This window comes from Jaculus jaculus, chromosome 9, assembly GCF_020740685.1.
Source record: "Jaculus jaculus isolate mJacJac1 chromosome 9, mJacJac1.mat.Y.cur, whole genome shotgun sequence".
Classification (NCBI taxonomy): Eukaryota; Metazoa; Chordata; class Mammalia; order Rodentia; family Dipodidae; genus Jaculus; species Jaculus jaculus.
In genome coordinates this window covers 95,657,533-95,718,745 of record NC_059110.1, presented here as the reverse complement: position 1 = coordinate 95,718,745, position 61,213 = coordinate 95,657,533, and the positions used below count along the sequence as shown (strand labels likewise).

Genomic DNA, 61,213 nt, shown 5'->3' with positions numbered 1-61,213 from the left:
ATCAAGTCCAGGGGCCCCCACATTAGGCAAGTGCTCTACCAACATGCTACACTCCCAACCCTAATATTACTCTTCAGGATTTAGCACAGTACCGTTCACTAAATGTGCTGAATACATCAATGTACTCCTCAAACCATTCCTTTTATTTGGCCTTAAAAATGACATTTATTTAAACTATATAGCCAAAATTAAAGATTTTTATAAAAGCTATTCAAAATGACAATCTGAATGGTAGTTATTGTTCTGTCTTTTTTTTTTTTCCAGGTATTGGCCTTGTCTAAAATGGTGCTTACGTGACAGCTTGAGGGCGAACCACAACTCCACCAGTACAACGACTGGGCCTTCTAGGTGAATCTGTAGCCATGGCTTCATTCATAAAACCTGTTTCCAAATAAAATATTTTTTAAAAAAGTGAATCATTAGTTTTGGGAGAAAACACGTTTTAGGATTACCCACTAGAAATCCCTTTTCAAAACTGTTTTTAAACTGGGTATGGTACTGTACGCCTTTAATTCCAGAACTCAGGAGGCAGAGGTAGGAGGTTCACTATGAGTTCCAGGTCAGCCTGGGATAGAGACCCTACTTCAAAAGAGAGAGAGGGGGGAGTGAGGGAGGGAGGGAGGGGAGGGAGGGAAGGAGAGAAGAAAAGTAGAAAATACTCCAGAAATTTCTACTAAACCAAAAAGGCAAAAGAAGACAGAAGAGTATTTTTTTTTTTGAGACAAAGTCTTACTCTGTAGTTCAAGCTGGCCTGCAACTCACTCACTCTGTAGTCAGGGCTGGCCTTGAACTCCCAGACCTCAGAATGACAAAACCAATTAAGACTCTTACTGGTTCTTTTGTTCTATTGTTAACATAGAACTAGAAAGATAAGGGAAGATCACAAAATGGCAAGTGTCCTTCAGGATCACTTAGAATATCAAATACAGACCTAGTATGAGGACGCATATCTGTAAACTTGCAATCCCAATGTTCAGGAGGCTGAGACAGGAGGATTGTTGCAAGTTCAAGGACAGCCTGGGCTACTTAGCAAGACCCAGTCTCAAGACAAAACAAACAAACAAAACAAAAAGGTCAGATGTGAGCCGGGCGTGGTGGCTCACGCCTTTAATCCCAGCACTCGGGAGGCAGAGGTGTAGGAGGATCACCGAGAGTTCGAGGCCACCCTGAGACTACATAGTGAATTCCAGGTCAGCCTGAGCCAGAGTGAGACCCTACCTCAAAAACAAAACAAAACAAAACAAAACAAACAAAAAAAAACGTCAGATGTGGTGGTCCATGCCTACAATACCTAGCACTAGGAAGGTGGAGGCAGTAGGATCAGGAGTTCAAGGTCATCCTCAGCTACACAGGCCAGTGAGTTTGAGAACAGCTGAGCCACAAAAATAAATAGAATAGAATAGTGGCATGATACTACTTTACCTTCCAATTAAACCTGCTGGGAACCTATGAGTAAGACTGTATGGTCACATTTAAATCATATTTTTAACCTCCAGCTATTGTAACATAATCTCCAGAGTGTAAACAAATATGTAACATAAACTTGTATGATCTAAGAAGCCCCCTATATTTTCCTATCTCTTCACTTAGTCCTGATCTGTACAGGTTATCTAAAGGGCTCTTGACTCACTGAAGTCGTCTGAAAGAGCACGGAGCAAAAGACTGCCAGCAGTGCTGAAGGTTTCTTACAGGACTCAAGAAAGCACACAGCCTGGAGGTAATCTTGAAAGAGCTAAGAGCATCACTCTTAAGTAGGGTGCATTTCTAGCACCTTATATGAAAACTCCCCAACTATAGCTCTCCACCCCCTATTCACCCCAAATGCCTTGTGCCCCAACCAGCCCAGCTGACCCCTTTCTCAAAGGAGTACCCCTTATCTCCAACTCCCTCAAGCCCTCTCATTCCCTTTTCATCCCTTCTCATCTGAGCCAGTCTCCCCAACCCCTGTCCTCCAAGGGCCTTGTCACCTCAGGCCGATCCTCGCCAGCCCCTCAGGCCCCGCTCTGCAGAAGACAGCAGGCACAGCACTACCCACCTCACCTCCAGAGCCCACGGCCACCAGCGCTGCCCCCGGCCGCCCTCTGGCCTCTTGCCCTCTCCCCCTCCGCTTTCAACACCTTCCCCCCACCACCGTCTAATCCGCGCCAGCAAAACCCCGTCCATGTCCCGTCATGTCGCCTGTCCCTCTTCCTCTCCGAGCCTCCCGCACCCCTCAAACCAAAGCCCCCTTCAGCCAACCCTTCCTCTCACCGGCCGCTCCGCCGGTAAACGCTGTTCTCCAGCTCCAGGCTGTGTTTGGAGTCTTCCCCCCCACCCCGTGATTGACAGCTACCACTTCCTACCACGCCTCGGCGGAACCACGGCGTCAGCCAATCCCAAGAGCAAGGCGGGCCCCGCCCTCACGGCTCAGCTTCGCCAATCAGCGACTAGAAAAGGGGCGGACCCGCCTCTTCTAATCATCCAATCAGCTTGGGGCTGGAGGGAAAACACAACAGTATGGAGGTTCGGGTGAAACCCGATGGATCAGGTTCGGTTGCGAATGCAAGTGAGGGGGACCTTCAAGCCGTGCCTGCTGCACGGGCATGAACACCTTCGTGACTTTGGAGGGAGGGGAAGAAGCTTCGGACACATTCCAGACTGCGGCGGACCTCAAGCCCGGCGCCTCAGAGACAGAAGCCAGGGAGACTCGTGTGTTTACATCGAATTCTCGCGACAGCTCGTTGGACGCTCAAAGCACGTGGACGTGGCAGCTGCCAATCACCTTTACCTAGCCACTCACGCGGCCCAGCCTGCCTTCCGCCCCGCCCTTGGAAAGGTGTTCATCTTCCGGGAGTGGAAACTGGCCGGCAGGTCTGTGTGGTCCACCTGCCCCAGAGTGTGTGATCTTGTCGATGTGAGGTTTTTTTTGTTTGTTTGTTTGTTTGTTTGTTTTTTTTGGTTTATTTACTTATTTGAGTGCGACAGACAGAGAAAGAGGCACAGAGAGAGAGAGAGGAAGAGAACGAGAGAATGGGCGCGCCAGGGCTTCCAGCCACTGCAGACGAACTCCAGACGCGTGCGCCCCCTTGTGCTTCTGGCTAACGTGGGACCTGGGGAATGGAGCCTTGAATCGGGGTCCTTAGGCTTCACAGGAAAGCGCTTAACCGCTAAGCCATCTCTCCAGCCCTCGATGTGAGTTTTGACAGCTAAGACAGCTGGCCCGTTCCATACCTTGCTGTTTTCCATCTTACCGTTTGGGGTTGGTTTTGTTTTTGTTTTGATATTTCGAGATAAGCTCTCACTCTAGCTCAGGCTGACCTGGAATTCACTATGTAGTCTCAGGGTGACCTCGAACTCACAGCCATTTGCCTACCTCTGCCTCCCGAGTACTTAAGGGATTAAAGGCGTGCGCCACTATGCCTGGCAAGGGTTGGTGGGCTTTTGGTTTGGTTTTCTTTTGCTTTTTGAGACAGGATCTTGCCACGTATCCCTCCCTAGTCTCGAACTGGCGATCCAGCTGCTACCAACTCCCAAGTGGTGGGATCACAAACGCACCACGAAGCCCAGCTCGTCGTCTTTTTTTTGTTCTGACAAGGTATCCAACCAAGCTAACCTCAAACTCCCTATGTAGCCGAGAATGACCTTAAACTCCTAATCCTCCTGCCTCTACCTGTGAGTGTATGCTGCGATTACATAAAAGTACATTTGGTTTTATACGTAGTTGGGGATCGAACCTAGAGCCCCGTGCTTGCAAGCACACTACCAACTGAAATACACCTCCATCATCCATCTCCCGTGTGTGTGGGGGGGAGGGGTCCTAGGGGTGGATGGGTGTGATCGCTCTGGTGACAGGCACATGCTAGCATGCTTGGTGTTTTAAGTGGGTACTGGGGATTCAAACTCATGCTTGGTTGGCTAACACTTTGCCTACTGAGCCTCCCCCCCCCTTATCTTAATTAAGATCTCACTGTTGTCATTTCCTCACTTATGTATCTTTTTTTTTTTTTTGAGACAGAGTCCTGCTGTAGCCCAGGCTGACCTAGAACTCACAGAAATCCTCCTACTTCAACCTCGCTATTGCTGGGATTAAAGGACTAGACTAGGGCTGGGTTGATGAAGCAACAGTTAAAGGCACTTGCTTGCAAAGCCTGTCAGCCACGGTTTGATTCCCAAACACCCACATGCAGCCAGATACAAAAAGTGATACATGCAACTTGAATTCATTTGCAATGGCAAGAGACCCCACCATGACCATACCCATATGTAAATACCATACCCACAGTAAATGTTTTTAAATGTTAAGACAATTTAAAGGCATGAGCCTCCAAACCCTGCTGGTTGTGTATCTTTTATAAGAATAATACATTTATCTATCTTTTGAGTGATGCTCTGCATTCTTTCAAATACAACTTATCAAATTATGTACTATCAAATTAATTATAACAGATCCATGAGATTATATCTTATTAATAGGCATAATGTTTATAACAAATTGGCTAATACAGCAGTAAACATTTTTAAAAGTCTCAGCACAATGAAAGAGGGTTTTTTTTTTTTTTCAAGGTAAGGTCTCACTATAGCCCAGGCTGATCTGGAATTCACTGTGGAGTCTCAGGGTGGCCTCGAACTCATGGCAATCCTCTTACCTCTGCCTCCCGAGTGCTGGGATTAAAGGCGTGCGCCACCACGCACAACTGAAGAGGGAAATATTTAATAGAAAAACCATCTCATGGGAAAGATTCAGTCAAGGGTGGAGACAGGATATATCTGCAAATTAGATATAGTGATCACAATAGTAGATATACAAATAACTTCAGGTAAATGGGTATCACATCACCCAGTTGATCTAAATGCTCAGTTGGTGCCAGTAAGCAGAACAAAGGGTTCCATTTGTTAGCCTGTTTGAACTTTAGGTAACAAATGGCTTTGAATGTTCATCTTTCACTTTCCAAATTCCCAGTGTCTTTTAACAGTTGCCCCTTAAGCTGGATATGATGGCCTGTGCCTGACATCTCAGTACTAGAGAGATTCATGCAGGAAGACTCCGAGTTCCAAGGCAGCCTGAAAAAAAGGAAGAGGAGAAGGGAGAGAAGTTGTTTTAGAAGGGGAAGGAGTTCTTTTAGATATGTGCATGGTGGTGCTCAGCTGATGTCTCACAAGACTCAGTCCATTTGAGAAATTCATCGTGGACCTGTTCCTGTTCAAAGAGACCTTTAAAGTTTAATCTTTATTTGTTTGTGAGCAGAGAGAGAAGAGAGATAGACCAAAAGAATGGGCATGAAGGGCCTCCAGCCACTACAAACTCCAAATGCATGTGCCACTTTGGGCATCTAGCTTTTTATATGGTTACTGGAGAGTTAAACTCAGGTCACTAGGCTTTACAGACAAGTACCTTAACTGCTAAGCCATCTCTCCAGCCTCCCAGGTTTTTTTTTAAGTTTTGTTATTTTTAATTAATTATTTATTTATTTAAGAGAGAAAGAGGCACACACAGAGAAAGAATGGGCATGCCAAGGCTTCCAACCACTTCAGACAAACTCCCAATGTATGTGCCACCTTATGCACCTGGGTTACATGGGTCCTGGGGAATTGAACCTGGATCTTTTGGCTCTGCAGTGAAGCACCTTAACCACTAAGCCAGCTCTCCAGCCCTAAAGTTTTATTTGTCTTTTTTTTTTTAATTTTAAAGAGATCTTTTAAACAACGTTTGGCCTGAGGTCATTAACTTTCCTTGGGTTATGACCCCATCTTTACCCTGCTATCCCCACGCTCCCAGGCTGCTACACAGGGCCTTGGGTTTCCTCTCATTCTCATGACAACCTTTAGCATAGGTTTCACCTGTCTGCCTGAAATCACTTTATGGTGCTTATGTTGAAGACTGGATCTCAGTTAGCCTAGACTGGCTTCAAACTTGCTGTGCGGCTGAACTTCTGATCCTCCTGCCTTCACCTCTGGAGTGCTGGGATCACAGGCATGCACCACCACGACCCATATGTGACACTGGGGATGGAACCTTGAGCTTCATGCATGCTAGGCAAACACTCTACTAATTGAACCACATCCCCAGCCACATGGGGTCAATTTTAACCATTATGACTTTTATTATGTTCCTATAACTGTTCCTAACATCTACAGCTACCTCCCTTATCATAGTCTCCAAAAAGCCTGTAATCTTCTCAACCAAGAGTGCTTCTGGCCTTGCCTACCCTCAACTCCTAACTGGACTGGAATAGACTTACCTCTGCACAAGTGAACCCATGGTGATAAGCTTTGCACCAGTTGGAGACATGATAAGTCTGGTTCAAATAACTTCCAGTAGGTTTTTGGGGGTTTTTTTGTTTGTTTTTGGTTTTTCAAGGTAGGGTCTCAGTCTAGCCCAGGCTGACCTGGAATTCACTGTGTAGTCTCAGGGTGGCCTCCAACTCACAGCGATCCTCTGCCCCCACACCTGGCTGACTCCCAGTACTCTTGATCCTGTGGCAGTTACCTTCTCCTGAGACAAAACACCCAACCAAAAGCAGCTGCTGGAAGGGAAGGCTCTATTTTAGATTAGAGTCTCAGTGGGAAGCTTCATGATGGCAGGAAAATCCAGTCCTAGTGCCAGGTCTGGTGGCATACACCTTTAATCCCTGCACTTGGCAGGCAGAAGTAGGAGGAGCTCTGAAAGTTCAAGGCTACCCTGAGACTACATAATGGATTCCAGGTCAACCAAAAAATAATTATCATCATCCTAGAGCAGAGGCAGAACATCATCTCTTGCCACAGCAGACGGAAAACAATAGCAAGGGAATGAAGTAGCTCTAGCTAGGAGGCATTGTCTAACACCCGAAAGGCCACGCCCAGCAACACACCTCCTCCAGCAAGGCTCCATTTCCCCAATTGGGCCGTTGGGCTTTGCAAGCAAGCACCTTTAATTGCTGAGGAATCTCCTCAGCCCTCCTAGTAGAGATTATAGGGAAGACTTTTGGGGTCCTCATTAGTCCTATGCCTTTGCAGGACAGGAGGCTCAGGACTGGGACCATCATAAGTGCCTCTAGAATCTCAAAAATTCATAGATGAGACTGAGGCTTGGATATAATGTCCCTACCTAGGAGGAGGATGAGGTATCTAGATAGGAACAAAAAGGCATGAGTGTATTGCTGAAGACTCCACATGCTTAGGCTACAAGGTCACTGAGAAATCAAGCTGGAGCTGAGCTGAAAACCTCCTCCCTGTAGACCAGCTGACAGCTGGAAAAAGCTGGGCTGCATACAGCCCTATGGGAGACAGAAGTCATCAGTGGAGATAAAGAACAGTGGACACTGCAAGCCTTGAGTTTGGCCAGGTAGGCCAAAGGAGCCATTGGGTGCAAAATAGTGGCATGTCTGTTATGGGGGAAACCAATCACTCACTAACTGGACTGGAGGCCCACTCCACAGGAGGGAATAAGATATCACTGATACTGAAAAATCTGTGATGGGAGGTCATGAACCCTAGAGGTGTAGCGCCTGCTAGTGTCTGATGAAACACATATATTGTGCTCACCAAACTGCTCAGTAAGTGCTTCTCTTAATGTTCATACTTATATATTAATGCTACTGTCACTTTTTGGCTAGAGAAGCTTTCCTTTTAGATGGCATTGACCCCTAGGATGACTCAAAAGGCACAATAGTGCTGAGAAGTGACAGAGGAGTGCTCAGCACTGAAATATCTCTATCACCCCTTTCAAGGTTCAGGGTCCATTGTAAAAGAGGGACCAAAAAGAATATAAGGGCCAAAAGAAAGGTAGGACTGGGCTGGAGAGATGGCTTAGCAGTTAAGCACTTGCCTGTGAAGCCTAAGGACCCCGGCTCGAGGCTCAATTCCACAGAACCCATGTAAGCCAAATGCACGAGGTGATGCATGCATCTGGAGTTCCTTTGTAGTGGCTGGAGACCCTGGCACACCCATTCTCTCCCTCTCTTTCTCTCTCCCTCTTTCTCTTTCTGTCTCTCTCAAATAAATAAATAAATATTTTAAAAAAGAAAAGAAAAGAAAGGTAGGACTGCTTCCAATAGTCTTCCAGACACAAATGACCTGGCACTACCTACACAAGGCCCTCGTAATATGAGGGGGCAAAAATTAAAGGGCTGGAGACATGGCTTAGCACTTAAGGCACTTGCCTGCAAAGTCAAAGACCCAGGTTCAATTCCCCAGGACCTGCATAAGTCAGATGCACAAGGTGACACATATGTCTAGAGTTCATTTGCATGAGCTACAGGTCTTGGTGTGCCCATTCTCTTTCTTTATCTGCCTCCTTTTTTCTCTCTCTCTCAAATAAATAAATAAAAATAAAATACTTTTTAAAAGAGATAAAAACAAAATAACCAGACATGGTGGCACACACCTTTAATCCCAGCACTCGAGAGGCAAAGGTATGAGGATCACCATGAGTTCGGGGCCACCCTGAGACTACATAGTGAATTCCAGGTCAGCCTGAGCTAGAGTGAAACCCTACCTCGAAAAACCAAAAAAAAAAAAAAAAAAACAAAGCCAGACATGTGGCACAAGCCATTAATCCCAGCACTTTCGAGGCAGAGCTTAGGAGGCTCGCTGTGAGTTTGAAGCCAAACTGAGACTACGAAGTGAGATCCGGGTCATCCTGGGCTAGAGCAAGACCCTACCTCGAAAACACACAAAAAAAGATTTAAAAAATATATAGAAGCCTACATAGCCCCAGGGACACGTCAGTCCTCAAAGAATGAGAGTCTTTGTTCATTGGAAAAAAGTTAAGGGCATTTGTCCATTTTCAGTTTTAACCTGAATGGTAGTCCTTGGATAGAGAAATACTTAACCCTCATTAGGTGGACATGAAAAAATCTGTTTCCAGTGATTCTCCAACTTGCAATTTGGCCATGGCCTGAGGGAAAGCTTATAGGCCAGTGGCTTTGGGCACTCCTGACTTGATTGTTCTGTTTGATCACAACCATAGTCAGAATGGCTGTTCCCTTGGACTGAGCAAGGTGGCCTCTAGATGGCACCCTAGGATTTCCTGACATAGGCAGTGGGGCTGGGCAATTGCTATGGCCCTGCATTGAGCCTGTCATTTGTCTCCTTCTTCTAGTTTAGTCCTTCTGGCTCTCAAGACCTTCTCTCAATTGTTTAATAAAGTGGGGAGTGGAATTTGGTGTCTCTGTTCTAATTTTTTTAAATGCTTTATATATTTGTAAGGAGAGAGAGAATGAGCAAATGAGCACACTAGTGCCTCTAGCCTCTGCAAACAAACTCCAGATGCATGTGACACGACACTTTGTGCATCAGGCTTTACATGGGTCCTGGAGATTTGAACCTGCGCTGTCAGTGCCATCAGGCTTTTGCACGGAAGCACCTTCTCTGCTGATCTAGCACTCCCTGTTCTAATTTTTCAAGTTTTTGTTTAATATCTGTAGAGCCTGACATAAAATGTTTAGCTAGTATGGCCTCACCCTTTGGGTCTCAGGGTCCAGAATAGGACAGTTAATTGCACAAGGTGTCAGCTAGCTCAGATGGAAAGAAGGCAGGGTTTTAGAAGGTTCTTCCATTGTGCTCCATAATTTATTACAGCTAATAGTTTTTTTTTTGATCTTTATTTTATTTGTTTGAAGAGAAAGGCAGATAGAGAGAATTGGCATGCCAGGGCCTCAGCTATTGCAAACTCCAGACACATGCACCACCTAGTACATCTGGCTTTTGTAGGACCTAGGGAATCAAACCTGGGTCCTCTGGCTTTGCTAAGCCATCTCTCCATCCCAGTTAACAGGTTTAATAAATTGTTTCATGGCTTGGTGGTTATAGCACTTGCCTGCAAAGCCAAAAGACCCAGGTTCGATTCCCCAGGACCCATATAAGCCAGATGCACAAGGTGGCACATATGTCTGTAGCTCATTTACAGTGGCTAAAGGCCTTGGCATGTCCATTCCCTCTCTCCCCCTCTCTCTCTATCTGACTCTTTCTCTTTGTCTCTCTCAAGTAAATAAAATAAATAAGTATTAAAAAGTATTTTAGGCTGGGCGTGGTGGTGCACACCTTTAATCCCAGCACTCAAGAGGCAGAGGTAGGAGGATCTCCGTGAGTTCAAGGCCACCCTAAGACTACATAATGAATTCCAGGTCAGCCTGGACTAAAACGAGATCCTACCTTAATAAAACAACAGCAAAAAGATTAGAACTTGGGAAATGGCTTAGAGTTAAGGCATATTTCTGTAAAGCCTAAGGACCCTGGTTGGATTCCCCCGGACCCACATAAGCCAGATGCACAAGAGGGTGCATGTGTCTGGAGTTTGTTTGCAGTGGCTGGGGCCCATGGTGCACCCATTCTCTCCCTCTGCCTCTTTCTATCTCTCTCTCCCTCTCTCTTTCTCTCTCTCAAATAAATAAAATAAGATAAAAATATTTTAAACTGGGTGTGGTGGTGCACACCTTTAATCCCAGCACTCAGGAGGCAGAGGTAGGAGGATTGCAATGAGTTCAAGGCCAGCCTGGGATTGCATAGTGAATTCCAGGTCAGCCTGGGCCAGAGTGAGACCCTACATTGAAAAACCTATACATATATATAGATAGATAAATAGATATATAGATATATGTATGTAGATATTTATATATGTATTTATATTTTTTAAAAATAACTTGTTTCTTTTCTTCCAAGAGACAGGTTTTGCCAAGCATGGTGATACATGTCTGTAATCCTAGCACTTGGGAGATAGAGGAGGATCAGGAGTTCAAGGCCAACCTGTGCTATATGAGAACTCTTTTTTTTCAGAAAAGAAATGGAGGCCAGGTGTGGTGGCACATGCCTTTAATCCCAGTGCTTAGGAGGCCGATTTAGGAGGATCGTCATGAATTCGAGGCTAGTCTGAGACTACAGAGTGAATTACAAGTAAGCCTGGGCTAGAGTGAGACCCTACCTCAAAAAACTAGAAAAGTGAGTGCATGAATGTATTATCATATAGTCCCAGCAGACCTTCCTCCATTGTCTTCTAGTGAGTGGCCTGATAAGAGCAGTGAGGTTCCACGTCAGGTACTAAAATGAAGCCTGGCCTGGCTATGACCAAGTTGCAAGTATGGATCCCATTCATCCTGACTTAGTGAGTGCCCTGCACCCTCACATCCTAGAGAGAAGAAAGTAGACAAGACAGGAGAGAAGGGGACTCTCATAATACGTGTGGATTCAACCTGGACAAGCTTCTTCTGTTAATTGCTCTGGCATTGAATGTGGAGATCCCGATAGACCATGCTTCCTTTTCCATTCCCTTCAGATCCCACAAGAGCTGCCCTAGCCAGCAGCCTACAGTTATGAATAAGAAGTAAGGCTTTCCACAGGGGGCTAAAGGAACTCCTTAGCTTGTGCCCTGATGTGTGATGGGGGTCAGCAATCACAGCCTGGAGGCCTCGGGTCTTATTGAAGAGCAGTCCCAGCCATGTATAGATCTTCAGTTGGCCACAGTTGTTCAACAAACCACTACACGCAGCAGAAACAAGAAAGGCCAAGGGACACAAGGAGAGTACCCCCAAGGGCAAATGCTGTGTGAAACAGCTCTGATGAGGCTCCTAAGAGCCCATCACTGAAGCTGGGTATGGTGGTACATGCCTTTAATCCCAGCAGTTGGGAGGTAGAGGTAGGATCGCCATGAGTTGAAGGCCACCCTGAGACTACATAGTGAATTCCAGGTCAGCCTGGGCTAGAGTGAGACCCTACCTTAAAAACAAAAAAAGACCAGTTTGAACTTCACCCTTTCCAGGCTCTATGCTTCTCTAAAATAACCCAGAAGAGGACCAGTCATTTCTTACAGCTCTAAAAACCATGTCTCAGAGATCCGGGATGTTGCCATTGACTTTTCTCAAGAAGAGTGGAAATGCCTGGACTCTGCCCAAAGGGATTTGTACAGAAATATAATGTTGAAAAATTATAGTAATGTGGTGTCACTACGACTTCAAGAAGTTGAAAAACAGATATAAACGGTAACATATACCATGAAATTAATGAGTGACCATTGTGGCAAGTCAAGATTCTGTAGAGAGACTTGCCTTCAAGATGTGTAAATAAAAGCATTAAAAAAATGCACAGTAGGCTGGAGAGATGGCTTAGCAGTTAAATGCTTGCCTGTGAGGCCTAAGGACCCCAGTTCAGGGTTTGATTTCTCAGGTCCCACGTAAGCCAGATGCACAAGGGGGCACATGCATCTGGAGTTTGTTTGCTGTGGCTGGAGGCCCTAGCGCACCCATTCTCTATCTACCTTTCTCTCTCTGTCACTCTCAAATAAATAAATAAAAATAAACAAAAAATACACACTAAACAGAATTATCTCATTGGGAAATCAGTGGCAGACTTGTGGGCATGTGGAGCCCAACTACAGAGGTATTTAGCAGTCAAAGGCAAGTCAAGGAAGCACCAAGGAAGTCAGAGGGAATATTTCAGACAAGGAGCAATTGCATATGATAAAATGTCCGTTTTGAGCCAACATATGAGATGCCATTCTATAGAGAAGCCCTAGAAATGTAAGGAATGTGGGAAAACCTTCAGGTAAGCCTCTCTCTTAACCCAGCATCAGAGTATTCACACTGGTGAGAAACCCTGTGAGTGTACACAGTGTGAGAAAGCCTTCAGTCGCGATTCTCAGCTAAGTCTTCGTCAGAGACTTCATACTGGTGAGAATCCTTATGCATGCAGGGAATGTGGCAAGGCATTTATTCAGGGCTCCCAACTCATTTTACATCATAGAATTCATACTGGTGAAAAACTCTATAGGTGTGAAGACTTGGGAAAGCCTTCACCCAAAGTTCACAACTTAGCCAACATCAAAAAGTCCACACTAGCCGGGCGTGGTGGCGCACGCCTTTTATCCCAGCACTCGGGAAGCAGAGGTAGGAGGATCGCCGAGAGTTCGAGGCTACCCGGAGAATAGTGAATTCCAGGTCAGCCTGAGCTAGAGTGAGACCCTACCTTAGAAAGCCAAAAAAAAAAAAAATGTCCACACTGGTGAGAAACCTTGCAAATGTAAAGAATGTGGGAAGGCTTTTACTCAACTCAGCAGACTTAATACTGGAGATAATCTCTTTGAATGCAAAGAATGTAGAAAGGGCTTTACACAGCTTTCACAACTTACTTTGGTTGAAGAATTCATACTGGTGAGAAACTCTAGGAATGCAAGGTATATGGGAAGGCTTCTATTTGTGGTTCACAGCTTTCCTGGCATCATTAAGTTCATAATGGGGAAAAGCCATATGAATGTAAGGAATGTGGGAAGGCCTTTATTCAAGGCTCACTACTTATGCAACACCAAAGGATTAATACTGGTGAGAAAACATACAGATGTAAAGAATGCAGAGTGGCCTTCACTCAGAGTTCACATCATTCTCAACATCAGAGACTTCACACCAGTGGGAAACCCCATGTATGTAATCAGTGTGGGAAAGTTTTTGTTCATGGCTTACTGCTTATACAGTATCAGAGAATTCATACTGGTGAGAAACCATATCATTGTAAGGAATGTGGAAAGGCCTTTAGTCATGGCTCTCAACTTACTCTACATCAGAGAGTCCATACTGGTGACAAGCCCTATGAATGCAAAGAATGTAGAAAAAGCTCACACCTTTCTAGACATCAGTGAATTCATACTGGTGAAAACCCTTATCAGTATAAAGAATGTGAGAAGGCATTTACTCGTGGTTCACAACTAACACAACACCAAAGAATTCTTATCAGTGAGAAATCTTTTGTCTATAAGAAATGTAGAATAGACAGTCATAATTCACAAGTTTTTATATGAATTAACTGATTCTTTACAACTAACATAGAAAGCTTTCTATAGTCATCTGTCATCAATAAAGAAGTGTTCATTTGTCTTATAAGGTCCAGCACCTGTGAGTTTACATGGGAGAATAGAAACATTAATACAATCCATATGGGGAAACTTTCATTACGAGAATCCTACTAAACTTCAACAAATTATAAAAGAAAATTATTGTTAGCATAGTAAATATAGAAAAGCCTTTAGTAACTCATCCTCTGGCTTAATCATTTGTAAGGTAGCCTTATGAGTAATGGCTTTTCTTGTAGGAGTTTTGGCAATGTTGTTACATGTAGAAGCACTTAGAACAATGCTGTGAACATAGCATATCACAAATACTAGGTACTATTTTCATTGTTATTTTAAAGGATTTGTATGAAAGGAGAGTAGTTATGAGTAGAGTTGATATCAAGAAATCTTTAACATTTGTCCCAGATTATTCAGTTGGTAGGGTACTGTGTCCTATGAATGTAAGAAAGCTTTTAGTCAGATTTCATCTGAGTATTTTAAAAGGAAATATGTACTATAGAAACCCTGTCATATTAAGCAGTGGCATCATGAGCAACACTGTGACAGAATTTAGGAGAGGTGTTAGGTGTCACAAAGTTTAAAAATTTATGTGTTCTATCATCTCTGACCTCAAGAATAGTACTTAGAAACAAAATTGCCAAAATAAATGTCAGAAATGTTTTTTAAAAATTATTTTTTAATTACCAGGCTGAGTGTGATGGTGCACGCCTTTAATCCCAGCACTCAGGAGGCAGAGGTAGGAGGGTCGCCGTGAGTTCCAGACCACCCTGAGACTCCATAGTGAATTCCAGGTCAGCCTGGGCTAGAGTGAGGCCCTACCAAAAAACAAATTAAAAAAAAACAACAGACAAATATACTGCAAGCAGGCAGCTGCTGAGTTCATACAGAGGATATAGCTGAAAGGGAGGGAGTGGGCCAATTGTGTGGGGTTCATATGTAGAAGATGGGCAATATCTATAGTAAGTACTTAATTTAACAGCACAAGTTGTCTTTCTTGAGAGTGGCCACTTGGGTAGGGGCATCCTAGTTCATTAGGAGTTCCAGGTCTTGACACAGACTACACATACACTTTGCCATTGAGATCTACCTCCAGAATTTATTGGTAATCTTTTTTTTTTTTTTTTTTTTTTTTTTTTTGAGGTTGGGTCTCACTAGCCCAGGATGACCTGGAATTCAGCATATAGTCTCAAGGTGGCCTTGATCCTCCTACCTCTGCCTCCCAAGTGCTGGGATTAAAGGCACGCGCCACCACACCCGGCTTTTATTGGTAATCTTTTGATATTTGAGGGCCAAAGTCTCCCATGTTTAGGGCATGCTAATACAACAGACACACTCTGAACGCATGCTCGCTGAAGAACCATGAAGTCTGTTCTTGTTGTTTTGAAAAAGTCTCATATACTTCAGGCTGTAGAACTTGCTATGTAGCCAAGGATGACTTTGAACTTCTGATCTTGAGCTAGGTGAGCACTCTGACAACTGCACTACACCCCCAGCCTGAAGAACCATGAAGTGTGATCATGTGTGCTCTGTTGTCATTAGACCTCCAGTCACCTTTCCCCACACTTAAGGCCACCCAACATTTCGTCGTCATGGTTGGTTTTTAGTATTTTTATTTATTTGAAAGTACAGAGAGATAGAAGACAGAATAGGCACTAAAAATGAACTCTAAAATGTATGCACCACTTTGTGCATTGGGCCTTAATATGGATACCAGGGAATTGAACACAGATGGTTAGGCTTTGCAGGCAAAGGCCTTACCTGCTAACCCAACTCTCCAGCCATTTTGTTTTTTGAAACAGTGTCTCGTGTAGTCAAAGCTGGGTTTGTTTGAACTCACTATGTAGCCAAAGATGACTTTTGAACTTCTGACCCTCTTGCCTCCACCTCTCACATACTGGGATTACACATGTGCACCAACACGCCAAGTAGATGTGGTACCGCAAACCAAACCCAGGATTTCAGACATGAATACACATTCAGCTACATCCCGTCATTTGTGTCATGTGTGTGCATGTGTATGTACACGCTGTGAAATGCATGCTTCTTGTGTGCACGTGGAGGTCAGAGGAAGATATTAGGTGTCCTTTATTGTTCTTACTCAACCTGGAACTTCTTGGATTTCTGTCAGATTGGCTAATCGGGGAGCCAGTGATCTTCCTGGTCTCAGCCTCCCTAAGCACTTGATTACAGGTACAAACATGCAGTCATACCTGTGTGGTGGGGATAGGACTCAGGTCCTTATGCTTGCAAAGCAAGGGATCTTAACCTCAGAACCATCTCTCCAGCCCATCCTGTTTCATTTTTAAATATTTTGTTTTTGTTTATTTGACAGAGAAAGGGGGGAGGGAGAGAATGGGCACGCCAGGGCCTTCAGACACTTCAAAACTAACTCCAGATGCATGTGCCCTCTTATGCATCTGGCTAACATGGGTACTGGGGAATCGAACCTGGGTCCTTTGGCTTTGTAGGCAAACACCTTAACTGCTAAGCCATCCCTCCAGCCCGTTTCGTTTTTCGAGATAAGTTCTCAATATATATCCAAGGTAAGCTTTGAACTCACAATCTCCTGCCTCGACCTCCTGAGTATTAGGATCATAGGCTTAAATGCAGTTTCCTTGCTTATTTTTATTTTATTTTTGTTTTGTTTTTCGAGGTAGGGTCTCACTGTAGCCCAGACTGACCTAAAACTCACTATGTGGTCTCAGGGTGCCTTGAACTCATGGCAATCTTCCTCTCTCTGCTTCCCGAGTGCTGGGATTAAAGGTGTGCACCAGGACACCTAACTGAACTTTTTTTTTTTGAAACAGGACCCCAGGCTGTGGAGGTCAAAGGGCAAGTGCAGGGTGTCCTCCATCTCGGAACAGGGTTATTTATTCGCAGCTGCAAATGCCAGACCAGCTAGCACACAAGCTTCAGGATTCTCCTGACCCTGCTTCTCACTGCCATGAGCACACTGGGATTACAGACACATCACTACATCTAGCTTTATGTGGGTTCTAGGGATCTAAACACCAGTGATCAGGTTTGTACAGTCCTTTGAACCGGAGCCATCTCCTCAGACCCCATCTTTATCCCATAAATACCTGCAAACCCTATCTTGAAGAATGCAGATTTGAGGGAATCAAGAGATGGCCTCGTGGTTAAAGTGTTGCCTGCAAGGCCAAATGACACAGGTTCAATTCCCCAGCACCCATGTAAAGCCTGATGCACAGAGTAGCACATACATCTGGAGTTCTTTTGCAGGGGCCAGAGGCCCTGGTGTGCCCATTCTGTCTCTTCTCTGTATCTCTCTCTGCTTTCAAATAAATAAATAATTTTTTTTAAAAATGCATATTTGAGACTTAGAAGTTTCTACCTCATATTTGGCAGCCTAATAACTATTTTGCAAAACTTTGTGCCAGCTGGCTTTGGTGGCATACACCACCAATTCAGCACTGAGGCTGAGGCAGGAGGATGGAAAGTTCAAGGTCGGCTTGAGCCACATAGTAAGACTCTTGTCACAAACAAAAAACCTCATCCCAACATACTAAGCAGTGAGTAAAATGAGTCTCATTACCACCTACCTACCTACTCAGAACCACTGTAATTACTCCATTTTCTTTTCCACAGAGATAAAACAAAACTGTGATCAGGACTGGAGAGATGGCTTAGTGGTTAAGGCACTTGCCTGCAAAGCCAAAGGACCCAGGTTCGATTCTCCAGTACCCATGTAAGTCAAATGCACAAGGTGGCGCATGCATCTGGAGTTCATTTGCAGTAGCCAGAGGCTCTGGCATGCCCATTCTCTCTCAGTTAAGTAAATAATTTTTTAAAACGTGATTTTTTTTTCACACACGTGTGGTTATATGTACACAGCGGCTACAAACTGACATGTGGGGTGACTGTGGCAACCTACCTGCCATCCCAGTAGGTGGAGCTAGAGGATCCCTAAGGCAAGCTGGCTCATTAGACTGAGTAGGTCAGCTCTGGTTCAAGTGAGAGACACTGCCTTAGTAAAGAAAATGGATAAAAAGGAGACATAAAGGGAAGAGAAAGGAAGGGAGGAGGGTACTGAATAGGTTGATATTGTATATATGTAAGTACAATGATTGTTATGGCAAGGTAATATGATGGAGAATGGAATTTCAAAGGAGAAAGTGGGGGGGGAATTAACACGGGATTTTTTATAATTATGGAAAATGCTAATAAAAATTTAAAAAATGAAAAAAAGAAAATGGAGAGTGGTTGGAGACACCCAATGTCAATTTGCAAGGGTCCTGAGAGAATCTCATACTACCACTGTGAAAAAGAAAATGCAGGGCCTGGAGAGATGGCTTAGTAGTTAAGGAGCTTACCTGCAAAGCCTAGGGACCCATGTAAACCAGATAGATAATGTGGTGGACATGGGTCTAGAGTTCATTTGCTGTGGCTAGAGGCCCTGGCATGCCCATTCTCTCTCTCTCTCTCTCTGCCTGTCTCTGGCTGAAGTAGGAGGATTGCTGTGAGTTTGGGCCACCCTAAGACTACATAGTGATTTCCAGGTCAGCCTGGGCTAGAACAAGACCCTGCCTCAGAAAACCAAAAGAAATGGAGTAATACCTAGCATATCCAACACAATCGATGTTGCATGTGTGAATTAACTTTTTTTCTTTCTTTCTTTTTACCTCCCCCCCCCCTTTGTGATTTGGATTAAACCCAACGCCTCAGGCACAATAAGCAGGTACTCTACTACTGAGCTATATACTCCCAGCCCATGAATTAACTAACTCTTTTAATTTTTCAATAAGACTTGTTTTGTTATTTGAGGCAAGGTCTTACACTGTAGCCCAAACTGGCCTCAAAACTGTGAACAGGGGCTGGAGAGATGGCTTAGCGGTTAATTGCTTGCCTGTGAAGCCTAAGGACCCCGGTTCGAGGCTCGATTCCCTAGGACCCATGTTAGCCAGATGTACAAGGGGTGCATGCGTCTGAAGTTCATTTGCAGTGGCTGGAGGCCCTGGTGCACCCATTCTCTCTCTCTGCCTCTTTCTCTGTCTGTCGCTCTCAAATAAATAAAAAAAAATTAAGCAAAAAAAAATTTTTTTAAGCTGTGAACAATCTTCCTACCTCACGAGCCACCACTCCTGGCTTCAGTGAGACTGCTTGTTTCAAATTAGTATGTTTAAGATCTTTCTCATTATAGAACACAATTTCCACAACAGTTTTTCATATTCAGTGTTTTAGTGTTAGTTTATCAAAATATTAACAATGTTTAACCAAATACTAAGAAGACTGAAACTGACTTAAAACATATATTCAGCTTGCTGCTATGCATTCTGTATTAAAATAAACTCAAGAGTGCAAAAATGAATATATGTATTTCAAGTCAATAAAGCATGATTATCACATACAACAGACTGTTAATACATACCATGGAAAGTCACCAGCAAAATCCAGCAACATGATTTATTAGATGAGTGTACCCACATAATCAATTAAAACTGTATGATAAAAAATAATTTAAGAACTGTTGGGAATTAGCAGCACCATCTGTTATTGAAATAAGCAAGAGAAACTTCACATATTTCAAGCGAACACTAGAATTGGGTAACTACTTTAACACCCAATAATGCCATTGCTCAGGGACAATTGGGAAGGGCATTGTTTTAGGCAAACACAATTCTTTCTAGGCCAAAGATTCGGTGAGTATACCTGATGATGAATGTTTTAGAAAGACACTACTGAAATCAGACACTGCATAGTATAACTGGGAAATGGAGACTAATATCCAGCTACATTAACATGGCTCAATACTTCTCCTATGAAAGAGTTAATTCGGAATTATGAAATGAGAAAAAATATTTTTAAGACACTAATAGTCCCTAGGAAACATTAAGTGGAGCACAAATCACTATGAAAATACATCACTTTTCCAGTTTGCTCATTAATTTACTTTAAAAAGTTGTGTTGCTTTCATCACAAGTAGCATATACAAATTTTTAAGTATTTTTAAAAAGTTTAAGTGTATTTTTAAAATCTTATTTTGAGTTTTTTTTTCTTAAACATTAGCCCTGTAGTCATAATTACCATGTATCAGAGTAAGAGACTGAATTTGTGTGAAGGATACAAATTTACACACATTTTACAGCAACTTATTCTCTACATCTACAAAATTCACATTTATAATACAGGCAAGTACAAGGCCAGGATAAATTCCAAATGTCAAACTGTATACTCTTTATTTTGTCTCCTTAAAAAAAGTTGAACTTCGGCACCAAATTCATAAAGCCCTCATCTCCTAAGTAGGGAAACCCCTTCCCAGACACACTTCAGCAGACACAAACAGTTTTCCTGTGCTGATGCAGTAAAGGATTCCCGATTTTCTTCTGGCCCCTCAGTCTGCGCCGCATGGTGAGTTTCACAGAGTTCTTCCTCTGTGAGACGGAGACGGTGGGGAGGCTTGCGGGCTGAGCACCGCTACTTCGACTCAAGCCACTGCGTCGATGCTTCTTCATAAGGGGGCCGGAGTTGGATTCTTCCAATGTCCTTTTAAAGTTGGCTGGAGGGGTTCTTTCAACTTCTTGAGCTTTCATCTGGCCAGGAGTGGACAGCTTTAAATTTTTTTGGTCCATGATGGTATTTGTAGAATTGGTTGGCACAAGGCCAACTGACAGGGTATTATTCAAAGAATCATGTATCCTTAAAGTCAGAGCTTTAGGGCAGCTTTCTTCAACCACAGCCTGGATACTCCCTCGTGCTATCTCAGCTGGGACCTCTAAAAAATTTTCTGAGAAGGCATTACTACGAACAAGAGCAGGTATATGGTCCTTGGGGTTCAGTCTGGGCCATGGGTCCTCTTCCAGTGACTAGAGAAAAAAACAAAAAGGTAAAATATATTTTACAGAGCTCAATAAAACCACGATATAGGATATTAAGCTCTTATAAAGTTACCAAGATGGCAAAACCATGATAGTAGGCACCACTTTTCTCACCATGTGTTTATTTACTGCACCATGAGCAAAGGCTTTTTGGGGATGGGTGGTGACATGGGCAAGAAGGTAATATAAAGGTAACAATAAAATGGAGTCCTGCCTTCAGTGCTACAGATAAAAAATAATCTACCCAAGTAAGTAAAATTTCTGTGGTCACAAGTGTTTCCCTACTACTGGCATATAAAATAATCTAAGTCTTCAAAATGAACTCATAAAACAGCGATTAATAGCCAGATATAGTGGTGCACACCTTTAATCCCAGCACTCGAGAGGCAGAGGTAGGAAGATCACTGTGAGCCAGAGACCACTCTGAGACTACACAGTAAATTCCAGGTCACCTGAGCTATAGCAAGAGACCCTACACAGGAAAACAACAGCTATTAGCACACATTTATTTAGCCCACTTGCTCTGTACCCAAACATGAAGAAAGTCATCAGGATCATATTCTTTTTCTTATTGGTTTCTCAAGGTAGGGTCCGCTGTGATCCAGGCTGACCTGGAATTCACTATGCAGTCTTAGGGTGACCTTGAACTCAGTGATCCTCCTACCTCGGCCTGCCGAGTGCTGGGATTAAAGGTGTGCATCACCACACCTGGCTTGTCATATACATGTTTTTTTCTTCTTCCTGTTCTTTTGAGGTAGGGTCTCACTCTAGCTCAGGCTGGCCTGGAGTTCACTATCAATATATTCTTATTTATTTAAATTTTTTTTCTTTTCTTTTCTTCTTTCTCCTTCCTCCTCCCCACTCTTCCTCTTCTTCTTTTTCTTTTTATTTTTTTTGGAGGTAGGGTCTAACTAGCCCAGGCAGACCTGGAATTTACTATGTAGTCTCAGGTTGGCCTCAAACTCACGGTGATCCTCCTATCTTAGCCTCCCAAGTGCTATGATTAAAGGCTTGCGCCACCACACCCAGCTCTTCCTCTATATCTTAATTTTTTTTTTTATTTTTTTTTTTTGAGGTAGGGTCTCACTCTGGTCCAGGCTGACCTGGAATTAACTATGTAGTCTTAGGGTAGCTTAAGACTCACAGTGATTCTCCTACCTCTGCCTCCCAAGTGCTGGGATTAAAGGCATGTGTCACCACGCCTGGCATTTTTTAAATATATATATATATATTTCATTTATTTACTTGTGTGAGAGACAGAAACAGAGAGAGAATGGACGCGCCAGGGCTTCCAGCCATTGCAAATGTACTCCAAATGCATGCAACTCTGTGCATCTGGCCTATGTGGGTCCTGGGGAATAGAAATTGGGCCCTTTAGGGGCTATGCAGGCAAATGCCTTAACCACTAAGCCATCTTTTCCAGTCCTCTATATCTTAATTTTATGTACAGTAATAATGTAATGCTAATGAAATAGCTCCAACTACTACATGCAATCTTACCCTGTTATAGCCATGCTTGATGTTAAAGCAGTTATTAATATTAGTAATTTTTGGTATGAAAAATTAGGATAAAAACACAAGCAAGGATCTGGGCATAGTAGCACATGCTTTAATCCCAGCACTGGGGAGGCAGAGGCAGGATGATTGTGGTGAGCTCAAGGCCATCATGAAACTACATAGTGGATTCTAGGTCAGCCTTGGCTAGAAAGTTCAAGAGCCAACCTAGAAAAAAAACAAAAAACACACACAAATAAACCAGGAAAAAGGGAAATGTAATACTCATCATATCCTAAACATATTCAATATTAATTTGCATATTAAGTATAGTAAGTAGTAAGTAAGGCAAACCTGCAATACCAGTAGACTAACAAGTTTAAAGCCAGACTGGGTTATATATAAAACAAAACAAAAAAAAGGCAGGCTTCTAGGGCTGGAGAGATGGCTCAACAGTTAAAGTGCTTGCCTGTAAAGCCAAAGGAATTTGTTTCCCCGGTATGCACATAAAGCCAGATACACAAAGTGGGAAGTTTATTTGCAGTGGCTGGAGGCCCTGACATGCCCATTCTCTCTTTCTACTTGCAAATTTTATACACACACACACACACACACACACACACACACACACACACATGTAAAAAGCCAGGCTTCTAGCATGCTGCCATTGATGGAAAGATGAGACACAAGAAAATTTCCTGAAGCTGGGCCTGGTGATGCATGCTTTTAATCCCAGCACTGGGGAGGCAGGGGTCGGGGGAACTCTGTGAGACCACCCTCAGACTACACAGTGAATTCCAGGTCAGCCTGGGCTAGTAGTGAAACCCTACCTCGAAAAACCAGAAAAGAAAAAAAATAATAATAATCACTGAAAGCTTGAGTAAGCCTAGCAAAGAACAGAATGAGAATCTACAGTGAGAAACCCTGCCTCAAATGAGGTGGATAAATGAGGGCTAAAACAAAAGTTGTCCTCTGAGCTTCACACACACATGCCCTGATAAAGAGAGAGAAATAGGGCTGGAGAGATGGCATAGTGGTTAAGTGCTTGCCTGTGAAGCCTATGGACTCCGGTTCAAGGCTCGGTTCCCCAGGTCCCATGTTAGCCAGATGCACAAGGGGGCGCTCGCGTCTGGAGTTCGTTTGCAGTGGCTGGAGGCCCTGGCGCGCCCATTCTCTCTCTCACTATCTGCCTCTTTCTCTCTCTGTCACTCTCAAATAATCAAATAAATAAATAAAAATCTTAAAAAAAAAAGAGAGGTGCAAAAATAAATCCTCTTTAAAAAAAAAAAAAAGATGGGCTGGAGAGATGGCTTAGCGGTTAAGCGCTTGCCTGTGAAGCCTAAGGACCCCGGTTCGAGGCTCGGTTCCCCAGGTCCCACGTTAGCCAGATGCACAAGGGGGCGCACGCGTCTGGAGTTCGTTTGCGGAGGCTGGAAGCCCTGGCGCGCCCATTCTCTCTCTCTCCCTCTACCTGTCTTTCTCTCTGTGTCTGTCGCTCTCAAATAAATAAATAAATAAATAAATAATTTAAAAAAAATTAAAAAAAAAAAAAGAGAGAGAGAGAAATAAAACAAAAAATCCTTAAAGAAAGGGCTCAAGATTTACAGTGGCTGGGGGGGGGGGGGGACTATATAGAATTGCACACCTTGACTGGTGGTGTAGAACATGGAGAAGGAATCATCACACAGGATTCCTGACTATTGTAAGAAGGACTGTCAGTCAGGTTGAGATAGAGCTCATCTTCATTACTGAAGTCTCCCTGATTGTCCACTTCTGGAGAGATGCAGATGACGATTGCACTGGTGTTGTCTGCTCGGAGCATTCGCTGCCTCCAGCGGCCTAGTGCTCTGTTCACAAGCATTTTGGCACATGATTGTCCATGTTCACCCTGTAGAGAAAATAACAAGAAGGGCATTAACTCACATTTACTTGCCACTACATATATATCTAGCTACAAATTGGGTAGTAAGTGTGGCCAAATAAAGAAAGCAAAGGTCCTAAATTCTTAGAACATTATCCAGAATCTCCACAGGGTATTTGGGGTTGGAGAGTTGGCTAGATGGTTCAGAGTTGTTAAAGGCGCTTGCTGGCAAAGCCTCATGGCCCAGGTTCAATCTCCAGCACCCATATAAAGCCAGATATGCAAAGTGGCGTATGCATCTGGAGTTCATCTGCAGCGCGGCAGGAGGCCCTGTGCGCCCATACTAACACACAATCTCTTATTTGCAAGCAGAGAGAGAGAGAGAGAAGAAGGGGAGGAGGGGATGGGCACATCAGGATAGGAGGCACAGTTACCATGTGACCACTATGAGGTATACAACTAAGAGAACTAAGAATATATCTACATAAAAACATATATTTTAATGGCAAAAGTGGAAGCCAAAGAGTGGAAGCAGCCTAAACAGCCATCAACTGACGAATGGACAAACAAATGCTATCAATGTGAATCCTGAAAACACCCCATCCAGACATCGTGGTACACGCCTGTAATTCCATCTACTTGGAAGCATGAGGCAGAACTAATCCCAAGTTTAAGGTTAGCCTAAATCACTTACAAAGACCCTATCTCAAAAGAAAGTTAAACTGAGTATGGTGGCACATGCCTTTAATCCCAGCACTAAGGAGGCAGAGGTAGGAGGATCACCATGAGTTCGAGACCACCCTGAGACTACATAGTGAATTCCAGGTCAGCCTGAGCTACGGTGAGATCCTACTTTGGAAAACCAAAAAAAAAAAAAAAAAAAAGTTAAGGGCTGGGAAGATGGCTTAGAGGTTAAGGCGCTTGACTGTGAAGCCTAAGAAGCCATGTTTGACTTTCTAGGTCCCACATGAGCCAGATGCACAAGGTGATGCAAGCGTGTAAGAACATACGTGTGCACAAGGTCACACACACATCTGGAGTTCAACTCAGTGGCTGAAGGCCCTGGCACACCAATTCTGTCTCTCTCACTCTCGTTCTTTTGCATTAAAAAAAAAAAAAGTTAAAAGGTATTGAAAGTGTAGTTCATGATTAAGCAGTTATCTAGAGCTGGAGATATAGCTCAGTGGTAGAGCACTTGCGTAGCATGCACAAAGCCCTGGGTTCAATCCCCAGTATTGCAAAAAGAGAAAGAAAGAAAAAGCACTTGTCTAGCACCTGTGAAACCTAAGGTTCAATTCCCAGAACAGGGAAGAAAAAATAGGAAACACCCAAAACTGGCAAATACCGAGAAACAGAAAAGACTGGTGGTTGTGCAGGCTCTAGACAGAAGAGGGTATTAACTGGAATGGTTACAAGGCTTAGTGAAGTGGCAACAAGGATACAGAGATGAACATCACTAGCTCACAGTGATGACCACTAACAAATGCAGCAGAATGTAGACAAATTACTGAATCACTGCTCACCGTCATGTATTTTTTCTCCTCTTGGTCTTGGCACATGGAGACGGCATCCTGAGGTGGAATCATGTTCCACAGTCCATCACTCCCCAGGATAATATACTTGTGCTTCTGAGGGTCAAGAGTGTGGACACTTGTGTCTGGTTCAGGTGACACCACAAACTTGCCACTGAAGAAATCATAGCTCCATAAGTCACCTGGGGAAAGGGACAGAAGATGCAGATACCACTCTTAGCTGACAGTATCAACAGATTAAAGAAGAAAATCTACACACCCATTTCTATAGATGTAGAAAAGCATTTGATAATGTTCAAACCCATTCGTGATTAAAAACGTCTAAGCAGGGCTAGGAATATAGCATTTGCCTAGCATGCACAAGATCCTGGGTTCAATTCCTAGTAAATAATAGATAAATAGAACTCATAGCAATTTGACCCTCCTACCCTCCTGAGTGCTACGATTAAAGGTATTGGCACTATGCCTGGCAACTACTGATCTACCTTAATCCACCTACCTGCCTACCTATATGTAGTACTGGGAGTCAAGTCCAGGGCCACACACATGCCTAGGCAAGCACTGTACTGAGCTATACTGGTGCCTTTCTCTTTTGGTGACTGATAATGAATTCAGAATCTGTGTAGTTTAGCTATCAACCCACTAATAAGGAATAGAAATTAATCTTTTTATTATTGGTATACGTTTGTTCAGCAAAATAGCATGACACGTTATTTCTATAGATCTAGAAGGAGTCTCAAACATTGGCAGACATGGTCAGTGTTGTGTTAGATGGCCATTTTCCCTTTTCTTAGCAGCGGGCATGGAAAGGACACCAGAGGAGAGGAGGTATTTCCTCCAGTTCTAGTGAGCCCTTCTCTGCTCAGTCCTCTGGCAGTGCAAAGGACACCAGGAAATTTCAGCATACCAGCTTCCCACAAACACTTGACTCTGTGGATGCCCCACCTGCCCTACAGAGAGCTTCCCAGCAACTTTCTAACTATACAACTGTGTAAATGTTTACATTAGTCTATCTTGTTTCCTTTCTTTTTCTTATTTTTATTTTGCTTTTGGGGGGAGTGTTTTTTTCAAGGTAGGGTCTCAACTCTAGCCAAGGTGACCTGGAATTTACTCTAGCTCCAGGCTGGCCTCAAAATCATGGTGGTCAGCACTTGGTAGGCAGAAGTAGGATCACTGTGAGTTTTAAGGCCAGCCTGGAGATACAAAGTGAATTCTAGTATAGCCTGGACTAGAGTGAAACCTAATTTCATCAAAAAAAAAAAAAAAAAAAAAAAGAAAGAAAGAAAGAAAGAAAGAAAACCAGGGCTGGAGAGATGACTTAGCAGTTAAGGTGCTTGCCAGATTCTACTCTCCAGATCACCAGATGCACAAAGTGGCACATGTATCTGGAGTTCAACAGCAGTCGCAAGAGGCCCTGGTGCACCAATTCTCTCATTAAAAAAAGTATACACACACCCACACACACAGGCTGGAGAGATGGCTTAGTAATTACAGCCCTTGCCTGCAAAGCCTAAGGACTCAAGTTCAATTCCCCACTACCCATGCAGCCAGATGTACAAGAGGAGTTCATTTGCCCTGGTATATCCATTCTCTATCTGCCTCTTTCTCTCTCTTAAATAAAAGCCAAAACCAACCAAACAAATAAAAACAGTATTAAGTACATTAAGCCTGTGTGTATGGGTGTGTCCATCCGTTCCTCAGTCCAGGTGAAAGTTAACAAGACACTGGACATGACTCAGGAACAAAGAAGAATCAACAATGAAATACGTGCTTTAACACCCTGCTGATGTTTCCCAGCCACAATACATACCATGGTCTCTATCCTTACCACTTGAGGGTTTAGTTCTATTTTACCACAAGATATTGTGGAAAATATAACATAATCTGGGCATGGTAGCTCATGCCTTTAATCCCAGCACTCAAGAGGCCAAGTACGAGAATTGCTGTGAGGTCAAGGCCAGCCTGAGACTACGTAGTGAACTCAAGGTTCTAGCCTGGGCTAGAACGAGACCCTACCTCAAAAAATAAAAAGTAAAATACACACACACACACACACACACACACACACGACTTCAGCAAATGTAAGGCCATCTTACCAAGTGCTCTTGCCACTGCCAGAAAAGGAATCTGGTCAATAACTGTGCTCCTTCGAACAGGTCCACTGTGAGAGAGCCGAGGTCTTTTCCACACCACACGATTCACCCCAGACTTGTTCATCACACTAAAGACAAATGGAGTTCATGTGAAAACTCTAAATAACTAAAGTAAAACACTGAATTAGACTTGATGAGTTAAATAATTAATAAGATCATATTATCATAAAGTAATGACATCTGTTTTAAACACAAAGAATCGGAAGTCAATGTTACTGTTACAATGGAAAAAAAAAAAAGCTGGATGTGGTGGCTCATGCCTTTAATCCCAGCACTTGAGGAGGCTGAGGTAGGAGGATCACCATGAGTTCAAGGCCACCCTGAAATTCGATTGTGAATTCCAGGTCAGCCTGGGCTACAGTGAGATCCTACCTCAAAAGACTGGGAAGGAGGTTGAAGGGGGAGGGCAAAATAGGGTAGAATTAATGAGAAGAATTTGACTGAAGGAAACTAGACAGAACCAACTGCAAATAATATGAAAATGAGTAAAGACCATGTCAATGGAAAAGGCATGATTCAAATACTTGGGGAGGGTCTACATTTCAGCCAGGAGCTACTAACCCATTCCCCTCCATATATGGCTTTCCGTCTCTAACTTCAAATGTCTGAAGATGCTACAAAGAAAATGAAAAAGGGCCTAACAAGCAAAGTGAAGGCAAACTTATCAGAAAAGACAGAAAGCATGACTATAAGTTATCAGCTTCAAACTTTAGAAAGTAAAAGAAGGCAGGTGAGGCTAAGGATGTATCCTGGTGGTATAGGATTTGCCTACTGTTGTAGTCACCTCATCACTGGGACAAAATACCTAACCAAAGGCGACTCATAGGATGAGAGGTTTTATTTTGGCTTACAGAGCAGAGGGAAAGTTTCATGATGGCAGGGAGCCAGGCCTGGTGGCACACACCTTTAATCTCAGCACTCAGGAAGCAGAGGTAAGAGGATCACTGTGAGTTTGAGGCCACCCTGAGACTACATAGTGAATTCCAGGTCAGTCTGGGCTACAGTGAGACCCTACCACCTGGAAAAAAAAATGAATGAGTAAATAAAAAGTTAATGAGGGCTGGAGAGATGGCTTAGGCCTGTGAAGCCTAAGGACCCTGGTTCGAGGCTCAATTCCCCAGGACCCACATTCGCTCTCAGATGCACAAGGGGGCGCATGTATCTGGAGACCCTGGCGCACCCATTCTCTCTGCCTCTTACTCTCTCTGTCACTCTCAATCAATCAATCAATCAATAAATAAATAAATAAATAAAGTGAACAAAAATGTTTTTAAAAAATAGTTAATGATGGCAGGGAAAGCAAGGCATGAGCAGAAGCTGGCCACCACCTCTGTTACAGCAGGTGGACAACAAAGAATGAGCCAGGCTCTGGCAAGGGGGAGCTGGCTATAACACCCTAAGCCTGCACCCAACAACACACCTCCTCCAGCAAGGCTTCACCTCCCAAAATTGCCACCAGCTAGGGAAAAAGTATTCAGAACACAAGTTTATGGGGACATCTGATTCAAACAACCACACCTCTTTGTTTGAGCGCTGCCACCATAATGTACATAACTAAGACAAGTCCACTGATTGGAGCAGTACTGTGACTTCCTCCAATGATGGAAATGTCATTCTGCATTTCTAATACCATAGTCATTAGCCACAAAGACAGAGACAACACCATATATGGAACTAGGGAAAATGAACTGATTCTACAAATTTTGTTTTGTTTGGTTTTGCAAGGTAGGGTCTTACTCTAGCCCAGGCTGAGCTGAAATTCACTATGGAGTCTCAGGGTGGCCTTGAACTCATGGCGATCCTCCTACCCCTGCTTCCTGAGTGCTGGGATTAAAAGTGTGCACCCCGGGCTGGAGAGATGGCTTAGCGGTTAAGCGCTTGCCTGTGAAGCCTAAGGACCCCGGTTCAAGGCTCGGTTCCCCAGGTCCCATGATAGCCAGATGCACAAGGGGGCGCACGCATCTGGAGTTCGTTTGCAGTGGCTGGAAGCCCTGGGGCGCCCATTCTCTCTCTCTCCCTCTATGTGTCTTTCTCTCTGTGTCTGTCGCTCTCAAATAAATAAATAAATAATGAACAACAAAAAAATTTTTTTTAAAGTGTACACCCCCACACCCAGCTTGATTCTACAAATTTTTATTAATATAAATTAAAGCAATCACATATGGCTAGTGGTTACATTATCAGACAGGGCAGTAAAAGACTAAAACAGCCAGGAATGGTGGTGCATGCCTTTAATCCCAGCACTCAGGAAGCAGAGGTAGGAGGATCGCCATGAGTTCAAGGCCACCCTGAGACTCCATAATGAATTCCAGGTCAGCCTGGGCTAGAGTGAGACTCTACCTCGAAAAAAAAAAAAAAAAAGATTAAAACAAACAAGTACAGGATGACCATAACATAAAGATGTTAACCTCAAACACAAAGTCCCTCATTTACCATCCTTTTTATTTTTTAAAATGTTACTTTTTATTTATGAGAGAGAGGGGGGGGGGGGGAGGGAGGGGCAGCATGCCAGAGCCTCCAGCCACTACAAACAAACTCATGCATCACCTTGTGCATCTGGCTTACATGGGTCCTGGGAAATCAAACCTGGGTCCTTTGGCTTTGCAGGCAAATGCCTCAACCGCTAAGCCATCTCTCTAGCCCATTTAGCATCCTTTTTGAGAATAGTTCTGACAGCAGCATGTAAATCATAACTAGAGCTATAATATCAAAGGCAGTCATGCAGTTATAGTATGCTTTCTTCACCGAGGATCCTCAGAAAGGAAATAAGGAGTAAGTTTACCATTCACAAGAATCTATCATACTTGAGAAATACAATGTGAAGAGATCCCATGAGAAGAAATCCCAACGTTCCCTCATTTTAAAACTAGATTCTTCTTTCTAAAAGACTGCACCCTAAAAGGCCAAGCTTATAATTAAGTAATTATAGTAGCAGTTTCCATCACGACTATACCAGCTCTTTTTTCTTCTGTCTTTCTAGGAGCTCTCTTGACACATAGAATACGCAAGGATATTATGATCTCTATGTTTCCTCGAAGCAAAGAACAAACAATGGCACTAGTTACAGTTTCCAAAAGGTCAAGTTCTTGCCACTGGAGCATGAGGAACTGAGGATGGAGCCTCAGCACCCACTTAAAAGTACAGGTGAGTACCTGCTTATCTTTCCCGAGCTTAGGAGGTGAACACAGGAGGATCCCCGGGGCTTGCTGGCTAGCTAGTCTAGCTGAATCACAGCTTCAGATTCACTAAGAGACCCTGTCTCCAAAAGTAAAATGCAACAGTGATTAGGGAAGATACCTGACATAGACCTCTGGCCTCTACATGCACATGCAAACACGTGCATGTGCACCCCCACACATAAATGTAAACAAAAAAGTTATTTTTAAAATAAGTCAAAGCAATGTTACATTACACTCCCTGCTGTTGTTCGGCATGATTAAAAGGCAAATAAAAGGAACAGCCTGACATGCAGACAGCTGAGATCAACAGAAGGCTGGAAAAGCAGAGTGTTGGCCAAGTGCCTAGGTTGGGACAGAGGGAAGTAAGGAAATAACATCATGAGATGGCTCAAATTTTGCAAAAAGACACCTGCTCCCAAATGGCAAAGAGCATCTGTCCAACTGTCCAGATGGTATCTTAAGTGAAAAGGCCAAAAACATAAATTCTTAAAATTGTTATTAAAATCAGAGAAAATATTATTTTAAAATTCAGGTTGAAAAGTAAAGAAAGTAAATAATCAAGATATATAGCCAGGCATGGTAATGCACACCTTTAATTCCAACACTCAGGAGGCAGAGGTAGGAGGATGGCTATCTGACCTCCTACAGTTGACCACCTGTAGGTCAGCCTGGCTAGAATGAGATTCTAACTCAAAGATAAAACCCTAAAAACTAAAAATATGTGTTTTATACACATACGCTGGAGAGATGGCCTATTGGTTAAGGCACCTGCCTACAAAGCCAAATGACCTGGGTTTGAATCCCCAGTACCTATGTAAAGCCAGATGCACAAAGTGGTGCATGCACCTGGGGTTCATCTGCAGTGGCTGGAAGCCCTGGTGTACCCATTCTCTCTGCCTGTCTCTATTTTCTGTTTGCAAATAAATAAATAAAAATATTTTAGAAGCCAGAAGTGGTGGCGCACGCCTTTAATCCCAGCACTTGGGAGGCAGGGGTAGGAGGATCAGTATGAATTCGAGGCCACCCTGAGACTACATAGTTAATTCCAGGTCAGCCTGGACCAGTGTGAGACCCCACCTCCAAAAACAAAAACAACAACAACAACAAAAATTTAGAGCCAGACATGGTTAGCACACGCCTTTAATCCCAGCACTTGAGAGACAAAGGTAGAAGGATCGCTGTGAGGTCAAGGCTACCAGTGAATTACAGGTCAGCTTGGGATAGAGTGAGACCCTACCACAAAAACAAACAAACAAACAAAAATATATACCTATACACACTTTTAAAAAAGTGTTTAGGGCTGGAGATATTCCAGTTAGATGCTTGCCTACAAAGCCAAAGGACCCAGGTTCAATTCCCAGTACCCACATAAGTCAGGTGCACAAGGTGGTGCAGTGGCTACAGGCTCTGGCACACCCATTCTAGATATCTGCCTCTTCCTCTCTCTTAAATTAAAAAAAAAAAAAGGTAAAAATAGGGCTGGAGAGATGGCTTAGAGGTTACACGCTTGCCTGTGAAGCCTAAGGATCCTGGTTTGAGGCTCGATTCTACAGGACCCACGTAAGGCATTTGCACCAGGGGGTGCACGTGTCTGGAGTTCGTTTGCAGTAGCTGGAGGCCCTGGCACGTCTATTCTCTTTATCTCTCTCCCTCTCCCTCTCTTTCAATCTGTCGCTCTCAAATAAATAAATAAAAATAAACAAAAAAATTTTTAAGTAAAAATAAAAAAATAAATGTGCACAATGAAAAATAAGAAAAAGAGTCAGGCATGGTGGTGCACACCTTTAATCCCAGCACTTGGGAGGCAGAGGTAGGAGGATCACTGAGTTCAAGGACAGCCTAGGACTACAGAGTGAGTTCCAGGTCAGCCTGGGCTAGAGGGAAACCCTACCTTGAAAAAACATAATTAATAATGGCCCTACTGACTGAACAAATAGGAGGAAAAAATGACCCAAGTATATTGTAGAAATTGTATTTATAATTGCAAAGGCCACTTTGTACAACTTGTACTTAGAGGGTTAAACAGACTATGCCCTTAAAGGAGATCCACTTAAGGTTATACATTACAGAATGAAATTAAGTATGCCAGGATGGCCACTTCAGCAATCCTTCATGTGTCCAGGAGTTATTTTCTACTACTATTTGATCACAGTGAGCCATGCAGAGGACAAACTCAGGAGTTACTTTCTAGCCATCCAAATGACAGATCAGCTGAGGGTTTATTTGTTTCCTGCTTCAATGAAAACCAGGTTGTCCTCAGATTTGGGTCAATCCTCCAGCCTCAGCATCATGAATGCTAGGATTATAGGCATATATGCTAATCAGGTCTGGCTTGATAGCTTTTTTTTTTTTTTTCTTGGTTTTTTGAGGTAGGTTCTCACTCTGGCCCAGGCTGACCTGGAATTCACTATGGAGCCTCGGAGTGGCCTCAAACTCTTAGTGATCCTCCTACCTCTCTCTCTCAGATGCTGGGATTAGGGCTGGAGAGATGATGTAGCGGTCAAGCACTTGCCTGTGAAGCCTAAGGACCCCGGTTTGAGGCACGATTCCCCAGGACCCACGTTAGCCAGATGCACAAGGGGGCGCACGCGTCTGGAGTTCGTTTGCAGTGGTCGGAGGCCCTGGCACGCCCATTCTCTCTCCCTCTTTCCCTCTCTGTCTCTCTCAAATAAATAAATAAAAATAAACAATTTTTTTAAATGCTTGGATTAAAGGCATGTGGCACCATGCCTGGCTCTTTTTAATTATTTTTTATTTATTTGGCAGAGAGAAAGAGGTGGGGGGGGGGGCAAGGGCACACCAGGGACTCTAGCTGTTGCAAAGGAACACCAGACGACACCATCTTGTGCATCTCACTTACATAGAACTTGGGTCCCTTGGCTTTGCAGGCAAGTGCCTTAACTACTAGACCATCTCTCCAGCCTAGCAGCTTGGTTTTAAGTAAACAGGCAACCTAAAATTTAGATAAGGAAGCAAGTCTACCTTAGATAAGTTTGGCCTTAAGAAATTTTCTCTATTTCTTTGTAAACAGAGACAGAGAATGGGTGCACAGGGCCTTTAGCCCCTGAAAACAAACTCCACTGCATGGACAGCCTTGTGCACCTGGCTTTTATGTGAGTATTGGGGAATCAAGCTCAGGTCATTAGGTTTCGCAGGCAAGCTCCTTAACCACTGGGCCCTTTTGTTTGCTTTTTATACATCTGGCTCATGTGGATACTGGGAAATTGAACCTAGATTTCACGGGCAAGTGCCTTAACCGCTCTAGCCCTTGTTTATTTATTCATTTATTTATTTTGGTTTTTCGAGGTAGGGTCTCCCCTCTAGCCCAGGTTGACCAAGAAGTCACTATGTAGTCTCAGAGTAGCCTTGAACTCACTCGTACCTCTTCCTCCCAAGTACTGGAATTAAAGGCATGTGCCACCACAACTGGCTTCTTGTTTTTTTTTTTTTTTTGTTTTTTTTTTAAAGCAGGATCTCATTCTATCTCAGGCTGACCTAAAATTCACTAAGTTGCCCAGGCAGGCCTCAAAGACATAGTGATCCTCCTACCTCCAGAGTGCTGAAATGAAAGGCATATGCCATCATGCCTGGCACAGTTAGGTAAGTTTCATGTGCCACAGTAACCCGTCTTCTAGAGGAAGGCCTATGTGGTTCCTAAACAAGTCAAATTGCATGAATGAGGGTTATGCTTCCAGACAGAAATGTACAATCTACTCAAGCCCTCTCTACCCACATACATTTCATTCAAGGGCCATTCTACAAGCAATGTTGCCCTATAACAGTTGACATTCTATGTAGAAACAGTGCAACAAAAGGGTATCTTTCCACTGAATACAGATTTTAAGCATGTTCAGCCAGTGACTCAGTAAGGAAAGCTAGGTATAGTTACTAGTAGCTATACAGAAAGCAATAATTAACCATAGTAATTACATTTTTCAAATTCCAGGAGGGTTAACGATTAAGCATAAAATGTGAAACCTTACAAGTATTAGGAAAATGGTTCTCAAAAGGTGGTAAGGAGATTCCTTAGATAACTTTAAGACCTTTCTTTGGAATATACCAGGTTAATCATTTTTTCTTTTTCTTTTTTGGTTTTCTGAGGTAGGCTGTCACTCTAGTCCAGGTTGACCTGTAATTCACTATATAATCTCAGGGTGGTCTTGAACTCTTGGTGATCCTCCTACCTCTACCTCCCAAGTGCTGGGATTAAAGGTGTGTGCCACTACACCCGGCCTCTTTCCCTCCCCCCCCCCAAGGTAGGGTAGGGTCTCACTCTAGCCCAGGCTGACCTGGAATTCACTATGTAATCTCAAGGTGGCCTCGAACTCTTAGCAATTCTGCTACCTCTGCCTCTGGAGTGCTGGGATAAAGGTATGTGCCACCATGCCTGGCTGTTTTCTCTTTTTAAATATGTTTTACTTACTTACAAGTAGAGAGAAAATGAAAGAATCAGAGAGGGAATGGGCACGCCAGGGCCTCTTGCTATGATGCATGCAGTTTATTATGCATCTGGCTTTATGTAGGTACTAAGTATTTGAACCCAAGCCACCAGGTTTTGCAAGCAAGTACCTGTAGCCACTAGCCATTTCTCCAGCCCAACTATTTTTCTTTTTAAAATACTTTATTTAGTTAATTGAGAGAGAAAGTGGTAGAAAAGAGAAAAAAACAGGTGCATCAGGGCCTCTAGCCATTGCAAATGAACTCCAGACACACACACCACTCTGTTCATCTGGCTTATGGGGATACTGGGGAATTGAACCTGGGTTCTTAGGCTTCACTTCAACTTAAGCCTTCTCTCCAGCCCTCAACTATTTATTATTATTTTTTTTTTGGTTTTTCTTTTTTTTTAATATTTTATTTTTAGGGCTGGAGAGATGGTGTTGCAGTTAAGCGCTTGCCTGTGAAGCCTAAGGACCCCAGTTCAAGGCTCCATTCCCCAGGACCCACGTTAGCTAGATGCACAAGGGGGCGCACGCATCTGGAGTTCATTTGCAGTGGCTGGAAGCCCTGGTGCGCCCATTCTCTCTCTCTCTCTCTCACTCTCTCTCTGCCTCTTTCTCTGTCACTCTCAAATAAATAAATAAAAACCTTAAAAAACAATATTTTGTTTTTATCTATTTATTTGACAGAGAAAGAGGGAGATGGAGAGCGAGAGACAGAATGGGCGCACCAGGGCCGCCAGCCACTGCACAATGAACTCCAGACGCATGCACCCCCTTATGCATCTGGCTAACGTGGGTCCTGGGGAATCAAACCTGGGTCCTAAGGCTTTGCAGGCAAACACCTAAATCACTAATCCATCTCTCCAGCCCTATTTATTAGTTTTTTGAGGTAGGGATTCACTCTAACCCAGGTTGAACCTGGGATTCACTATGTAGTCTCAGACTAGCCTAGAACTCACAGTGATCCTCCTACCTCTGTCTCCCAAGTGCTGAGATTACAGGTATTGACCACCTGCATACATGCATATACACATGCATACACACAACACCCCCTCCAATATATATATATATATCTGTCCAGAATCATTATCAAGACAAACTGAAAACAATATATGACAATCACATTTTCAAAGCAGATTCTAAAGTTCATATTAATTTAAATGAACAATTGTCAATAAATCCTTGTATGCATTGTTTGGAGCCATTACCAGAAATTACATATTTCAAAATAATTGAGTACACATGATTTTTTGCATCAAGAAAACTAAAAATCCATAACGGGCTGGAGAAATGGCTTAGCAGTTAAGGTGCTTGTTTGCGAAGCCTAAGGACCTAGGCTCAATTCCCCAGTCCCCATGTAAAGCCAAATACACAAGGTGGTGCATGCATATGGAGTTCATTTCAGTGACTAGAGGCCTTGGTGCATCCATTCTGTCTCCCTCCCATTCTCTTCATGTGCCTCTTTCTCTCTCTCAAATAAATAAATAATTCTAAAAAATCAATAACACTGAGAAATTATTTTAACTAAACAAAAAAGAAGTTCAGCACTTAGGAAGCAGAGGTAAAAGGACTGCCATGAGTTCGAGGCCATTCTGAAACTCCATATTGAATTCCAGGTTACCCTGGGTGAGAGCAAGACTCTACTTCAGAAAAAAAAAAAAAAAAGAAAAAAATTCATAAAATGAAATTAAAATAAAATTAATAAATGAAGAAATATTGGGCATGATTGGTTCACACCTGGAATTTCTGTATCCAGGCAGTTGAGAACAGGAGTGCAAGGCTAGCTTAGGCTACATGAGGTCCCATCTCTCCCTCACCCAAAAAAGGAGCATGTGTAATCTCAGTACTCCCAAGGCACAGGCAGGAGGTTAACAAGCTACAGACCAACCTGGGGCTACACAGGATTAGTCAGCCTAGACTACATTGTGAGGCTCTCTCAGTTAAGAGAGAGAGGGACAGAGACAGACAGGAACTAAAGAAAAGCAAAACAGAATGATTACCTCCCACCAAGTCCTTCGATGCGCTCTCTTTCCTTGGGCAGTTCTGGCTTATGGTCTTGTGTCACCTCCACAGCTCTGACAAAGTCGTCCTTCGGGTCATCCTGAATTCCAAGGACTACTCCTGAGTCACCTACGTGAGCTACATACATCTTCATGCCTCGTATGATGACCACACTGGCCGTCGTCCCTGATGTACTGGGAAGACCTGTCATAGTCTTTGGCCACTCTGCTGTAATAAAGAGAGAAAGGGTTTACTTTTCCAGATATGGACATTAATATATTGTCAGCATGTGAACAGCAACATGTAAATACTTGAATTAGTAGCCAGATGAGGTGACACAAGCCTCCTAGCACTCAGGAGGCAAAGGTAGAATTGCTGTGAGTTTGAAGCCAGCCTGGGACTACAGAGTGAGTTCCAGATCAGGCTAGGCTACAGCAAGACCTTGCCTTGAAAAAACAAATATATCTATATACACACACATACATATACACACACACACACACATACATACATACATACATATATATACACACACACACACATACATATACATATTTCAATTAGCTTAAGAAAAAATTTAAGAAAATTATTTTGAGTTAGGTATGCTGGCTCACATCTGTGAATTTGAGACCAGGCTAGGCTACAGAGTACATTCTAGCTCAATGTGGGCTAGAGTGAGACCCTGCCTCCTCCAAAAAAATAAACTAGCCAGGCATGGCACTTGGTAGGTAGAGGTAGGAGGATCACCGAGAGTTCAAGGACACCATGAACTACTAGAACAAAACCCTACCTTGAAAAAAAAAAAAAAAGATAACTGGACTGGAGAGAAGGCCTAATGGTTAAGGTGCTTGGTGCAAAACACAGGGACCCAGGTTCCATTCTTCAGGTCCCACTAGGTGGCGTAAGTGTCTGGAGTTTGTTTATACTAGAGGCCCTGGCGCACCCTCCCCTCTCTCATTCTTTCTCTCTGTTTCAAATAAAAATAAATAAATAAACAAACAGTGCATACACACACATACATCAAGCTGGGGATGTAGCTCTATGGTAGAGCACTTATATTCACAAGGTCCTGGGCTTAATACTCAATTAAGTCAGGGTTTCACAGGAGCCTAAGCTGACCTGGAATTCACTCTGTAGTCCCAGACTGGCCTCAAACTCACAGCAATCCCCCTACCTCTGCCTCCCAAGTGCTGGGATTAAAGGTGTGCACCACTACATTTTATAAATAATCAGGTTTGACATGATTTAGCCAGGTACTTATTAATCTTTCCAAAACAGCTACTTAACTTGCTTTTTAAATAACTTTTGAATATTCAAAGCCTAACAAATAACATTTATTGCACACTACGTATAAGATTCTGTACTAAAAACTTTGCATATATTACCAGAATTAATATTTACAGGAAACTGATGAGATACAAGACACCCATTATTTACATCTTCCAGATAAGGAAATGAAATGCCAGAACCCCACATTTAATTCTAAACCATACTGTCAAATTCATGATGGCAGATACAGTCCAAACTATTTGCATATTTTCCCCACCAATACTCTACTAAAAAGACAAAAAACGAAATCTACAAAAAGACCCACAGCAGTCATGAAACATGGGGAAAGACAGACAACCAAAATTACGTTGAGAATAAAACAGAATGCAGTATTGTAATCCAACATAAGAACTGCCAGTAAGAAAGGAAATAAATTAGTTTTCCCTGTTAACAGAGCCCTAGAAAATTTCACAAGTCAGTGAAGAGGCCAAAGATCGAAATGGGGAGGAATTATTTTGGCAGATTATTAGTTGAGCTGTAAGAGCTACGTCAGTGCCTATGAAAGGTTTTAGTCTCTTAAGTGTCATAAACCATACTACCTTCCTCTTAAGTGCATGGATCTATTGCTGGATAACAGGTCTCAAAGAGAAGTAGAAGAAAAATCAGGGCACCTGGGTGGGCTACCAGACAACTTTCATTAAGTACAAAGAATTCCCTAATATATTCAGGCTAAGTAGTTTGTTTTCGTTTTCAAATGCAAGCAGATTATGCCTTTAATCCCAGCACTGAGGAGGCAGAGGTAGGAGGATCACCATTGGTTCAAGGCCACCCTGACACTACATAGTGAATTCCAGGTCAGCCTGGGCTAGAGTGAGACCTTACCTCAAAAAACCAAAAAAATAAAAAAAAATTTAAAAAGCAAATAGTTTATATATCAATGTTAAAGGGATGCAAATGGTTTAAAAAATACAACCCAATAATATGATTGCTAGATTAACATAAAGAAAATCTTTTTAAAAAATCAGATGATCAATTAAATAGGCAGCACACACCTCTACTAGTACAAAGGAGATGGAAGCAGCAGAATTAGAAGGTAAAGGCCAGATAAAATATTAAATTTTTTTTTTTTTTAGGGCTGGAGAAATGGCTTAGCAGTTAAGGCATTTGCCTGCAAAGCCAAAGGATCCTGGTTCGACTCTCCAGGACCCATGTTAACCAGGTGCACAAGGGTACACATGCGTCTGGAGTTTGTTTGCAATGGCTGGAAGCCCTGGCATGCCCATTCTCTCTCTCTCCCTCTTTCTATGTCAAATAAATATTAAAAAAAAAAAATAAGGGGTGGAGACATGGCTTAGCAGTTAAGGCATTTGCCTGCAAAGCCAAAGGATGCCGGTTTGACTCCCCAGGACCCACGTAAGCCAGATGCACAGGGGTGCATACATCTGGAGTTCATTTGTAGTGGCTGGAGGCCCTGGCACACCCATTCTCTCTCTCTCTCTCTCAAATAAATAAATCAAATTTTTTAAAATAAATCAAACTTAAAAGAAAAAAAGAAGTTAAAGGCCAGCTTCAGCTATACAGCAAGTTCTGGACAGCCTGGGCCACATGAGACACTGAAACAAAATAAAACTTGGGAGGCAGAGAGGCAGGAAGACCACCAAAACTTTGAGGCTATTCTGGTCAACATATAGCTAGGCTACGTAACAGTCCTTGTCTCAAAAACCAAACAAGTGTGAGTACGAAGAAAAATCAGTAGCATATGCCAGTAAGCTAGAAAGCAGATATAAAGGGAATAGAAAGGGGTTGGACCTAATGGAATGGTATTATATGTATGAGTAGAAGAACAGATTAATGGGGGTGAAAAGGACTAAGTGAGGTCAAGGGAACAGACTGAGTAAGGAAAGGTGGAGGGAGGGCTAATCAAAATCTAAGAGGATATAAATAAGTCATATGGAAATCCACTTTTTTGGACAATGGAACACACAGGAGCCATAGATCCATGTAGACCAGCTGACAGAAAGCTGGAAGAAGCCATTCTGCAAACAGTTCAATGAGAGAGAGAGAAATCACCAGTGAAGATACCAGTGGACACTGCAAGCCTTATATTTGGCTAGCCAGGCCAAAGGAGCCAACTGGTGCAAAGGTGGCACGTCTGTTAGGGGGTAAACCAACCACCCTCTTGATTTGACTGGAGGCCCACTCCCTGGGAGGGAATATATCCCTAATACTGAAAACCTACAACAAGGGTACTCAAGCCCTAGGAGTGTAACATCTGCTGCTGTCTGGCTAAAAGTATATACTATGCTCACCAAACTGCCCAGTAAACATTTCTCTTAATGCTTATACCAATATATCAATGCTACTCTAATATTTGGTTAGAGAATCTTCTCTTTTCAGATGACAGTGACCTTGGGATGACACAGGAGGTACCATGGTGCTGCGAAGTAACAGAGAAGTGCTCAGCACTGAAATATCTTAATCACACCTTCCATGGCTCAGGGTCCATTGTGAAAGAGGTGGTGGAAAGAATGTAAGAGCCAAGCCGGGCGTGGTGGCACCTTTAATCCCAGCACTTGGGAGACAGAAGTAGGAGGATCGCCATGAGTTCAAGGCCACCCTGAGACTACAGAGTGAATTCCAGGTCAGCCTGGGATAGAGTGAGACCCTACCTGGGGGTGGGGGGAGAATGTAAGAGCCAGTGAAGGGTAGGATTCCTTACAACGTGCTCCTCCAGACACAAAATGGCCTGGATATCCATGACCTTACGGTGCCTGACACTACCTACACAAGACCATCATAATAGGAAGGAAAGATCAGGATATCAAAATAAAAGAGACTGATTGAGAAGGGGAAGGGATATGATGGAGAGTGGAAAGTGGGGGAGGGAGGGAATTACCATGGGATATTGTTTACAATTATGGAAGTTGTCAGTAAAAAGCAAGTAAAAAACAAACAAACAAATCCAGGTGTAGTGGCACAATATGGGCTGCCTCTGCTTCCTGTCTGGGTCATGACCACTTCCTGCTCCAGCCAACCATGCCTTTCCTGCTATGGTGGACTCTGCTCTGGAGGTGTACAGCAGGTGCCACATGTGATGCCTTCTCCCTGACGAAGTTTTGCAAATTAGATTTGCTGTCCTTTGTTGTAGGATGCTGCCAGAGGGAACCTTCAACCTTCCAACTGCAAATCAAGTCAGGGCTTGTCCTTGGGTGACCTGGACACCCTGACCACCCTGGTGCTCATGTTTCAGAATCCGTGAACAATTCCATTTTTCATCAGATAGCAGAGCAACTACAGCAGCAAAACCTTGAGCATCTCAGACAGGAGCGCCTGGAGCAGCGGCCGCTTGAAAAGGAAACGTTCCAGAAACCAAAACATCCAGCATGGAGCCATTTCTGAGCAAGATTCCACCGAGAGACACCCATTATGATCTCACCAAATTATGATCTACCAAAGTGCAAACTTTCAGAGGGACAAACTAGGCTGCTGGAGAACATCTGGAGAAGAGACGGATGCACTCCTGCTCAGGAAGATCCATGCTGTAAGAAAAGGAAGCTTGTCTGACCCCGACACTCTGCACGCCTTCAGAAGGAGGAAGAAAATGCCATTTCCCTGAAGGGGTCCCCCAATGACCAGGCACCCAGAAGCCAGGGCACCCTCATTCCAACTGATGTCACTGGATGCCCCTAGCCATATGCCTCTCTCAAAAGCACAGTATCCCATGTGGAGACTGCACCCCTGAGGATGGCACCGCAGTGTCTACAACTAGTGACAAAGTTGAAGGGTCTGGGCAGGTGAGCAGAAGGTCCTCAAGTGCCCTGATTGGGGTTCATGATATCTTTCTACAACAAGTGTCCTTCCATGCTGAAGGCTGCCCTGTCAGCCATCTCCAGAAGTGATGTCTGATGGGGAGTGAGAGGAGAGCTCCCATCAAAATAAGTCTGTGATCTGTGAACTATTCAAGGGTAGCTCTCATTCTTGAGCTCCTGGGCCATGGAAGACTAAGAAAAGTCATTGTTTATTAGTTACAACCTAATTTATTCCCATAAAGAAAACACAAACCACATGGTATTAAATAATCTGAATGATAAAAAAAAAAAAAATGGGCTGGAGAGATTGCTCAGAGGTTAAGGCACTTGCCTACAAAGCCTCGCAACCCAGATTCAGTTCCTCAGGGCCCACATAAGTCAGATGCACAATGTGGTACAGGCACCTGAAGTTTGTTTACAGTGGCTGGAGGTCCTAGGACATCTATTCTCTGTCTGACTTCCTTTCTCTCCCTCCCTCCCTCTCTCTCTCCCCCGCCTTGCAAATAAATAACTAAAAATATTTTTTTAATGAAGAATAGTTGCAGGCTGGAGAGATGGCTTAGCGGTTAAGGTGTTTGCCTGCAAAGCCAAAGGACCCAGGTTCAATTCCCCAGGACCCATGTAAGCTAGAGGCACAAGGGGTCACACGGAGTTCATTTGCAATGGCTGAAGGCCCTGGTGCACCTATTCATTCTCTCTCTCCCTCTTTCTCTATCAAATAAATAAATAAAAATCCCAGCGCTCAGGAGGTAGAGGCAGGAGGGTCACCACGAATCTGAAGCTATCCTGAGACTACACAGTGAATTCCAGATCAGCCTGTGCTAGAGTGAGACTCTACCTCAAGATAGAAGAAGAAAAGATAATGATCATACTTATTTACACCACACATAAATAAAGTACAAATTATTAAAGATGTTGATGTTACAGACTGAAACCATAAGAAAAAAAAAACAAAGATAAAATATTTCTGGGGCTGGAGAGATGGCTTAGCCATTAAGGTGCTTACCTGCAAAACCTAAGGACCCAGGTTCAATTCCCCAGAACCCATGTGTGGTGGTTTGATTCAGGTGTCCCCCATAAACTTAGGTGTTCTGAATGCTAGGTTCCCAGCTGATAGATATTTGGGAATTAATGCCTCCTGGAGAGAGTGTATTGTTGGGGGCGGGCTTATGGGCTTTATAGCCAGTTTCCCCATGCCAGTGTTTGGCACACCCTCCTGTTGCTGTAGTCCATCTTCTGTTGGCCAGGGGGTGATGTCCACCCTCTGCTCATGCCATCGTTTTCCCCTGCCATCGTGGAGCTTCCCCTCGAGCCTGTAAGCCAAATAAACCTCTTTTTCCCAGAAGCTGCTCTTGGTTGGGTGATTTCTACCAGCAATGCGAACCGGACTGCAACACCATGTAAGCCAGATACACATAGTAGTACATGCATCTGGAGTTCTTTTGCAGTGGCTAAAGGCCCTGGTTCTCTATCTGCCTGTTTCTTTGTCTCCCAAATAAATTCCTTAACATTGGTCTTGACAATGACTTTTTTGGCTCTGATACCAAAAGCACAAAATAAACAAGTGGGATTGCATCAGACTACAAAGCTTCTGTAGCTGGATATGGATATGGACATGGATATGGTGTCTGCAATCCAGCACTTGGAAGGTGGAGGCAATAGTTCAAGACCAGCTTGGGCTACATGAGACCCTGCCTCAAAATAACCAACAAGGGGGCTGGAGAGATGGCTTAGCAGTAAAGGTACTTACTTATAAGGCCTGCTGGCATGAGTTTGATTTTCCAGTGCCCATGTAAAACCAGATACACAAAATGGTACAAGCATCTGGAGTTCATTTGCAGTGGCAGGAGGCCCCTGGTGTGTCCATTCCTTCTCTCTCATCCTTTGCTTTCAAATAAATAAATTAATTAAAAAAAAAAAAGCCACAGGGCTAAAGAGATGGCTTAGCACTTAAGGTGCTTTCCTCAAAAGCCTAACAACCCAAGTTCAACTCTCCAGTACCCACCTAAAGGCAGATGCACAGTAGTGCATACATCTGGAGGACCTGGCACACCCATTCTCTCTTCTCTCTATCACTCTTTCTCTGCTTACTAATAAATTTTTTTCAAGGTAAGGTTTCACTCTAGTCCAGGCTGACCTGGTATTCACTATGTAATCTCAGGGTGACCTTGAACTCACGGTGATCCTCCTATCTCTGCTGGTTGTGGTGGTGCACACCTTTAATCCCAGCACTTGGGAGGCAGAGGTAGGTGGATCACCGTGAGTTCGAGGCCACCCTGAGACTACATAGTGAGTTCCAGGTCAGTCTGGACTAGAGTGAGACCCTACCTCGAAACACCAAAAAAGAAAATAATAATAATAATAAATGAATAAACAATAATATATGTGTATGTACATAGAGAAAAAACTACAAAATGGAGTTACAGCAGGAGGGCAAAGTGAATCATCCACATTCCTCAAGAAATTGTCCATCCATTATCCCTCCCCTGCCTAACAGGGCTGCCCCCCCCTATCTCTCTCACTGGGTCACTTCTGGTCTCACCCTATGACTAAAGAACAGAGATTCATAGAAAAATGTCATCTGAACTGAATTGGTTTGTTGATGCTGACTAGATTGCTAATATATTTAGTTGCCGCTGAAAAAACGCACATTCTTGTAAAATGCAACAGTATTCTATGCAGTACAGCAGTTAATGAGTTGTAGTTCTATTAAAACAATAAAGTTGTATTGAGTGAAAAAAAAAAGAACAGATTTACTGCCCCAACAAAGAAATTCCTTCCCTTTCTCAGCTTCCCCCAACTGAAGAGCCTATACAGCCCACTATCTGTAAGCCTAAGCTGACTGCTCCGCTCTTGAGAGCCAGTCCTGGCAACTCCATAAAAACTTCCATCTTTGCCTCAGAGTGGTCTCCAAGGTTCTTGGTCACTCCTGAATCTTACAATTAAGTATTTTCTTTGTGACAAATTTGCAAATTGGACCATATACCAACCCACACATACTCACACTATTAGGATGTAAGTTCTTTCATTACCTCTATTTTACAGTTAAGGATACTCGGATGCAAAGTCTTGATGGAAGTCATGCAAGAACCAAGAGTAAGATGCTTGGCATTCAAATCAAGGATAAAGGGCTGGAGAAGATGGCACAGTGGTTAAAGGAACTTGTTCTACAAGCTTGCTGACTGGAGCTCAGCACCCATGTAAATCTAGATACAAAGTGGCATACATATCTACAATCCTGATGTGGGTGTAAAGGAGAGAACCAACACACTAACGTTTTTCTCTATCTGATCTCCACACATGCATGCACATTAAAAAAAAAAATGGGGGAGGGAGGGTATTACCATGGGGTATTTTTTCATAATCATGGAAAGTGTTAATAAAAATTGAGGAAAAAAAAAAGCCTGACCAACTAGTAACAGTCAAAAAAATAAGGGCTGAAGAAATGGCTTAGCAGGGGCTGGAGAGATGGCTTAGCGGTTAAGTGCTTGCCTGTGAAGCCTAAGGACCCTGGTTCGAGGCTTGGTTCCCCAGGTCCCACGTTAGCCAGATGCACAAGGGGGCGCACGCGTCTGGAGTTCATTTGCAGAGGCTGGAAGCCCTGGCGTGCCCATTCTCTCTCTCTCTCCCTCTATCTTTCTCTCTGTGTCTGTCGCTCTCAAATAAATAAATTAAAAAAATTAAAAAAAAAAAAGAAAGAAATGGCTTAGCGGTTAAAGTGCTTACCTGTGAAGCCAAGGGCCTATGTCTGACTCTCCAGATCCCATGTAAGCCAGATGCACAAAGGTGAGGCAAGTACAAGGTCACACATGCCCATTGGGTGGCGCAAGTGTCTGTAATTCAATTTCAGTGGTAGAGCCCCTGGCAAGCCAATTCTCTCTCTCCCTTCCTCTCTCTCTAAAATCAAATAAAAATAAATAAAAGAAAATCCCAAGGGAAACCAACTGCTCTCTGATTGGATTCAAGGCCCACTTCCAGGAAGTAAAACCTTACCTGGCACTGATATTCTAGTCAAAAGCCCTAGAAGGGGAGCTACTACTGACATCTGGCTAAACTGATACACTATGCCAACCAAACTGTCCTCTGAACATTTATGTTTAGGCCCATATATTAATGTTAATCTCACTTTTGGTAAGAGAAACTTCTCTTTCAGATGGTGGTTACTACTGGGGAGACTCAAAACTCAAAAGTGCTGAGAAAGTGAAATTTTCAGCACTGAGATACCTCTATCACACCCTCCAAGGCTCAGAGACCATTGTGGAAGTGGTGGAAGAAAGAATATAAAATGAGAAATACCGTCTTCCAGACACAAAATGGTCATGACAATCATCTCTCACAGTAGCTGACACTAACTACATAATAGGAGGAAAAACATGATGACATCAAAAAGAAAGTAATTGGAAAGAAGGGATTCAGTGGAAAAGGAATAAAGAAAGGAGAAAAATGAGTGATGGGAGGGAATTATGACCATGTTGTCTATGTGTGGAGGTTGTCAGAAGTTTAAATGGAGGGCTGGAAAGGTGACTCAGCTGTTAAAGGCACTTGCTTACAAAGTCTGGCAGCCTGGGGTCAAAACCCCAGTACCCATGTTAAAAGACAGATGCACAAAGTGGCACATGTGTCTGTAGTTTCTTTGCAGTGGCAGGAGGCCCTGGTGCACTCATTCCTTCTCTTGTTCTCTCCCCCCACCCCTTCTTTTCTCCCTCCCTCCCTCTCTCTCTCTCTGTCTGTCTTCTTGCAAATAATTTTTTTTTAAGTTTAAATAACTTGGGGCTTAAGAGATGGCTTAGTGGTTAAGGTGCTTGCCAGCAAAGCCAAAGGACTCAGGTTCCATTCCTCAGTACCCACAAAAAGAAAGGGAGGGAGGAAGGGAGAGAGGCTTGTTGATTCTGGCTTCCAGTTCTGAAGTCTGGGAAGCCCAAGGTTGGATGGCTACCCCTGGTGAGTTGTGGTACAGGTCGTATGCTTCATTAATCTGTGGAAGAGGCAGAAGTGCAAAAGAAGAAACAGCAAGCAGGAGAGAAAGAGAGAAAAGGAGAATGAACACCCACCACAACTAAGCTGCCCTCTCAAGGACAGCATTAATGAACTCATGAAGAGCCAAGAGCTCCATTAGGCTCCCCTTCCAACGCACTGCATCACAAAGCCAGTGCACAGGCTGGAAAGATGGCTTAGCAGTTAAGGCGCTCACCTGCAAAGCCAAAAGACCCAGGTTCGATTCCCCAGGACCTATGTAAGCCAGACACACAAGGTGGTGTGTACATCTGGAGTTCAACTACAGCAGCTGGAGGCCCTGATAAGACCATTTTATCTCTCTCTCTCTCCGTGTCTCCCTCTCCCCCACCCCTCTCTAATACATAAATAAAAATAAAATAAACCACATACACAGGGCCAGGGAGATGACTCAACAGTTAAAGGTGTTTGTTTGACTTTAACCTGCTGGCCTTAACCTTTAATTCTGCCAGCTAGGGTTAAATTCCCCAGCAGTCAAATAAAGCCAGACCCAAAGTGATGCATGCATGTGGTGTTTCTTTGCAGTAGCAGGAAATCCTGGTGTGTGCACATGTGCATGCACACAACGTGCAAATATGCAAATAAAACATCAAGGGACTCTTTTGTAGTTTCATCACGTTATATGAGTAGCCCATCAAGACAATGACTTTGCTATGGGTGCCTTCCCCAGAAGCCTAAAGGAAGGAAGCATGGTGTTTGTGTTTCAGCATATAGCACTCATCCTTGTCCTGTGGAGTCAGTAGGTTTTTCTTTTTCTTTTTTTCCGAGGCAAGGTCTCACTCTAGCCCAGGTTGACCTGGAATTCACCAAATAGTCTCAGGGTGGCCTCAAACTCATAGCAATCCTACCTCTGCCTCCAGAGTGCTGGGATTCAAGGTGTGCACCATCATGCCCGACTGAGACAGTAGTTTCTTGAAGTTGTGGTGTGCATCGTGGAGCTTACTCTCTTATGGATTGATGAATCTGTCTCAAAGGAGATCTCCTTCATAGACATTCCATCTTACCTGCAGCCCTTTCTCCCCAATATAGCAATCTTAGGATTAATAGGCATTGAGTTTAGATGTACTGTTCTGGAGATGTCCTTAGAAGAGTCTGACACTAAAAAGTTTTTTCTTTGATTATATAAGACTAACTTCACTTTAACTTATTATGGTGATCACGCAAGTGAGAAGACAGAGAGAGGAAATGTACCTTTTCCTGGAATAATGTTTATGATTACAAGAAAGAGAAGGCACTTTTATCAATATAAAAACAACCTTGGCTTATGCAACCTCTGTACTGAATACTGACAGCTTCACTATCAGTAATAAATCTATTTTCTGACAAAAAAAAAAGAGAGAAGTGTCTGACAGTGTTAAATTCACAGTCTCATGCCTGTCAGACCAAACAATACTTTTCATAAAGGACACAGATTCTACTATTTCCTTAAAGGCTACTGTCCCTCCAATGTATGCTCATGTTTTTGGTGGAGCTGGCACCTTGAATCATACTTGTCTACTCATCAGCTCACAAACTGTATGCACCTGAAAGCTACTACACTCCTAAGATTTCTATATTTCTTCTCAAAGCAAATAGTATTCACTCAGGTTGATCCCTTGATTCTCCTTTTTTTTTTTTTATTTTTTTTAATGGGAGGGTGGCAGTTTCAAGGTAAGGTCTCACTCTAGTGCAGACTGACCTGGAATTCACTATGTAATCTCAGGGTGGCCTCGAACTCAAGATGATCCTCCTACCTCTGCCTCCCGAGTGCTGGGATTAAAGGCGTGCGCCACCATGCCCGGCTTTTGATTCTCCTTTTGCTTTGTTTTGCTGGGAGCGGCACATGGAAGGTAGTCCTACTGACAATACCACTGACGTGCACAGAGTGCCATATCAGAAGACCTTGCTGTGCTTTGCTTTTATAGCCCCAGTCTCTTTTCACCTCAGCTGTAGTCCAGGAATTTTATTTGCCCTCAAAGCCTTTTGAAAGTCTCTCTGTGCATGGTACCCTCTGAATTGTCTCACACTGTGAGGGACTTCCCCAACACACAACCCTGTTAAAGCATCTCTCTCTCCTATGTCTCTGCTTACAAATAATACATTAAAATTAAAAAAAAAAAAAAACTGGGGCTGGAGAGAGAGGCCCTGGCATGCCAATTCTCTCTTTTTTTTTTCTCTCTCTCTACAAAAAAAAAAAAAAATAATAAAACATGTTTTAAAAACTACTTGTTGGGCCTGAGAGAAGTCTTAGCAGTTAAGGCGTTTGCCTGCAAAGCCAAAGGATCTCCCTTGGATTCTCCAGGACCCACGTAAGCCAGATGCACAAGGGGAAGCATGCATCTGTAGTTAATTTGCTGTGGCTGGAGGCCCTGGCATGTCCATTCTCTCTCTCTCTCTCTCTTCTCCCCTCCCTCTTTCTCCCTCAAACAAATAAATAAAAAAATGTATTTTAAAAACCTACTTGGTAACTTGATTAAGATGGCATCTAACAGGTTCCTCAAATAAAAAAGATATATCCACACAAAACCTGTGAATGTGACCTTATTTGGAAAAAGAGTTCTTTGCAGATTTAAGTAGGTTAAGAATCTTAAAAAGAGATCATCCTGGATTAGAATGGACAATAATTTCAAAGACAACTGTCCTTACAAGGAAGAGAAGGCACAAAGAAGGCAATATAAAAATAAAACTGAGGGCTGGAGAGATGGCTCTGTGGTTAAAGGCACTTCCCTGAAAAGCCTATGGGCCTGGGTTCGATTCCCCATTACCAATGAAAACCAGATGCACAAAGTGGTGCATGCATCTGGAGTTTGTTTCTAGTGGCAAGATGACCCCAGGCACTCTTTCTTTCTCTTTCCTTTTCTTTCTTCCTTCCTTCCCTCCCTCTCTGTCTCTCCCCCTTTCTCCTTGTGAATAAATAAGTAGTTAAAAAATGGAGACTGAGATACAAAGATCCATCTACCTACAAGCCCCAAAATGCCTAGGACTGGACTAAGGAGATGGCTCAGTGGCTAAGAGTGCTTGCTGCTCAATCCTCAGCACAAAGCCAAACATGACAGTTTATACCTGTAACCCAGTGCTGAGGTGAGAACACAGAAGAATCAAGGGGCTAGGTAGTCAGCCAACCAAAGCAAGAAACCTGAGCTCCAGGTTCAATATAAGACTCTCTAGAAAAATAAGACAGTTGGGCTGGAGAGATGGCTTAGCGGTTAAGCACTTGCCTGTGAAGCCTAAGGACCCCGGTTCGAGGCTTGGTTCCCCAGGTCCCACGTTAGCCAGATGCACAAGAGGGCGCACGCGTCTGGAGTTCGTTTGCAGAGGCTGGAAGCCCTGGCGCGCCCATTCTCTCTCTCTCCCTCTATCTGTCTTTCTGTGTCTGTCGCTCTCAAATAAATAAATAAATAAAATTAAAAAAAAAATAAGAAAAATAAGACAGTAAAGTGCTAGAGGAAGAAGACATCCAGCATCTCCCCTGGCCTCTCTGGACACCCATGCACAGGGAGCATGCCCATCTGCACATACACACATACATACACCACATGCACATATATATCACTTTTCCAAAACAAATGTTCTATGCTCGGACCAAGTTAACAAACTAAACTTCTGCATTTCATCTTCCTTTACAAAAGCACTGTGGCTATCCTATCCCTGCACGGTTCACTGATTTCTTCACTAAGCTGTTAGCTTTCTTGGTAAGACTAGAACATAAAACTAGAAACTTCCCTTTGTTCATCATTCTCTTTAAACCATCAAGAGGAAGAACATTTCAGAACTGAAGATGCAGCTCAGTGATAGAGCTCTTGCCTAACATGCACAAGGCCCTGGGTTCAATCCCAGCACTGCTAAAACTTACTTCAAACGAGTAAATCTCAAAAAGTTCATAGAAACTTGGGCTGAGAGTATTGCTAAATGGCAGAGTGCCTGAAAATTAAAGAAGAATATGAATTTTAAATTCTAGCATTTGGAAGCTAGGGAAAATGGCTGAGTGGTTCAAAGCATTTACTTACAATGCCTAGGCTTGGTGTGGTGGCACACACCTTTAATCCCAGCACTCAGAAGGCAGAGAGGTAGGAGGATCAATGTGAGTTACAGGCCATCCTGAGACTACAAAGTGAGTTCCAGGTCAGCCTGGGTTAGTGTGAAACCCTACCAAAACAAACAAAAAGCAAAAAACATAAAGCCTGCTGGCCTGGGTTAGATTACCCCATACTAATACAAAGCCACATGTGCATTCACGTGGACTTGGTTTGCAGTGGCACACCCATTCTGCCTGCCCTCAAATAAATTTTTGTTGTTGTTTTGAGGTAGGGTCTCACTCTAGCCCAGGCTGACCTGGAATTCACTATGGAGTCTCAGGGTGGCCTCAAACTCAGGGTGATCCTCCTATCTCTGCCTTCTGAGTGCTGGGATTAAAGGCGTGCGCCACCACACCCAGCTCTAAAACTATTTCTAAAAATAGTAATAGGGCTGGAGAGATGGCCTAGCAGTTAACACACTTGCCTGTAAAGCCAAAGGACCCTGGTTCAATTCCCCATTACCCACATAAAGCCAAATGCACAAGGTGGTACATGCTTCTAGAGTTCATTTGCAGTAGTAGCTAGAGGCCCTAGTGCACCCATTCTCTCTCTACAAATATCTACCTCTTTCTCTCTCTCAAACCAATTAAATAAGAATCAATAAATAGGGGTAGAGAGATTGCTCAGTGGTTAAAGTGCTTGCCTGTAAAGCCTAAGGACCCAGGTTTGATTCCCCAATACCCTTGTAGGGCCAAGGTGCAAAAGGTAGCACATACCTGTGGAGTTCGTTTGTAGTGGCTAGAGGCCCTCAAGTACCCATATTCTCTCTCTCTCTCCCTCTTAAATAAAGATATCTGCTATTTTTTAAAAAAAATAGTAATAAAAGCCGGGCATGGTGGCACATGCCTTTAATCCCAGCACTCAGGAGGGTAGAGGTAGGAGGATTGCCATGAGTTGTTGGAGGCCACCCTAAGACTCCATAGTGAATTCCAGGTCAGCCTGGGCTACAGTGAGACCCTACCACGAAAAAAAAAAAAAAAAAAAAAGTAATAATTAGCCAGGTGTGGTGGTGCACGCCTTGAATCCCAGCACTCGGGAGGCAGAGGTAGGAGGATCACCATGCGTTCAAGGCCACTCTGAGATGACAGAGTTAATTCCAGGTCAACCTGGACCAGACTGAGACCCTACCTCAATAAACCAAAAAAAAAAAAAAAAAAAAAGAAAGTAATAATTAATAAATTCTAGTACTTGGGAAGTAGAAACAGGAAGATCAGGAGTTCCAGAAAGTCTTAACTGCCCAGCCAAGTTTGAGGTCAACTTGAGCTATCCAAGACCCTATTTCAAAACCATCAAAATAAAAGTATTTTATTTGTTTATTTACTTATTTTAGTTTTTCAAGGTAAGGTCTCACTTTAGTCCAGGCTCACCTGGAATTCACTATGTAGTCTCAGGGTGGCCTCAAACTCATGGTGATCCTCCTACCTCTGCCTCCCAAGTACTGGGATTAAAGGCCTGTGCCATCATGCCTGGCTAAAACTATAATTTTTAAAAAATGAAATACTTATGTGAATATAGTGGTGCAGGCCTTTAATTCCAGCACTCCAGAGGCTGAGATAGGAGGATCATTGTGAGTTCCAGGTCAGCCTGGACTAAAGAATAAATTCCAAGTCAACCAGGGCTAGAGTGAGACCCTATCTCAAATAAAAACAAAAAACTAGATAAGTCAGGGGTGAAGGCTCACACCTTTATATCCTAGCACTCAGGCTAGCCTTAGCTTCAAAGAGGAACTGTCTCAAAAAACAAACAATAGGGCTGGAGAGATGGCTTAGCGGTTAAGCGCTTGCCTGTGAAACCTAAGGACCCCGGTTCGAGGATCGATTCTCTAGGAACCACGTTAGCCAGATGCACAAGGGGCCGCACGCGTCTGGAGTTTGTTTGCAGTGGCTGGAAGCCCTGGCGCGCCCATTCTCTCCCTCTCCCCCCCCCCCCCCCCCGTATCTGCCTCTTTCAGTCTCTGTCACTCTCAAATAAATAAATAAAAATGAACAAAAAATATTTTAAAAAAAAACAACAGCCAGGCATGGTGGCTCCAGCATTCATTATCTCTCCCTCTCTCTGCCTTTCTTACTTTCTCTCTCATTGTCTCAAATAAATAAAATATTTTTAAAAGGGAATTTTTAATCAAACATGTAAAGAAATGGGGCTGGGGAGATGGTTTAGTGGTTATAGGTACTTGCCTGCCCAGTACCCAAGTAAGCCAGATGCACAATCTGGAGTTTATCTGCAGTACCAAGAGGCTCTGCTGTACTCATGCCCCCCCCCCTTCTCTCTGCTCACAAATAAAATTTTTTAAAAAAATTTTAATGTAAAGAAAGGAAGCCAACTAATCTGGCTGTTGAGAAGCTACTTTGCACAAAGGAGGAGGACGTCAACCCTAAGAGTATTAGTACAAGGAAGACAACTGTCGGCCCCCAAAGCCCTCAAAAGTCCCTCAAGTCTCCACTGAGAAGAGACACTACAGCATGACTGTACCTCAGTGATCTGTGCGATCTTTAAGGCAGTTCCTCATAATCATTCTAAAGGACCACTTCCCCTTCTCTGTGGTGACATTTGCACTGATGGCACAAAAGCAATGGTTAGTAAAACGGCTAGTGCCTTGGCAGGCAGCAGCATCACACTGAGCTGGCTGTCACTGTATTTTTTACAACTATCCACCTAAGGGGAGGGGAGGAGCAGGGAGGGGACAGGAGGGGAGAAGAAGCCAGTCAGTCTTTGTGACACATGCCAGTAAACCCACAGCACCGAAGACGCTGAGGCAGAAGGATCTAAAGTTCAAAGCAGACTAACTGCATAGTGAGAACCCTGTCTCATCAAATAAAAATTAAAATAAATCTTAAAAAGCCCAGATGCACAAGGTGGCACATGAATCTGGCACGGCTTCTCATTCCCCCTCCCTCCTTCTCAAATAAATATTTATTTATTTATTTGGCAGAGAGAGAGGAGGTGGCATGTAAAGAGAGGGAGAATGTGTGTACCAGGGCCTCCAGCCACTGCAAATGAAATCCAGACACATATACCACCTTGTACATTTGGCATACATGAGTACTAGGAACTGAACCTGGATCCTTAGGCTTCATACACAAGTGCCACCTCTCCAGCTCCTAAAATTTTTTTTTTTTAAGCCAGACATGAACTGCAGAGATGGCCTGCAAAGACAAAGGACCCAGGTTTGATTTCTCAGTATCCATGTAAAGCCAGATGCACAAGGTAGTGTGTGCATCTGAAGCTCAATGGCAGTGGCCAAAGGCCCTGGCATGCCTATTCTCTGCCTCTCTCTCTCACAAATAAATAAATTAAACGTTTTAAAAATATATTTATTTACTTATTTGAGAAAGAGGAAGAGAGAGAGAGAGAGAGTGGGCACACCAGGGCCTCTAGCCGCTGCACACAAACTCCAGATACATGTGCCCCCTGTGCATCTATATGGGTCCTGGGGAATCAAACCTGGGTCCTTTGGCTTTGCAGTCAAGAGCCTTAACCACTAAGCCATCTCTCTAGCCCTAAATAAATTTAAATTTTTATTTGTTTATTTTTTAGTTTTTCAAGGTAGGGTTTCTACTTCTAGCTCAGGCTGACCTTGAACTCATGACAATCCTCCTACCTGTGCCTCCTGAGTACTGGGATTAAAGGCATGTACCACCACATCAGGCTAAATTTTTTTAAAAGCCAGACAGGGTGGCATATGCCTGTAATTCTAGCACTTGAGAGGTTGAAGCAAGAGAATCAGGATTTTTGTAGGGTTTTTGTTTTGTTTTATTCTTGTTTGTGTTTTTCAAGGTAGTCTCATTCTAGCCCAGGCTAACCTGGAACTCTGTAGTACCACGCTGGAATCAAACTCACAGTGATCCTCCTACCACTCCCACCCAAGTGCTGAGATTAAGCCCCAATGCTGGGCTAGGAGTGCAATATGTATTTGAGGAGCTTGGGAGTGGGGCAGTAATCTAACACATCGAAAACAGGGCCTTGGGAATGCTAAGCAAGTATTCTTGTACCAACTGAGCTACATCTCAAGCCCTAAAATGATTTTTTTTGGGGGGGGGATTGGTTTTTTTGAGGTAGGGTTTCACTCTAGCCCAGGCTGACCTAGAACTCACTCTGTAGTCCCAGGCTGGCCTCCAATTTACAACAATCCTCCTACCTCCGCCTCCTGAGTGCATTACAGGAATGTGCGCTTCCATGCCCGCTGAACATTCTTTTGCAATCCAAGTTTTAAGAATGGAAATCAAGGTTTAAGTGTAGCACAAAGAAAACTTTAACACATGTCTGAGCATAAGGCTCTGGAAACCATGCATCCTAAGAATGAAAGCCTGATTCAGACAGTGTGTGTATATAAAAAGAATACACACTCATCTTCAACAGCATGGCCCTGCTCTATTAAAGAAAATGTTCATGCTTAGCATATGTGGGGTATCAACCTCAGCACCAGAAAAAAATAAAAACAAAAACCACCACCAAAGAAGCAAGCATTTTACTTTTTGTTTGTTTGGTTGGGTTTTTGCTTGTTTTTGTTTTTGTTTTTCAAGGTAGGGTCTCACTCTAGCCCAGGCTGACCTGGAATTCACTACGGAGTCTCAGGGTGGCCTCCATCTCATGGCAATCCTCCTACCTCTGCCTCCCAAGTGCTGGGATTAAAGGCACACACCACCACGCCAGGCTACTTTTTTTATTTTTATTTAATTATTCAAGAGAGTCAAAGATGCAGGTAGAGAGAAAGAACAGTGTGCCAGGGCCTCCAGCCACTGCAAACAACCGACACATGCGCCACCTTGTGCACCTGGCTCATATGGGTACTTGGGAATCAAACCTGGGTCCTTTGGCTTTGCAGGCTTTGTCCCTCTTGGATGCCTCCTACAGGTTGGTTAACCACAAGCATTCAACCCCAATTTTTTTGTTGTTGTTTTGTTTTTCAAGGTAGGGTCTCACCCCAGCTCAGGCGGACCTGGAATTCACTATGTAGTCTCAGGGTGACCTTGAACTCATGGCAATCCTCCTACCACCTCTGCCTCCTGAGTGCTGAGATTAAAGGCATACACCACCATGCCCAGCTCTCCATTTTTTTATTTTAGGTTTTTGTTTGTTTGTTTTTGAGCCAGGTCTCCCTATGTAGTCAAAGCTGGCCTTGAACTTGCAGCAATACTCCCACCTCTGATGAGATTATAGGGTTAAGGCACCAACCAACTATAAAATTCAGCTATAAAGGCTTGTTTGATCCTTAAAGTTCAAGCATGTGGCAAGTTCACATTGCCCCAAGCATACTGCAAAATAAACAGGCTCTGTAATAGTTGTTTGTGTCTAATCTTGCAGTGTATTGTTGCCTCTCTGTCCACTTTTAGTTCCTCTACAGTCAATGATATGATGTATTTCTAGAATATACTACAGTGCTTTCAGCCCTGCTTTCTGTCCACACAAAAACAAAGTAAATCCATAATAGGGACCCATGGGATTGGATGGGAACCGCCTCCAAAAGGCCTAGTGGTTGGTCTTTGAGTCAATCAAATCCTTCTTGGCAAACCGCCAAACAGATGGAAAACAGACTCTGAAACCAGCTAGTCTTTACAACTCTATGACAATACCTTTCTAAAAATGTTCTGTATTTTACAAATCTGTAACAGTTTTCTCCATGTCTGTCTCTTTAACGAAAATAAAACAACTTTATTATGCTACCACAAAGTTTTTTTTTCCATGATAGAAAAGCATTACTTTTCTCTAACAAAGATGTGCACAGCAATATATAAGCAAGCATAATCCTGTATGATGATGTTTTACACAGAAATACTGTCTTACAAATCATGCAAAAATATGCACAACCCTACAACTAATCCTGAATTCTTGGAAATTAAGAAACCCACTTCTTTCTTTTAGCATATAACTCCTTACCTTCACCTATTTTGCTAGGAATCTGCATAGTTCTTTTCACTATGAAAGCTGGAGAATTAGCCTCATGCAGGTGATGCAGGTGGCTAAGCAACTACTTTACCACCACCAAGAAATAAATGACTAGAAGTTAACACATACTCCCTTTGACAAGGCCCGTGGAAAAGCTCTAACATTTTGCACTTTTTTCCCACGTTACGAGTCTAAAACATGATCACAACAGAATTCCTTCCAGGACTAAGCCGGTCCCTAATGATTCTATTTCAGCCCTTCAAAATTAGCTTAGGTGAGCAACCGGGGGTGGGGGGGGGGGGAGAGGAGGGGGGAGTCGATTTGGAGAAGTGACGCCAACCGGTAGGAGGCATCCAAGAGGGACAAAATCTCAACAAGAGCAAAATTATGACAGATGGGTTAAGGGAACGCTCCGATTTTGCCCATCTCTCCAGGACCACGTCTCTTCAATTTATCTTTTTGGTTAAAATCTCGCGCCGAGTTTCAAACAGTTCACCGGGCTGCCACTCAAGTGAACCAGCGATGGGAGCGACGGCAGCGTCCCCATATCCTCGAGCTTGCGGAGGGGCGGGAGTGGGGTGGGGAGGGAGGAGGACAAGACAGCAGCAGCGAGCGGTTGCCGGGAGACAGCATCTTCCCTTCATCTTCCCCCCCATCCAGGCCAAGTTGGTGCGCCCCGAACCCGCGCCAATTCGCCGAGGGGCAAGGGATCCCTTCGCATCACTCCCAGTACCGGGCTTGGTGGTGGTGGTGGTGGGGAACCACGCGGTGCCGATGCTATAAAAAAAGCATCTCCCACCACCACCACCACCACCACCACGACGACCACCCAGCCTTAAACTAGCCTCGGGGAAGCGGGAAGAAATATAAAAGAAATCAAGAGGCAGGAGCCAAACAATCCCGAGAACTTACCCAGTTTCTTCCACATGGCGAGGTGACAGGCGAGGAAGCCTTTGCGGATGGCAGCGCAGACCTTGGCGGGCTCGGACGATGTGAAGCCCTTCTGCTTCTTGATGAAAGCCCACAAGTGCTCGCGGGCGAACTGTGCCGCCTCCCGCCCGCCGTGCCCGTCACACACGGCGAAGAAGGCCACCGACGAGCGGCGGCGACAGCAGCGGCCGGCTCCCGGCGAGGCCCCGGCGTCCGCCGGAGGGTCGCGAGCGTCTCGGGTAACCGCCGCTGTCGCTGTCGCCGCCGCCGCCGCCGGCGGGCCTTTAGCCGCCGCCGCTCCGCCGCCGGCCGAGGAACGCAGAGGAGACGACGGCCGGACGAGAGACCGCCGCCTGGGCGACGGCTTTTCTTCTGCAGTCAGCTCGGGCTCCACGACGATCTGAGTCACGTCCTCCATGTACTTCCTCCCGCCCTGATCCGAGAAGACGCTCACTCCCAGCGAGTACAGCCCCGCCATGGCCGGCTGCCCGGGGAGATCACCCAGCTCCCCCCGCCCCCCGCCACCGGTCCTCCCCTCGCCACCACCTCGCCCCGTTCGCGAACACGCAGCCCGCCGAATTCCACGGCGGGAAGGAGACACACGGACGGGCTCGGCCGCCGCCGGGACCACAACTATTGTTTATCTTCGACGACGCCGACAGCGAAGAGGAGGAGGACGACGAGGGGGGGGCGGTCCCCGAGAGTGGAGTGGGGGGGGGGGAGAGAGGAGGAAAGGGGGGGGTTGCGCGCGATGTCGGGACTTGTCCGCGAGAGCTGGGCCAGGAGCGTCCGGGCCAGAAGAACTAGAGTCACTGCGCCTGCGCGCTGAGCTCCGCCTCCTCCGCGTCCGCTTCGCCCCCCCCCTCGCCTGTTGGCGCCCACTCAACAAATCAGACGTTCGCCCCTCGGTGACGTCACGCAGCTTGCAGGGACCGGCCAATCAGGAGTCGAGCAGGGCGAGCCCGCCCTCCGCCTCCTGCCCGAGCCTTGGGGGTCTTTGCAACCGCTGCGGTGGCTCCGCCCTCCGCGGACGCTGGGGCCCGCGCGCAGCTCTGGGTTTGCTAGCCGCCTTCCCGCCCCCGCTCCACCCCTCGCGCCCGGGGCTTTTGCGTCCTCCGGATTCGGCCCGGCGGCTGAGCTGTCCTGCGAGCCCCTTCATCTGTCGCTTTGGAGGGGGGGGGGTGGTTATTTGACTCAGTCCCCAGGATTGTAGTGCTGCTTGTTTTGTTTTGCTTCCCTACCCCCACCCCCACCCCCGCTCTTGTCCCCTCTGCTGATCTGGAGGAGAAAAGCTTTACAGGCTCGGGCCTCCCCGGAAAATAGAAAACTCGGAGAGCGTGGGGGGAAGGGGGTGGATTTGACCTTGCACTGGATGGAGTGAAATGGCGCGAAACTTCCCTTCGCAAAGACCGTTGGTCAGCTGGCTTGCCACAAGTGTGGCGACGCGTGCGCGGGGCTTGGGTGGGACGGGACGCGTGGGGCTGGACCTGGACGACGGAGGCTGTCGGGTGTCGATGGGAAAAGTTGGGGATTTTCCACTGTCAACTGCGCAATACCGGTTCCCAGAGCTTTTAAGTCAGAGACTTCAAAAAGATGGTTTTAATTCTTAACATCTTTAAAGCTTTTCTTTTTCTTTTTTTTTTTTTCCGGACTAGCCCTGGATACACCTTTTTTATTCCTGCTGTATCCAGGTTACCATTTGCAAATAGCTTATGTCAGGATGTGCTGACGGATCTCTCTCTCTCTCTCCGACCAAAGCATCAGGATCCTAGCGCTAAAACGATTGAACTTGAGCAGGTTTCAACGAAATTAAAATAAGCCTCCGAGTCGGTAAACTAGTGTATTCATAGTTCACTGTTTACAACGTTAGAGATTTTCAGGTTGAAGACACTGAAATAGGAATGGGGGAAACGTATCTACAACCGCAACATACAGTGTAGTGGCTCATGCCTTTAAATCCCAGCAGAGGTGGGGGGGGGGGTTATTGTGAGTTCGAGCCTAGAAATAGAGTTCTGGGTCGGCCTGGGCTAGTAAGTCAGACCCTTCCTCAAAAAAAAAAAAAAAAAAAAAATCAAGCCGGGCGTGGTGGCATACGCCTTTAATCCCAGCACTCGGGAGGCAGAGGTAGGAGGATCGCCGTGAGTTCGAGGCCACCCTGAGACTCCATAGTGAATTCCAGGTCAGCCTGAGCCAGAGTGAGACCCTACCTCGAAAAACCAAAAAAAAAAAAAAAAAAAAAAAATCTTTGCATATTTACAAACATAGAGATTGAGCACAATCTCATTTGTAAGACCCTGTTGTAATGATCCCCCATACCTATTGTGGTTCGTAGCTTCATATGTTTGTGATTTAAGCCTCACCCTGCTCTAGAGGCCTTTGCTGGACACAGCCTTGCTGGAGAAGGTGTACCAGTGAGGGCAGGCCTTGGGCAGCTATATAGCCCAGCCCAGCTGGCTCCAGCTAGACTGTTCCCTCTCTATATGCTCCCTGCTGATGTGTGACAAGGTGAAGCCAGGTCTGCTCTAGCCATTCTTTTCCAGCCATGATGAAACTTCCCCTTGAGCCAGGAGTGGTGGCACTCGCTATTAATCCCAGCACTGGGGTGGCTCAGGTAGGAGGATTGCCAGGAACAAGTTGGTGGCCAGCCTAGGACTACAGAGTGAGTACCAGGTCAGCCTGGGCTACAGTGAGACCCTATCCCCCCAAAAAAGAAAGAAATGAAATGAAAGAAACTTCCCCTTTTGAACTATAAGTCAAAATAGACCCTTTCATAAACTAATTCTAATATATTTGTGGGGCTGTAGAGATGCCTCAGTGGTTAAGACACTTGCCTACAAAGCCAAGGACCCAGGTTCAATTTCTCCATGACCCTCTTAAGCCAGATGCACAAAATGGCACATGTGTCTGGAGTTCATTTGCAGTGGCTGAAGGTCCTGGCATGCCCATATTCTCCCTCCCTCT

The 61,213-nt window shown here is 44.2% G+C and overlaps 2 protein-coding genes across 6 annotated transcripts in view; both read right to left on the bottom strand.

Moving 5' to 3' along the window:
* The window catches only part of Bcas3 (BCAS3 microtubule associated cell migration factor), a 664,126-nt gene extending 661,799 nt beyond the window's left edge, over nt 1-2,327 (bottom strand). For 4 of the 5 annotated variants that reach the window (XM_004664529.2, XM_004664531.2, XM_045159845.1 and 1 more), the window contains exons 1-2: nt 2,251-2,327; nt 294-381 (exon numbers count right to left, since the gene is read on the bottom strand). In XM_004664529.2, coding sequence (XP_004664586.1) covers nt 294-376 — 83 coding nt within the window. In that variant the 5' untranslated portion in view covers nt 377-381; nt 2,251-2,327. Of the gene's footprint in view, nt 1-293; nt 382-2,250 lie in introns of those variants that run through there. The other variant, XM_045159846.1, reaches the window with a different exon arrangement.
* Nucleotides 2,328-19,109: 16,782 nt separating this feature from the next.
* Ppm1d (protein phosphatase, Mg2+/Mn2+ dependent 1D) lies at nt 19,110-58,762 on the bottom strand. Its single transcript, XM_004664532.2, has 6 exons — nt 58,235-58,762; nt 37,290-37,518; nt 27,612-27,736; nt 25,507-25,697; nt 23,768-24,010; nt 19,110-20,616 (listed from the first exon to the last, which is right to left on the bottom strand). Exons 1-6 carry the CDS (start codon nt 58,728-58,730, stop codon nt 20,080-20,082), a joined length of 1,821 nt encoding a protein of 606 aa, XP_004664589.2. The 5' UTR covers nt 58,731-58,762; the 3' UTR covers nt 19,110-20,079.
* Between the last annotated feature and the right edge of the window lie 2,451 nt (nt 58,763-61,213).

Coding starts and splice junctions, on each gene's coding strand:
- Ppm1d (XM_004664532.2), bottom strand. CDS start 58,730: ATGGCGGGGCTGTACTCGCTGGGAGTGAGCGTCTTCTCGGATCAGGGC. Junction 37,519..58,234: donor CGCCATGTGGAAGAAACTGG/GTAAGTTCTCGG, acceptor TCTTTATTACAG/CAGAGTGGCCAAAGACTATG. Junction 20,617..23,767: donor GTTCTACACCACCAGTCAAG/GTGTGCAATTCT, acceptor TTTTTTCTCTAG/TCACTGGAAGAGGACCCATG.